The following is a 72,089-nucleotide window of genomic DNA, read 5'->3' as shown; positions in this document are numbered from 1 at the left end:
CTCCTCGAGATATCCTTAGGTGAAGGTGGCCCGTCCTGAGCATGGATCGAACTCGGTGCCGGCTGGCTCGCACCGGCGCCCTTGTTAGTCTTTCGTTTCCATCCCTTCTTCTTGATCTCCTGTAATGGGACCGAGTTCTGCTCACAGACCGCCTTCTTGAGCGTGTTGGGGCTGATAATATTTCGCACCTCAGCTATCTGAGGCTCGGTGAAGGCGGGAGCTGGAGGCGTGTCCTGAGAACTGAACGCCAGACGACGCCTGTTGCAATTGGATTTCTCCGCCGTACCAGCTAGATCGCGGTCGTCTTGGTTGGGTTCTTGAGAAAGAGGCCCGCAGAACTCGTCAGCGTACCCATGTTCGGCAAAGTACTTATCAACTTTGGTAAATGTACCATCGTCGTTGTCGTCGCCGTCTGGATCCTGTGCCATAGGGCTGTCCGGATCCTGTGCCATAGGGATGTCCGGCAGGTCCGGTAGCGTTGCGGCGTTCTTGCCATGGCTTGGCGCCGGCACGACTGGTGGTCTTGTCTGTGGGGTGGTGTCCCCCGCCCCCAAACGAATCTGGCTCTTCGGCCAAAGCAGGGGCCAGTTTACGCAGGTGCTGAGGGTCATCTCATCTTCTTCGTCGGCCCCAGCGGGTCGAATCGGAGGTAACAGCTCGTCGCAGCCTGGCAGCACCCGAACCACTTCAACCCTATACATTGTGGGTGGCATCGGATTACCGTGGAACATGGGGTTGCCCGGTTGAACGATTCTGCCCTTGGCGACATCGACCAACTCGGCGCCCACGAAATGCAGAAGAGTGCAAGGAACGTCGGCGGTGCCCTGCGAAAACATGTACAGGGCGTCAGGGATGCCCAGTCAAAGGCAAGGAGATGAAGTCATCGGCCGAGAGGCTTAGTTACCGTGATGCCGTCGAGCTCGGCTAATGTCGAGGCACCGCCAACGGCGGGCATGCAACTGACGGAGGGGGCGCTTGCTGGCGAGGTGCCGGCCGGCGTACACCTGGGTGCATTAAGCTCCAATGCCTGTGCCGGCGCCGGAGACACGAATACCGCCTTCGCCGGAGACACCAATGGCGCCGCCGTCGGAGACACCAATGGAGCCGCCTGCGCGCTGTGCGAGTTGCTGGCCGTGAAGATGGGAACCGGGGGAGGCCCCTGTTGGCCGCCCGCAATCCACGTCGTTAGCCCATGAATCAACGTAGGCACCATGGCGTTGAGCGTCGTTCCAAGTTGTTGTTGCACTTGTTCTTGGACAAGCTCCGGAATCCGCGCCACTTGTGCCTTGAGTTCTTCAACCTCGCGCGTCTGGCTTTCCGAGCTGGTCTTTTTCTCCTTCCGCACACCAGCGATATAGTATGACCCCCATTTTGTGGACAAGCCTTTGCCGGCCACACGACCAGCTGACGTCGGCTTAGTGAGCTTATCCTTGTTTTTCATTACGTTCAACGCCCTATTTAAAGGGGTGTCGAAAGGGGAGCTCTTAAACGACCTGGCGCTACTGCTTTCAGTGTCCTGCGAAAGGAACGTGAACCATTTAGAAATATTGGAGATTAATTAGAGTGCAACCATATGGAGCTAATTACGCGGGGGTGTATTCCTTACCAGAAGAAGCTCAAGCGCCCTGGTCTTCGGATCCGTGGTAAGCTCCTTTGTTATCGGGTCCTCCTTGTACCGGGCCCTGACATAGTTCCTGGTCTGCTTGCCACCGCTGTATTTCTCGAAGCGGGGCGGTAGGCCTTGCTCGGCACGCTCCGCGTCCTCCTTGTCCCATATAGGCTCTGCCACTCTGTAACCGCCGGGACCGAGTTTGTGTTCCCCTAAGTTCAACTCCCGCATTTCTTTCCCCCACTGACTTGATTCGGAGGTTGCACTGCTCTCGCACTTGATCTTGAACTCCTTGTACTCATCTTCGCTCATCAAAGGATATTTCGCCTTGATCTTCTCATAACTATCACCTTTATCAATCATTCTCTTCACCGCGCTTTTCCAAGTAGACAGGGTCGTGCTCATCTTCGTGAGGGCGGCACTGTTCACTTTATTCCCTGAGAGGCGTGTGTTTTCAAATTCGGCGGGGAACTTGTATCGTTCATGCAGCTTCGTGAAGAGGAGGTTGCGCAAATTCCCTCAGTCCTTATGCCTAAGGTTCTCGGTATTGATCGAGACGGTGCTCCGGAGAATGCACCCGAGCTAAACCGAGTACCCCTTGACTATATGTTTGGGCTCCGTTGGATTCCCATCAGAGTCCACTTGAGTGAATTCCTCCTTGACGGTGCGGAGCGCATTCGGGCGCCGGTCCTTCCTTTGCTTCTTCGGTTGGCTGCCATCTGTGTGTGCGCCGCCATCATCAGTGGTGGCATCCTCGGCGGCACCATCAGTGGTGTCATCCCCGACGCCACTAGGGGTTGTGTAATCAGGATCGGTGTCTTCCGCGGCGTCCTCATAGCGGTGAGGTTGTTCCTCCATCTCCTGGGACAGCTCCCAGAATTGCTTGCCGCCCGAATCACCGGCCTCATCATTGTGGGCCATGTTTCTCTCTAAATAGGAAAAAAGTTTGGTCAAAAAGTTGGTTATTATCAAGGAACAAGATCATGGTCTCATCATTTAGGGTTTGTCGACACCGAGGCACCCTAAAAGCCTAAGCTTTCATCATTTAGGGTTTGTCGATGCCGAGGCACCCTAAAAGCCTAAGCGTACATCATTTAGGTTCTCATCGACACCGAGGCATCCGGGGCAGCCAAGTTAAGTTTTCATCATTTAGGGTTTATCGATGCCGAGGCACCCTAGGTTGGGCCTAATCACTTGGCACTAATCACTTGGCTCTATTGCCACCTATGGTTTAATACAGCAAGAATAAAGGGGCAGTTGATCCTACTTAATTAAGTACTAAGATACCCCGGCCCATGCATTAGTAGCAAGTACCTCATATGTCCGATTTTTAGCAAAGTCATGCTAAAATTCACGGAAAATTTCAGCATGACCTTTGCTGAAAATAGGACATATGGAGTACCCGAATTTGCCGGAACGGAAGTTAATCGACATTCCGGCAAACTCAAGGGCCTCTCGGGGTACCTGCAAAATCATCACGACACGAAGGGCCTCTCAAGGGCCTCAAGCAGCAGCGCCCTTCACGAGCGAACTCAATGAGTGTGAACCGACAGAGTGTGGGTCACCACAGATTCTGTAGTCAAAAACCTTCAGGACAGAGTGAAAATAGTTACAATATGCTTGCAAGTAATTTTTCTGTAACTAAGGCACAATATGCTTGCAAGTAAATCACAATATGCTTGCAAGTAATTTTTCTGTAACTAAGGCACAATATGCTTGCAAGTAAATCACAATATGCTTGCAAGTAATTTTTCTGTAACAGTCTTGCCCCTATTTGAAGGACAAGCAAATAGATACAATGGGTAGCTTTGGCACAATCCTAAGGCACAATCCTCTGACTAATTCATCACTGTAGGCCGGCATGAAACACACTCCTCCAAAAAAGCCTAAAATTCCACTATTATTGCATGTAAAAAAGCCTAAAATCCACTAGTATTGCCTCTAAGAAAGCCTTAAAAGTCCACTATTGTTGACAATCAAAATATGATCTGAACTGTAAGGAGTTAACTGAAAAATGAGTGTTAACTGAAGTTTTCCAGTATAGATCATAACTGAAGTTATTCATAGAATATAGTGACATCAAATGCAGTTAATTAGTCGTCGAAGGGATGGCTCGATTGGTCGTCGGGGAGGCCTCCTGGGCGCCTCGGTTGGTCGTGGGGAGGCCGGCGGCAGCGGTCGTCGTCCTGCACCCCGTGCCCGGACTGAGGTAGAGGCGGCGCAGGGCAGGGGCCGACGCGGGGAGGCTGTCGGCGACGGCGAGGTCGCGGAGGCGTCGGCTATGGCGGAGCTGCAGTGGTGGGGGGCACGGGGGCGGCGGCGCACGTAGGGGCGGCGGCGACGTGGGGCGGGGCAGCGCGTGCGGGGGGGGAGGGGGGGTACTAGATCTGGCGAGAGGGAGGGACGAAGGGGTCGGGCTAGGTAGAGCTAGGGGGAAGATTACTAATGGCGCACCCCCGAGCGGTGCGCCATTAGAATGTTTTTTCTAGATAGCAATGGCGCATCCCAGAGCGATGCGCCATTAGAATGTTTTTTTATATAGCAATGGCGCACTACCAGAGGGGTGCACCATTAGAATGTTTTTTTAGATAGCAATGGCGCACTACACGAGCGGTGCGCCATTAGTATGTTTATTATTATTATTTTTTGTTGCTATTTTTTAATATATTTTTATAAAAACAGTAATAATTTTTTATGAATATGAAAAAATATCATCAAATGGGGGTGCTCGGCGGCGGTGGAGCGGGTCGGGGAGGGTGCGGTGGGTCGGCGGCGATGGTGGAGCGGGGGAGGGTGCGGTGGGTCGTCGGCGGCGGTGGAGCTAGCGGGGGAGGACGCGGGGGGTGTTCGGCGGCGGTGGAGCGGGCCGAGGAGGGTGCGGTGGGTCGGCGGCAGCGGTGGAGCGGGGGAGGGTGCGGTGGGTCGTCGACGGCGGTGGAGCTAGCGGGGGAGGGTGCGGGGGGGATCGAGATCGAGATGAAGGGGGGTAGCGATCGAGATTTTAAAATATTCATCAAATTTGAAAAAATATTCATGAATTTGAAGAGTGCCCATGAAATTTAAAAATATTCATGAGTTCAAAAAATGCCCATGTAATACAATCGAGAAATGAAGACTACGATTTAAATACAATCGATCTTAGCTAGCTAGCTATCTGTTCACAATCTTCTTGCCCTTCTTTTTTGCAAATGGAGTTCTCTGTGGAACGGACATCCTTTAGGTAGGGTGGTCCTGCTTCTTCTTGTGGTGTATGCTGCTACTTCATCGTCGTCGTCATGTTCGATCTTCGGGTCGCCGTACTTGTCGAAGTCTTGCTCATTGGCTACTCCATCCATTCCGATGATCTTCCTTTTGCCTCTCCTCACGACAACACGACTAGGCTTTGACGGGTCGGTAATGAAGAAGCATTGGTCCACTTGGGAAGCCAGTACCCATGGCTCATTTTTCGCGGTGACGTTTGCGCCCGTGGTCTTGGATTTGGCTTCGGGTATAACCATGGTGGTGAAATACCGGTCTTCTTTTAGGACGCTCTTGGCCCATCTGACACGGAACATTGGGACCTTCTCTCCAGCGTAGCTCAGCTCCCAGATCTCCTCGATCCTTCTGTAGTATCTGTCCTTGTCGTTACCGGTGTAGGATTCCATCGTTACCCCGGAGTTCTGATAACCATCGCTCTTCATGTCCTTGTCCTCGGTGTAGAATGTGTAGCCGTTGATATCGTACGCCTCATAGGTCATCAGGTTGTGCTCGGCGCCCTGTGACAAGGCGAATATGAGTTGTTCTTCCGCGGAAGAATCTTCATGTAAAGGGTACGACAGAAGCTTCTGCTTGAAGCAACGCGTGAAACATGAGTTGTGCTCTTTGAGTATATCTCCGTCCGTCCTCTGTTGGCCTCAGTCATTGTACGTCTTCTCAATAAAGGTTTTGTGCTCTACCACCCAAGGATCGACCACGTCTATGTGTTGTAACGCGACTAGGTTTGCTCTTTCAAAGTCGGCGAGTCGACCCTCGAAGTCGACATGCATTTCGCGGCGACCCTCACGGTGATCCCATCCAGCGAGCCTGCCGAGGTGCCTGTTAACGGGCAGACCAACGGGGTTCTCGATGCCTAGATAATTCGTGCAGTAGGAGATGCACTCTTCGGTCATAAAGCCCCTGGCTATACTTCCCTCTGGACGTGACATGTTGCGAACATATCCTTTGATGACACCATTCATCCTTTCGAACGGCATCATGCTGTGCAGGAACGTCGGCCCGAGTTGGATGATATCCTCCACGATATGGACCAGCAGATGCACCATAACGTCGAAGAATGCAGGCGGGAAGTACATCTCAAGCTCGCATAGTATCACCACGATCTCTTCCTATAGCCTTCTAAGTTGCCTCACGCCAATCGACTTCCGAGAGATGACGTCGAAAAAGTTGCATAGGCCAAATAGCGTTTCACGGACGTGCGCGTCCATGATCCCACGAATTGCAACTAGAAGTATCTGCGTCATCAGCACGTGACAGTCTTGAGACTTCATCCCGCTGAACTTCTGCTTCGCTGGGTCTAGGTATCTGCTTATCTTCCCCGTGTAACCGTAAGGAAGTTTTACTCCTAGGAGGCAGGTGAAAAACTGCTCGATCTCCTCCTGACTTAGAGTGAAGCATGCAGGAGGGTAGTCATTTCCGGTCTTCTTGGCCTTTTTGCCCTTGCGACGACTTTCTGTGTCCTGCTTCGCCTCATCATCATCATCATTAGCGTGAAGCTCCTGCCTGATGCCCATTGATTTCAAGTCTTCCCTTGCTTTCGGCCCATCTTTGGTCCTCTCTGGCATGTTGAGCAGGGTACCAAGCAGACTCTCGCACACGTTCTTCGTGATATGCATGACATCAAGGCTGTGAGGCACACGGTGGATCTTCCAGTACGGCAAGTCCCAGAAAACAGACCTCGTTTTCCATACCTTCAGCAGCGGCTCTGGCGCCTTTCGCTTCTTTCCCGGCTCTGGCGCCTTTTGCTTCTTTCCCGGCAGTGGGCAGTCTTTCCAATTTTTCAACAACTCATCTATTTCCTCGCCTCTCCTCGTACATGGGCGTTTTCGGGGTTCGGTTTCACCATCGAACAAATCCTTGCGTTTCCTCCACGGGTCATTGTCGCGAAGCGACCTTCGATGTCCCATGAACACGGTTTTCGAAGACCCGGGATCTCTATCTAGCTGGCGATACGTTGTGTCATCCATGCACCTTACGCATCCAGAAAATCCGTGGACTACCTGCCCTGCGAGATATCCGTAACCGAGATAGTCGTGCACCGTCGTGAGCAGTGCGGCTCTCATAGGGAAATATTCTTTCTCTGTGGCGTCCCACGTATTGGCTGGCGTTTTCCATAGCGTGTCTAGCTCCTCCTTCAGCAGCCCCAGATACAGATTGATGTCGTTCCCTGGTTGTTTCGGCCCTTCAATTAGCATACTCATGTGAATGTACTTCCTCTTCATGCACAACCAGGGGGGAAGGTTGTACATCCACACAAACACAGGCCAGGTGCTATGTGTGCTTCTCTGGCTGCCAAACGGATTGACTCCATCGGTGCTCGCGCCCAGCACGATGTTCCTTGGATCGTTCCCAAATTCTGGGTCTTCGAAGTTCAACGCTTGCCACTGGCTCGCATCCTTAGGGTGACTCAGCATCTTGTCTTTTTTATCTATCTCCAGATCATTTGCGTCATCTTCTCGCTTCTTCTCCTCCCTATCCGCGTGCCAACGCAGGAGCTTTGCTACCTTAGGGTCCGCGAAATACCGCTGCAGACGAGGAGTGATCGGAAAGTACCACACCACTTTTCGAGGAGCTTTCTTCCTCTTCTTGTATCGAGTGACGCCGCACACCGGACATATGGTAGACTCCGCGTGCTCGTCCCGATAAATGATACAATTATTCATGCACACATGGTATTTCACGTGCGGTAAATCCAGAGGACACATGATTTTCTTCACCTCCTCGAAACTGGTCGGGCACTTGTTCCCCTTGGGAAGACGTTCGTGCCAGAATGACATGTTCTCGTCGAAGCATGCGTCGGTCATTTTGTGTTTTACCTTCATCTCCAGAGCCATGAGCGTTACTTTCAGGCGGGTATCCTCGGGCCTGCATCCTTCATACAATGGAGTAACCGCGTCTATCTCCAGTTGATCCAGCTTGGCTTTCTTTCGGGCGGCAGCTCTTGCGTTATCCGTCTGCTTGAGAAGCAGCTCTTGAATATGAGGGTCCTACACCCAGCCTCCATCGTCGTCTGCTCCGGCATCTTCATCTTCATGATCATGCCCTTCGTCTTGATCTTCCTCATCATCATGTACGACATCTTCTACATGATGACTGTGTACAGCATCACCGTCGTGATCATGTCCTGGAGATTCTTCGTCTTCTCGCCCGCCCTCGCCGCGGTGGTACTTGTCTTGTTGCCCTTCCTCATTTCTTGCCCGACCCCCATGGACGACTTCATAGTCATCTTCATCACCTTGCCACCGATAGCCATCCATGAAACCATGCAAGAGCAGGTGGTCCCGCACCTGCCCGGAATCCGGGTCCGCAATAAGGCTCTTCAGCTTGCATCTTTGACACGGACATCTTATCTCTGTCTCGTTCTTTTGAAGCATCTCGGCCTTCGCGGAGCTCAAAAACCTATTCACGATGCCTTCAGTCATCGTGTGGACCATGGTCGCCTGCGGGGTAGAGCAAAACGATATTTTAGAACCAAGAAAAAATTTGGCATGACCTTCCCTAAAAATAGGACCAAAAAGAATGCATAGTGCCAAAATTCTCGCCGAAACGGAAATGAATCAAAACATTCCGGCAAAATATTGGCAACTATCGCATTTCAAATACCGGTACCTTCAAACACAAACATATATGCAACACCACAAACACATGCAACACCACAAACATACATAGATCTAGCTAGGCCACAAAAAGTGCATGTGCACGTTGTTGGAGCGAGCTAGGGAGAAAAAAAGTAGATCTACATCATGAAGATAGCTTTCCCCTTACTTACCTATCACAAAAAGGTAATTTCACCACTTAATTTTGATGAATATATGGTGGAAATGAGGTGAGGAGGAGGAGATGGCCGAAAGCTTGGAGAAGGAGGTGGAGGGAATGAAGTGGGGAAAGTGAGTGGGTAGGTGTGGGGCTGTCCAAAATATCTTGTTGGGGTCTCAGGTTACTAATGGCGCACCACCAGCAAATGCGCCATTAGTAACCCTGGTTACTAATGGCGCACCTGCAGGTGGTGCGCCATTAGTAGTTTTGCAAAAAAGTAAAAAAAAAAAAATATATATATATATATATATATATATATATATATACTAATGGCGCACCGGGTAATAGTGCGCCATTACTAGTTTACTAGTTTAAACTAGTAATGGCGCACTGTGAAACGATGCGCCATTAGTAGTTTTGCAAAAAAAAGAATAATTTTTTTTACAGTAATGGCGCACTGTCTGCTTGATGCGCCATTACTACTTAGAACTAGTAATGGCGCACTTCGACCTGATGCGCCATTAGTATGTATGGAAAAATGGAAAAAAATAATAATTTAATACTAGTGGCGCACCCTGTTTTTGATGCGCCATTAGTGTCTTCCACACTAATGGCGCATCACCAACCGGTGCGCCATTAGTATATAGTAGTGGCGCACTGCTTCCATGATGCGCCATTAGTATCAATCCTATCTATAGCCCTTTTCCTAGTAGTGAATGGCCAAACGCCTCGCCTAGGGCATAAGCAGAAGTCTAGGTAGAGGAAGTAAGAAATTCTCTACCCAAGTGAGAAATCATGCCATATTGCACTGATATGCCAAAAGGGCCATATTCCATTCATACTACTGGTAGTTAACATACTTATATGCCCTAAATTAATAAAATACACATATAATAACCAAATATACACTCCGATAGTAAAAATTACATAACCGCATAGGCTGTGCCTAGGGCGCTTAAGCACCGCCTAGGCACTAGGCGAAGGCCAACCGCCTTGCTTACGCCTACCGCTTTTTCCAACCTTGGATGAACCGCATCCGGCATAATTCTCCATCACCGATCCATTGCCTACAAGCTTTCCATATATTGTTCTTCGCTTATTTACTTTTCCATTGCTATTGTTATCATCACTATAAAACACCAAAAATATTACTTTTGCTACCGTTACCACTACTATCATATTACTTTGCTACTAAACACTTTGCTGCAGATATTAAGTTTCCAGGTGTGGTTGATTTGACAACTCGGCTGCTAATACTTGAGAATATTCTTTGGCTCCCCTTGTGTCAAATCAATAAATTTGGGTTAAATAATCTACCCTCGAAAACTGTTGCGATCCCCTATATTTGTGGGTTATCATAGCGCGAGAATAATGCCTATCAGTAGCGCTGGTTACGGCGCTACTAGTAAGGCGCTACAGCTAAAGGTTAGCAGTAGCGTTTGTTAACCTACGCTACTGCTATATCGACTTAGTAGTAGCGCTTTCACTAAAGAGCGCTACTGGTAATTACTAGTAGCGCTTCTCTCAGCCCGCGCTACTACTATTATTCCGTATTTCACTTTTATTTCATGTTGTATTCATACACCTTTATACAAGTTTTCATACAACAGCAATTTAGAGATTGTTTTTACATCATAATGAGTTATTACATCACAGGGTGAAAGAACCGTGGACTAGTTTCAAGTGGATGGACATACACTTGAAACTAATCCGCGGTTCTTTCACCCAATAATATAATAAAAATCATCATCATCATATCATTAACAACTTATCATCATAATACATCATTGTCATATAAAACCTCCTCATGATCATCGTTTTCATCAATGAGACATCACATAACAAGTTGGTCACTAGTCATAATCACAACTACTCCTCATCATCAACTCTAACACATTGTACCTCATAATAAACATATTGTACCTCATAGGACCTACTACATTCTCTTAGGACCTACTATATTCTCTAAGGTAAAATAGCAAAAAACAAGATAGCCCCTGACTCTCCATTATGGAGAATGGAGATTATCCTGTCTCCAATTCTTGCCTTTCGCTTAATGTTGCTTCCAAGAACCTCCTTACGACTGCCCAAACATTTTTTTCCATTCTTTGATTAGCATGTGTTCACCGGTTTTCGAAATCCGATATGCACAAGTGAAATCCGTAGGATGACCTGGCTATATGTTCAGAACATCAAGGTGACCATTCTGATACATTAGATGAGGCACACAATCCATGGGGATTTTCTGTTGAAAAACATAGTAATAACTTCGTAGTTAGCAATGATATACTAGTTTTAGAAGTATGCAAAAGATGCACGGATGTCATAATAGTAAAAAATCTTACCAGGGTATCTCCATAGAAGTTACCGTGGTTCAACACATGTACTAGTGGCACATATTCACCATAATTTGGAGGAGTTCGATAATAGGTATTGTAATTCTCAAGATCAGTACAAAATGCGATCAGATGATTTTTCTCCTTATAAGTTAATTCGGAGCCATCGGTGTAGTGGGTTTTGTCTACCATCTTCCGCACATTCTTTGAAGAATGAAAATAAGTTGTCCATGGAAATAAGTTGTCAAGTATTTTGAAATGAACAATATAAATTATTTAATAACTATGTTTGAGAAACTCACATAGCGGTAGAATCGGAAGCATATCAACAAGGACCCAAATGTCCATAATGTCTTGCTCGATGTCAGGATCACCAAGATCCATGGTGACAATCATATCCTCATAAAAACCATACATATTGCAAAGTGCTTCCCAATTTTGGCAACCAAAATAGGTTACGCTCTGAGAATTGTACAGATTTACTTCAAAATCCATATCATGATGGGTCCTTAGGTGTATTTTCTTAGTTTCAAAATTTTCATGGTCTTCAAAACCCATCCTCTCCAAGACATAGCATCTTGCATGGCATGGGATAAGCTAGTCGAATTGTAAAAGATGAAAATTAGACGTTGAAATAGTTGAAGTCATGCTTAATTACGAAAAAACATTTGTCGTCGCTGTGTACCGTTTCAACATCGAAGGTCTCCTCGAGCTTGATACGTCTCCAACGTATCGATAATTTATGAAGTATTCATGCTATTATATTATCAACCTTGGATGTTTTATATGCTATTTAATATGATTTTTGGGACTAACCTATTAACCTAGTGCCCAGTGCCAGTTTCTGTTTTTCCTTGTTTTTGAGTTTTACAGAAAAGGAATATCAAATGGAGTCCAATTGACGTGCCAATTTTTGACGATTTTTTATGGACCAAAAGAAGACCCGGGAGTAAAAGAGTTGGGCCAGGAGAGTCCCGGGGCGTCCACAAGGGTGGGGGGCGCGCCCACCCCCCCCCCCCCCCCCAGGCGTGTGGTCCTACCTCGTGGACGCCTCGGGCACCTCCTTGACGTGAGACCGACGCCAAAAATTCCTATAAATAGAGAAACCTTGGAAAATTAACCTAGATCAGGAGTTCCGCCGCCAGAAGCCTCCGTAGCCACCGAAAACCAATCTAGGCCCTCTCTGGCACCCTGCCGGAGGGGGCCGTCATCACCGGAGGGCATGGAGGAGGACCCCGGAGGGGCCATCATCACCATGAAGGCCAAGGACCAGAGGGAGAACCTCTCCCCATCTAGGGGGAGGCCATGGAGGAGGAAGCACAAGGGGGAGGACCTCTCCTCCTCTCTCTCTGTGGCACTGGAGTGACAGCGGGAGGGGAATCATCGCCACGGTGATCGTCTTCATCAACATCACCATCATCATCTCTTTTACGCGGTACACTCTCCCGCACCCCGCTGTAATCCCTACTTGAACATGGTGCTTTATGCCACATATTATGATCCAATGATGTGTTGCCATCCTATGATGTTTTGAGTAGATATCCTTTGTCTTTGGGTTGATTGATGATCTAGATTGGTATGAGTTGTATGTTTTACTTTGGTGCTGTCCTATGGTGCCCTTCGTGTCGCGCAAGCGTGAGGGATTCCCGCTATAGGGTGTTGCAATACGTTCATGATTCGCTTATAGTGGGTTGGTGAGTGACTGAAACACAAACCCGAGTAAGGGGGTTGTTGCGTATGGGATAAAGAGGACTTGGTGCTTTAATGCTATGGTTGGGTTTTACCTTAATGATCTTTAGTAGTTGCCGATGCTGGCTAGAGTTCCAATCATAAGTGCATATGATCCAAGTAGAGAAAGTATGTTAGCTTATGCCTCTCCCTCATATGAAACTGCAATAGTGATTACCGGTCTTGTTAACGATTGCCTAGGATAATTCCGCACACCGATCCACCATTATTCCACACTCGCTATTTATAATACTTAGTAATATATTCTAACTTCATGATAACATCACCTAATTTTATATTTTAGCTCTCCGATATCATACAAAGTTATCCTCTTCATACCCACAACATAGTTTTATTTCTCGTTGCTAGTTGGAAGCAAACGTTCGGTGTACGTAGAGTCGTATCAGTGGAAGATAGGGCTTGAGAGAATATTGATCTTACCTTTAGATCCTTGTGGGTTAGACACTCCATACTTATCACTTCTACCTTTGGAAATTGCTACGATGATTCCTTACACTTGGGGATTACCAAGCTCTTTTCTGGCGCCGTTGCCGGGAGCAATAGCGTGGGGTTGATATTCTCGTGTGTGCTTGTTTGCTTTCTTCACTAAGTAGATTTTGTTTTTCCTTTTTTGTTTCTATTTAGTTGTGGGTGAAACATACAAAAAAAAATATATTAAAAGAATGAAAATATATAAAAAAATTACTTGCCTTTCATACCTAAAAAGTTTTTCAAAAAGAGAAGTGATTGGAAAGTTATGCATTGAAGAAGTGAGGGTCGACCTTGAGCACTCGTGTTCATGCTCATGCAAACGATGTAGAATTTATCATGGAAGTTTCTTTGTAAATAATTATCCCCTTATATATATATATCCATTGTATTATAAAAATAATGTGTCAAGCTTTGGTTTTAGGATGATTAGATTGCTTGTTTACTATGTGCAGAACAAAAGTAGAAACTTTGGCTGTAGCGCATGATTTTACATTTTTTACTGGAAAGTCAAATGGGTCTGAAACTTTTTGCACATTACTTATGTATAAAATTTTCAAATTTTCAAATTTATTTCATAATTGTTGGAGATACAGAAGTTTACTGAACTTCAGATTACTACAGACTGTCATGTTTTGGACTGATTCTGTTTTTCGTGTGTTGTTTGCTTATTTTGATGAATCTATGGGTAGTATCGGGGGGGGGGGGGTATGAACCATGGTGAAGTTGGAATACAGTAGATATAGTTCTAGTATGAAATTGGAATGAGTTTGCAACAGTACCTAAAGGTAGTGATTTGCTTTATTATACTAACGGATCTCACAAAGTTTTTGTTAAGTTTTTTGTGGATGAAGTGTTCGAAGAACGAGGAGTTACCGATGTGAGAAGAATGAAGAGAGGCAAGAGCTCAAGCTTGGGGATGCCCAAGGCACCTCAAGTAAATATTCTAAGGATACTCAAGCATCTAAGCTTGGGGATGCCCCAGTTGGCATCCCATCTTTCTTCTTCAACAATTATCGGTAATACCTCGGTTTTTGTTTCGTTCACATGATTTGTGTCCTTTGTTTTTTGTTATTCCTTTATGAACCATGCTAGTATGAGATAGCCCTTCATTGATTTATAGAATGCTTCATGTGCTTCACTTATATCTTTTAAGTATGATCTTATAGAATTGCTCTTTGTGCTTCACTTAAATCTTTTGAGTATGGTTTTATAGAATGCTTCATGTGCTTCACTTATACATTTTGATCTTGGACATTGGTTAGTTTATATTAACTGTAGAAAGCTCCGTGAACTTCACTTATATCTTTTGGAGTATGAATAATACTATCATCTAAAGCGGGTTTGGAAGAGTGTCAACTTTAGGAACTAGTGATCCCGCTATTCCGAATGAGAAGAATTTTGCTTATGTGGAGAGTAGAAAAATTTCTATGCTTGTAGAACATGAAAAGAATGCTTTATGTGAGGGTTATATAGTTAAATTCATTCATGATGCTACTGAAAATTATTATGAGGGAGGAACATATGCTTGTAGGAGTTGCAATAATATCAAGTTTCCTCCCTATGTGCTTAATGTTTTGAAGTTATACTAGTTTTGCCTTCCTATGCTAGTTGATTCTTGTTCCTATAAAATGTGCTCACAAAATCCCTAGGAATAGGAAGTGGGTTAGGTTCAAATGTGCTAGTAATATTCTTCATGATGCTCTCTTTATGTTTCAATTATCTTTTATGTGAGCATCATTGAAATCATCATGCCTAGCTAAAAGACATTAAAGAAAAGCGCTTGTTGGGAGACAACCCAATATTTACCCTTACTATTTTTGTGTGTTTACATGATTAAGCTACTGTATTAATCATGTTTTATAGCTTTTCTTTCAATAAAGTGCCAAGTAAGACCTTTGGGAAGGCTTGGGTGAAAGTTAATGTGATCTTGCTGTAAAAAACAGAAACTTTGCGCTCACGAGATTAGCTGCCATTTTTTACAGAAGAGTGCTTTGGTGCTGATTATTTTTGCAGAAGATTAATAGACAAATTCCTCACGTTCACAAATTTATTTCATAATTGTTTGAGTAGAAGAAGTATGGCTAGTGTTCATATCATTACAGACTGTTCTGTTTCTGACAGATTTTGTTTTCATTGCATAGTTTGCTTGTTTTCTAGTTTCCGTGACTTATATTTCTCAATATAAATTGTAGAAATGATATGGTACAGTAGGCATTGTGTGAGAACAATTACGATATTTTTCTTTGACAGTACCAAGGTGAATGGTTTACTCTTTATCATACTAACCTATCTCACGAAGTTCCGTTAAGTTTTGTGTCATTGAAGTTTTCAAGCTTTGGGTGAGATATCGATATGAGGAGAATAAGGAGTGGAAAGACCCTAAGATTGGGGATTCCCAAGGCACCCCAAGGTAATATTCAAGGAAGACTCAAGCTCCTAAGCTTGGGGATGCCCCGGAAGGCATCCCCTCTTTCGTCTTCAAAACTATCGGTATACCTTACTCGGAGCTATATTTTTATTCGTCACATGCTATGTGTTTTGCTTGGAGAGTATTTTCAATTTTACTTGCTGTTTGAATAAAATCATTTGATCTGAAATATTAAATGAAAAAGAATCCTCCCATGGCTAGTTAATTATTTGACTACTCAGTGTCCTTCACTCATATCTTTTTGGAGTAGTTTGTCATTACTCACGTGCTTCACATATATCCTATGAGTAAATGGTTGAATGAATTGAATATCATCAATCTCAATTTATATATGTTTTATATGCTTATACCATGGGGAGTAATGACTTCACATAGAATAAGTATAGTTAGTAACTTATTGAAAGTTAGCAAACGTAGAATTGGTCACTTGAACAATTCATGAAAGAATATTGAAGGAAGAGAGATTTCACATATACATATACTATCTTGGACATATTTTGTAATTGTGAGCACTCATTAAATTATGACATGCTAAAAGGTTGATGTCGGACAAGGAAGACAACGTAATGGGTTATGTTTTCTTATATCCGAAATAAAGTATATTGTCTTGGATCATCCAACATGTTGAGCTTGCCTTTCCCCCTCATGCTAGCCAAATTCTTTGCAACAAGTAGAGATACTACTTGTGCTTCCAAACACCCTTAAACCAGTTTTGCCATGAGAGTCCACCATACCAACCTATGGATTGAGTAAGATCCCTCAAGTAAGTTGTCATCGGTGCAAGCAATAAAAATTGCCCACTAAATATGTATGACTTATTAGTGTGGGAGAAAATAAGCTTTATACGATCGTGTGATACGGAAGAAATAAAAGCGACGGACTGCATAATAAAGGTCCATATCACAAGTGGCAATATAAAGTGACGTTCTTTTGCATTAAGATTTTGTGCATCCAACCATAAAAGCGCATGACAACCTCTGCTTCCCTCTGCGAAGGGCCTATCTTTTACTTTTATCTTCTACCTTATGCAAGAGTCATGGTGATCTTCACCTTTCTTTTTACATTTTATCCTTTGGCAAGCACATTGTGTTGGAAAGATGTTGATATATATATATCCAATTGGATATAAGTTATCATGAACTATTATTGTTGACATTACCCTTGAGGTAAAAGGTTGGGAGGCGAATCTAAAAGCCTCTATCTTTCTCTGTGTCCGATTAAAACTTTGAACCCATAAATATCACGTGAGTGTTAGCAATTGTGAAAGATTAAATGATAGTTGAGTATGTGGAGTTTGCTAAACCAAAGCTCTGACATAGACCCTTCGTGAAAATAAGATGAATTGCAATTGTTTGATGACTGAGAATATAGTTTGTTAGTTTCAAGAAAGTTTATGATCTATACTTTAACATGTGAATAGCTTGTTACTTGATCATGAAAAGTTTATGAAGATGAGCTACTATTATGATATATAATGATGTTATAAAAAGTGATTGAAACTATCATTGATGAAACTTATGCACTTGCTAGTATTCACACTTCATAAATTATTTATTTTATCATTTACCTACTCGAGGACGAGCAGGAATTAAGCTTGGGGATGCTAATACGTCTCCAACGTATCGATAATTTATGAAGTATTCATGCTATTATATTATCAACCTTGGATGTTTTATATGCTATTTTATATGATTTTTGGGACTAACCTATTAACCTAGTGCCCAGTGCTAGTTTCTGTTTTTTTACCTTGTTTTTTATTTTTACAGAAAAGGAATATCAAACGGAGTCCAATTGACGTGCCAAATTTTGACGATTTTTTATGGACCAAAAGAAGACCCCGGAGTAAAAGAGTTGGGCCAGGAGAGTCCCGGGGCGTCCACGAGGGTGGGGGCGCGCCCATCCCCCCAGGCGTGTGGTCCTGCCTTATGGACGCCTCGGGCACCTCCTTGATGTGAGACCGATGCCAAAAATTCCTATAAATACAGAAACCTCGGAAAATTAACCTAGATTGGGAGTACCGCTGCCAGAAGCCCCTGTAGCCACCGAAAACCAATCTAGGCCCTCTCTGGCACCCTACCGGAGGGGGCCGTCATCACCGGAGGGCATGGAGGAGGATCCCGGAGGGGCCATCATCACCATGAAGGCCAACGACCAGAGGGAGAACCTCTCCCCATCTAGGGGGAGGCCATGGAGGAGGAAGCACAAGGGGGAGGACCTCTCCTCCTCTCTCTCGGTGGCACCGGAATGCCATCGGGAGGGGAATCATCGCCACGGTGATCGTCTTCATCAACATCACCATCATCATCACCATCCTCATCTCTTTTACGCGGTCCACTCTCCCGCACCCCGCTGTAATCCCTACTTGAACATGGTGCTTTATGCCACATATTATGATCCAATGATGTGTTGCCATCCTATGATGTTTTGAGTAGATATCCTTTGTCTTTGGGTTGATTGATGATCTAGATTGGTATGAGTTGTATGTTTTACTTTGGTGCTGTCCTATGGTGCCCTCCGTGTCACGCAAGCGTGAGGGATTCCCGCTGTAGGGTGTTGCAATACGTTCATTATTCGCTTATAGTGTGTTGGTGAGTGACTGAAACACAAACCCGAGTAAGGGGTTGTTGCGTATGGGATAAAGAGGACTTGATGCTTTAATGCTATGGTTGGGTTTTACCTTAATGATCTTTAGTAGTTGCGGATGCTTGCTAGAGTTCCAATCATAAGTGCATATGATCCAAGTAGAGAAAGTATGTTAGCTTATGCCTCTCCCTCATATGAAACTGCAATAGTGATTACCGGTCTTGTTAACGATTGCCTAGGACAATTCCGCACACCGATCCACCATTATTCCACACTCGCTATTTATAATATTTAATAATATATTCTAACTTCATGATAACAACACTTACTTTTATATTTTAGCTCTCCGATATCATACAAAGTTATCCTCTTCATACCCACAACATAGTTTTATTTCTCGTTGCTAGTTGGAAGCAAACGTTCGGTGTACGTAGAGTCGTATCAGTGGCAGATAGGGCTTGAGATAATATTGATCTTACCTTTAGCTCCTTATGGGTGCGACACTCCATACTTATGACTTCCACCTTTGGAAATTGCTACGATGATTCCTTGCACTTGGGGATTATCAGAGCTTAAGGCTGAAGCGCCGATCTTCGTCCAGGTGAGGCCTGTCGCACAGACCTTGATCGTCGTGGCACCAGCTGCACTCCCGGGGGAGACTTTCGTCGTCCGAGTATGACATTTCCTACGTTCATAATTCAAAGATTAAACTTGTTCAATTAAATATATGTACTAAAAAAACCTAAATTAGATCATTATTATTCATCACGGGTTGACTATCGGTCTGTCGAAATGTCGTTTAATTATTTTTCGAGAAAATCCAGGCCACTCGATATTTCCTACATATTATAGCACAAGTCATGCCAGAATTCATGGAAAAATCCGGCATGACCTTTGCTAAAAAAGGACATATCGAGCACCTGAAATTTGCCGGAACAGAAATTAATCAACACTCCGGCAAAACATAGGCCACTCGGAGGTGTAACCTGAACATGACCGGCCACTTGGGCAACCACATATCCTATTTGAGCAACACAAGATATATGTGTGTTTTTATCTACTTCATATCTTATAAGACTCATATTGACATGGAGATTTGGCTGGTCTCACCTCGAGGTCGGAGGGGGTCGGTGACGGGGACGACATCGGGGATGATGGAGGGGCTCCTTGATTTCTGCAAAAACAAAAACCCTATAAGTTATCACTAATACATCCCGAATAATTGCTTAAACTAAAAAAATAACAACAAATATGTCATGTTCAACTAGTTCTATTAATTCAACTAGTTCTTACTAAATATAAACTTACTATAAATAGAAAAAACTAGTTCTTTCTAAAAATAAAGTAGTTCAACTAGTTATATTAATTTTCTTAATAAAAATACATTAGTTCTATTAATTCAACTAGTTTATTAATTTACTTACTAAACTAGTTCAACTAAAACTAAACTAGTTCAACTAGTTTATTAATTTACTTACTAATTATTTTAAAACTTACTAAAAATAGTAGAAAAAACTACATTATACAATAGTAAAAACATCTACTATTAACCATACTGCCCTAGTTAACTAGTACCATCACTACTACTAATTAACATCTACTACTACTAAAAATCATTATCTATGAACCCTAAATTAACATCTACTACTACTAAAAAACATCTACTAACTAAGCAGAGAGAGAGGGGGTGGGGGGCTTACACAGAGAGGGGAGAGATGGTGGGCGGCAACGGTGAGGTCGAGAGCGGCGTCGGGCGTCGGCGGTGAGGTTGAGGGCAGCCTCGGGCGGCAGCGGTGAGGGCAGGCTCGGGCTCGGACAGTGGTGACAAAGGAGTAGGGGAACAGGGGGAAGGAGGACTTAGCAAAATTTCGAGCCCGCGGATGGTTAAGTCGAACTAGCAGTAGCGCTCTTAAGGAAACGCGCTATAGCTAATTTAGCTATAGCGCGTTTTAGAAAAAAAAAACGCTACTGCTAAAGGAAGCAGTTATTTCTTATATCAGTACCGCTTTGTCCTGGAAAAACGCTATAAGTCTAAGCATGTAAAAACATCAAAAATATACATCGGTCATCATTGATCTTTTTGTGTAGAATCTAAATAGTCAACATGAATCCTCACTGTACCTATATAGGTACAGGCGAGGATTTATATTGCAGCCACAAATCCTACACATATAGTTCAATGAAGACCAAGTGCTCGAGATAGTTTGAGAAGTAACATATTTAAGGTGCTAAACACCTTGTTCGCTTAGCAGTATGGGACTAAACTTAATTAGTTGCGGTGATACTTCGCAGCAGCGAGTTTTGAAGAAAAACGCTGCTACTGAGTACTTTAGTAGTAGCGCGTCCAGGAGAAGGGCGCTACTACTATATCTAACCTGGAGGCAACGCCGTGGCAATTATAGTAGTAGCGCTTGTTTCACCTAGAGCGCTACTGCTATATGTGTGTTAGTAGCGCGGTTTCCTGGAGCTCGCTACTGCTAATTAGTAGTAGCGTTTGTTTTTAAACCACGCTGCTGCTAAGATTCTGTGTATAAGGTTTTCCCTAGTAGTGATAGGGCATCCGATTGGGTGGCATTTGTTTTGTTTCGGATATTCCCGGGCTGACCGCCTGAACATATGCGACAGTAGGGAGGCGGTTGGAGATTCTCTAATCCCAGTTGGCCCTCTCGCCATCCCGTAGGGTGCTCCCCCTATCACCTAGGTATTCCTCCTCCCCTTGTTGTTGTATGTGCGTCGTTGGGAAAAGTTTTCGGTGGTTGGTGGTGGTGGGATCGACCCTTCCTCATTTCTCCCTCCCTTTCTATCATCTTCCTCCTCTCTAGGGATGACACATGCCCCAAACCCTAGTCGGTCCTGAGTGGGTTGATGTCGACTGGTTGGATGCCTCTTCATGTCCCACTAGTGGTCACCGCCTGGGGGTGTGGGGTCCGCCACCTCATCCCCTTCCCCCAGTTTGGTGGTTGTGCACCATCGGGGTGCTTGCCCTCTACTCAAGTGGGGCACGGTGGGGGCAGTGGTGTTGGTCGGTGCCTTGTCCAGATCCAGCCACCGAAGAGGGTGGGGCTCGATCTTGGGCTCGATGGTTGCCGCTATAGTTGGTGGTCGGCTATCACCGGGTTGGGGTTCACGCGTGTCCATGGGGATAGGGTTTATGCAGGGGTGGGGAAGCATAGGCCTTCCCACACTTTCTTTCGAAGGTTGGTGGCTGCATACTTGGTGCGGGGTGGAATTGGGGCCAGGTGCTAGGGGTGATGAATGTTGGGTTACACTGATGGTTCTTCAGCGAGTAGCGTTGTCATTGGTGTTGGCGGCGTGCTTTGACCATGTGGGTGGCGAAGTGTCCTGTGGCAGGTGGTCATGGAGAGGATGTCATAGGTTGTTGCAACGAAGCCCTGATCTATATCTGGAGTCTCTGATCCGCTGTGGTGGGTTTGGTGGCCTAAGTTCCCATGTTGTGGTGCATGAAAGGGGTCAAGTGAACGGTTACTGCCTCGATGCCTGAGGCGGCAGTGCTTGTGGATGCCGCGTTCCTCTTGGGGAGCCAACCTCTCTCCCTTCCCTCTGACACTCGGGGGTTAAAACCCTTTGTCCGCCTCTGTAGACGTGGTGGTGGCGCTGCTTCGTGTCATGATCTATAGGGGACATTGCCGATGAGTGTGGGTGTCTCTAAGTTGCAGTAGCATGTCTCATGTGCTTCTTCTCGGCGAATTGCTGGAGGCATTTAGTAGTGCACTCTTGGTTCTTTTTAGCACGCTCAGCGTGTTTTCTGTGTTTATCTTTTGATCGGCCTCTGGGAATTTCCTCAATACCATGTACCGTTCGGTCATTTGGCTTTATCTACAAAGTGAAGCAAAAGTCTGTTTCGAAGTATCGCACTAGTTGATTTTTTTCTGGTTTTTAGAAATAATGGTGTATTGGTAATCATTTTCTATACCTATAACAATATAGAAAGGGCTAGTTGCGATCCAAACAATCTAAATCATCCAAACATCACCCTGTTGGCTTGGCTCGCTTGAAGTGAGCAAGCCCACCCGCGTTGAGTCCCGGAGGTGACACGTGGTGCCTACAGATTTTCCTTCTATAAAAATATAGCTCCAAAGGCTAGTCCTGGATGGTCTCTTTCTTTAAATCATCCAAACAGGAATTACTTCAATGTATGAGATAATCAACTCGAACCTTGCGCTCCCTAGAAAAAAGGTTATAACATATTGCGCCCTGTGAATGCATAGTTAATCACTTAATTTTCACCATATAATTATCCTTTACTTCATGTTCGATTTGCAAATATATATGGCAGGGGCAAACAATTACAATCTTTCTCTCCATTAACAAAATAACTTTACAATAAATAATATGTGTTTTTCTACAACAAAGGCACACTGAGTTCCACAAGATCGTGTTGGAAATATTGTTGGAAATATGAGCAATTTACCGAATGATTTTATTAACAGAAATACTAGATAAAGCATGACTAATATAGTAGAGATAAAACAAGTCATGCGTTCTGACAGAGAGAAGGAAAATAGCTACTGCATATATGAACCGTAGCTTATCATATCTATAGCAGACAGTAGAACTAGTTGCATATATGAGGTAGAACCTAACATATTTAGGGCAAGTACTAGTACGAGAAACTGTGGCAGGATATATAACAGAAAGAAGAACACATACGGGACATCAACAGCAGTAGCACTAGACTTGGGGTCGGTGTCCTCGCCAGCCATGTCGTTGAGGAGGTTGTCGACGTTGGGGAAGAAGTCGTCGTCGGGGAAGTAGTCGTCGGAGTCCGGGGCGTCCGTGACGAAGGAGTCAGTCAGTAGTCGCGCAGAGCGCTCCCCAAAAACCTTATCACCCTTCTCCCGTACAGGACTCAAAGAGGTGCGGTTTCGGAGGCCTACTGTCCCGACCTGCGGTGCACGCCGCAAGCTGGGATGAGGAAGACAACAGCAGCTCAGAGATTGGAACCGGTGGCGAGAGGAAGGAGAAGTTCTGGTGCGTCTCTCTGAGAGGAGCGACCTCCCTTTTATAGGCGCAAGAGAAGGAGACGAGAGGCTACGCCGGGAGCTGAAGGGAACGCGTACAGCAAAAACTTTCCAGTTCCCGAGTGACCTTTCGTATACCCGTAGTGCGTGGGAAAAATTTAGACATCAGCTCGGCTCATTCCCGCAATCCGCAGCGCGTCGTGACGAGGCATGGCGTGGCGTGGCGTGGCGAGGCGGGCGGCGGAGGAGGAGCTCACGTGGATATCCCTCTTGTTCTCATGCTCGTATAAGTGGGGAAAGAACCTCCCTTATAAGGAGGTCCAACTCCCACTAAACTAGCAATGTGGGACTAAACTTTAGTAGTATCCCTTGCCTTGCACAAATGGGCTAAGTGGGCCTCTAGGATTTATTAGGAATTTCTGAAATAGTTATTGGGCTGCCCAAAATGGACTAAATTCCAGCAATCCGCCACCAGATCCCAGAGGCACACAGAAATTTGCCTTTGGTTCCAAAACACTGTTTTATATACCGGTACTGTAGTGGAGACTTTTAAGTTGAACTTCCACCTAGAACTCTATGCTACACTAGTAAGCAACTTGAACAGTGGACTGGGCCTTGAACTACAAGTTTTCTGCGAATCTAGCTTCACATAAAGCCTTGACCGATATGTGGCTACCGTGGGTCTTCCCCGCGGGTGGAGCTTATGCGTCATACTCCGAGACCTTTCATGAGTTTACTAGAGAGAACCCTACTCTCATAGATTGCGACCTTTAACAATCAGACTCATATAGGTGTGTTCTTCAAAAGATGTTCTGCAGGACAACATCTCTGCTTCAAAGAGCCACTTAGAACACATTAAGATATACATCAACCTGCCATGCAGATTAGGAGAGTATTGCATCTTTATGGAGTGGTATTTTAACAGTAAGGGTACTCTCCTCCCAGTTGACCAACAGCTTGTCTTCCACATCTAATTCATGGGATCTCCGATCACAAAGAATAGGTTACCACTTTGAGCAACTCATATTGTGGGTCTCATACCCATCTCCCTCGATGCATTATCTATCACATTACGTGATAGACCCTTAGTAAAAGGATCTGCCAGATTTTTAGACGTTTGGATATAATCCAATGCAATAACTCCGGAGTTTCTCATTTTTCTGACAGACTTTTAACTTTCTCTGAACGTGTCTTGATGACTTCATGTTATCCTTTGAGCTGCTCACTTTCGTGATCACAGTTTGATTGTCCCAGTTCATAAGAATACCCGGTACAGGTTTCTCAACAACCGGCAAGTCATTCAAGAGCCGGCGAAGCCAATCTGCTTCGACCGTAGCTGTATCTAGTGCTATGAGTTCTGCTTCCATTGTTGACCTCGTTAAGATGGTCTGCTTGCAAGACTTCCAAGAAACAGCGCCACCTCCATGAGTGAATACATAACCGCTCATGGCCTTTATCTCATCAGCATCTGAGATCCAGTTTGAGTCACTATACCCTTCAAGCACCTTTGGGTGCCCGTTGTAGTGAATTCCATAATTTGCAGTGCCTTTCAAATAACGCAAAACTCTCTCTAGAGCTTTCCAATGCACATCTCCTGGTTTTGAGACAAACTGACTCAGTTTGCTAACAACAAAAGAGATGTCAGGTCTTGTAGCACTTGCTAAGTACATAAGCGAGCCAATAATCTGAGAATATTTCAATTGATCTCTAGCAATTCTTCGATTCTTTCGAAGTAACACACTCGCATCATATGGTGTTGGAGAGGGCTTGCAATCACTATAGCCAAAGCGACTCAAGATCTTTTCCACATAGTGAGATTGAAGCAATGTAATCCCACCATCATCGTCTCTCAACAACTTGATGTTCAGAATGACATCATCCACTCCTAAATCCTTCATCTCAAAACAACGAGATAGGAAATCCTTGACCTCCTTAATAACATTCAGATTTGTTCCGAAAATCAGTATGTCATCAACATACAAGCACAGGATAACTCCCTCGCCCCCACCATGGCGATAGTACACACATTTGTCAGCTTCGTTCACAACAAAGCCTGCAGCTGTTAAAGTTCTTTCAAACTTCTCATGCCACTGTTTGGGTGCTTGCTTAAGTCCGTACAAAAACTTCAGCAACTTGCACACTTTCCCTTCCTGACCATCTAGTACAAACCCATCTGGTTGTTCCATATAAATTTCCTTGTCCAACTCTCCATTTAGGAAAGTAGTCTTAACATCCATTTGATGAACGAGAAGACCATGCGAGGCAGCTAGTGAAAGTAGAACTCGAATAGTGGTCAGTCGAGCCACAGGTGAGTAAGTATCAAAGAAGTCTTCACCTTCCTTTTGGGTATAACCCTTAGCCACGAGCCGAGCCTTGTACTTCTCAATAGTACCATCAGGCCTAAGCTTCTTCTTGAATACCCATTTGCATCCTATAGGTTTGCACCCATAAGGACGATCAGTTATCTCCTAGGTTTCATTCGCCAAGATGGAATCCATCTCGCTACGAACCGCTTCCTTCCAGTAGTCAGCATCTTCAGATGCATAGGCCTCTGAAATAGAACTGGGAGTGTCATCTATGAGATACACAAGAAAATCATCACCAAAGGACTTTGCAATCCTTTGTCTCTTGCTCCTAGTAGGAACTTCATTGTTCTCCTCCACAGGACTTCCAAAGTGTTCTATCGAAATGGCAGGTTTGGTAATTGTAACTGGTTCCTGATTCGATGAACTAGGCATCTCCTGATTAGATGAGGTAGCCATATCCTTCATGGGAAAGATATCTTCAAAGAAAGTCGCATCATTCGACTCCATGATCATACCGACATGCATGTCAGGCACCTCAGATTTTACAACCAAGAATCTATAGCCAATGCTATGAAAAGCATATCCCAGGAAAACACAATCCACAGTCTTTGGTCCAAGCTTCCGCTTCTTTGAAATTGGAGCATTGACTTTCGCCAAACAACCCCATGTTCGCAGATAAGAGAGTTTTAACCTTTTCTTCTCCCATTCCTTGAATGGAGTTATCTCTTTGTTCTTTGTGGGGACTCGGTTCAGGACATGACATGCTGTCAATATCACCTCCCCCCACCATGCCTTGGAGAGACCCGATGTATCTAACATGGCGTTAACCAAATCAGTTAGAGTACGGTTCTTTCTTTCGGCCACCCCATTTGACTGAGGTGAGTAGGGGGGAGTCCTCTCATGGATTATACCATGTTCCACACAAAAAGCATCAAACTCATTGGAAAAATACTCTCCACCACGGTCGGACCTAAGCCTCCTGATTTTTCGATCAAGTTGGTTTTCCACTTCAGCTTTATAGATCTTGAAAAAGTTCAAAGCCTCATCCTTAGATTTCAGAAGATACACACGGCAGTATCTAGTGGAGTCATCAATTAACGTCATGAAATATTTCTTTCCACCTTTTGTCAACACACCATTCATTTCACATAGATTTGAATGTATGAGCTCTAGTGGTGCAAGATTTCTTATTTCCGCAATCGTGTGAGACTTACGAGGTTGCTTAGCTTGCACACACACTTGACACTTAGATCCCTTGACGGTGGTGAAACTAGGGATTAAGTTCAACTTCGCTAGTCGCGACATGCAACCAAAGTTAACATGACAAAGACGTGAATGCCACACATTGGATTCACTATTGTTGCAAATATGATTAACAACTTTATTGCAAACGTCTGATAAGGATAAACGAAACAAGCCTCCTGACTCATAGCCTTTACCAACAAAAGTTCCATACTTGGATATTATAAATTTATTCGACTCAAAGACGAGCTTGTAGCCATCTCTACACAGAAGAGATTCGCTAACAAGATTTTTATTGACGGAGGGGACATAATGCACGTTCTTCAGCCGCACGGTCTTCCCTGAAGTAAACTTCAGATCGACCGTGCCAACACCACGAACAGAAGCACTTGAACCGTTGCCCATCAGCACAGTTGAAGTCCCTGCGGTCTGATAAGACGAAAACATGGAAATATCACCGCATACATGCACATTAGCACCCGTGTCAATCAACCAGTCAGGAGAATGACATACTGAAAGAATAGTGGGAAATATACCATACCCAGCATCCTTCATGTCAGTGTCTCCAATGACAACATGTCTTGCCGCCTTTCCCAGGATGACGCTTGTCATAGCGATTAGGGCAACTAGGAGCCCAATGATCAGGATCCCCACACACATGACAAGCACCTTTCTTCTTCCCATTCTTCTTCTTGAAGTTCGTGTGTTGCACAGCCTTGTTCTTCCCATCAAACTTTGCTTTTCCATCAAACTTGCCCTTGTTCTTGAACTTGTGGGGCTGGAAGTTCTGCTTCTGTACCACATTGGCACTAGATCCTCCCTCAATACCTCGAGCACGTGTGTCCTTTGCTCTCGCCTTTTCTTCCACATCAAGAGTGCCAATGAGATCCGGGACGGAAAACTCCTGCCTCTTATGCTTCAGCAAGGTTGCAAAGTTTCTCCATGAAGGAGGAAGCTTAGTGATGATACCTCTGGCAACAAACTTGTCTGGTAGCATACAACTGAAGTGCTCAAGTTCTCTAGCAAATGACTGTATTTCATGAGCTTGCTCAACCACGGAGCGCTCTTCAGTCATCCTATAATCATAGAATTGCTCCATGATGTACAGCTCAGTGCCAGCATCCGAGACCCCAAACTTGGCCTCGAGTGCATCCCACATATCTTTTCCATTATCAATTGACGCATAAGCATCAACTATGTTCTCACCAAGAACACTCAAGAGAGCAGCCTTAAACAGAGTATCCATTTTTTGAAAAGCTTGTGCCTGTTGAGCATCAAGCTCTCCTTCAGGTTTGCCGAGAGTGGCGTCATAGCAACTCATGGTTTGAAACCATAAGACTGCTCTCACGCGCCACCTCTTATAGTGGATACCCTCAAACATAGGAGGTCTCATGGAAGCAGCAAAACCACTCGGGGTAAATTGTCTATAATAAGGTTTTTGGATTGTTGGAAATATTGTTGGAAATATGAGCAATTTACCGAATGATTTTATTAACAGAAATACTAGATAAAGCATGACTAATATAGTAGAGATAAAACAAGTCATGTGTTTTGACAGAGAGAAGGAAAATAGCTTCTGCATATATGAACCGTAACTTATCATATCTATAGCAGACAGTAGAACTAGTTTACGAGAAACTGTGGCAGGATATATAACAAAAAGAAGAACACATACGGGACAACAGCAGCAGTAGCACTGGACTTGGGGTCGGTGTCCTCGCCAGCCATGTCGTCGAGGAGGTTGTCGACGTCGGAGTTCGGGGCGTCCGTGACGAAGGAGTCAGTCAGTAGTCGCGCATAGCGCTCCCCAAAAACCTTATTCCGTACGGAAGTTCTGAGGTGAGGCGGGCGGCGAAGGAGGAGCGCGCGTGGATATCCCTCTTGTTCTCATGCTCATACAAGTGGGGAAAGAACCTCCCTTATAAGGAGGTCCAACTTCCACTAAACTAGCAATGTGGGACTAAACTTTAGTAGTATCCCTTGCCTTACACAAATGGGCTAAGTGGGCCTCTAGAATTTATCAGAAATTTCTGAAATAGTTATTGGGCTGTCTAAAATGGACTAAATTCCAGCAGATCATTACAGCCTCTAATGTAATGATGCATCATCACAGAGAGAAAGAAATTAATAAAGCCTACGGCACAGCCACCATTCTTGTCACGACAACTGCATCAAAACGCCATGTTCGTCAGGAAGCTAGAAAGATCAACTCGTGTTGGCATCCTTTCCAGTGTCTGTATCCTTTGCGCTGTTGTCAGACAGCAATGTGTTGGCATTGTCAATGATACATACTACACTTTACAGTAAAATAATTTGTGTTACATGGTGAGTGGAATGCAAACAAACTGCACATACATACTATACTATACTTGATGAACAGCTAGCCATTTGCTCCACCAACTCTAGCATATGACAGAGACAACACTGGACTGTGGATGTGGTCAATCCTGGCAACTGCTGAATGCTGCCGAATGCTTTATTTATTTATTTTTAAATCTGTTCCACCTTTCAACTTTTATTTGACCGCAATTAAATACAATGCTCGAAAAAATACAATTATCCAGGCCACCGCATCTTGACGATGAGGTACACTACTACATTTCATTAACCTTACACTATGAATGAACACCACCAACACCAGTAACACAACAAAGCAGGGGCGAGATCCTCTGTTTCTGTCTGATCCTCTGTTTTTTGAGTGCCGTCCTAGCTGGGGAATCTAGGCCATTTTGGTTTCCGGTTTCTATGTCCGTTACGCAGGCACCTGCTTTCTGAAATTTGAAGGCCTGGGCATCAACATTATGTTTCTTTACCTTGTGTTTCTTCTTTGACGACGGAATCAGAGATGGACATTATTCTGCAAGTCAATGGTACATAGCAGGGTCAGATGATGAAACAATTTCTTTCTCCTCATCAACAAGCTAACTTCACAGTAAATAATTTGTGTATTTGTGTTACGCGGAGAGTGGAACTGGAAGGAAACGAACTGCATACGTATGACTAAAGTCACTAAAGTGTACCTTAAGAACAGTTAGAACTCTAGCATGACAGGGAGATAATTAACACAAACTGTCTCTTTGTACCCTCTTCCCTCCATGTGGATGTGGTCAATCCTTGCAAGTGCTGAATGCTTTCTTTCTTTTCTTCTCTGTTCCAACTTTTGATTTGACCGCAACTAATACAATGCTGAAAAATTGCAATTGTTCAGGCCACTGTTCCTGTATGAGATGTAGACCCAACATGCAATTTGCTCTCTAATGTCAACAAGAATTAAATTGACAATGAGATACATTTCAGTTTACTTTTGACAATGCTACCTTTGCTTTGATCCTCCTTTTCGGACACATTCGGCATAGCGCTAGGACCTTGTTCCAAGATGTTTTCCTGGGCAGCAACATTATTAGTCTTTGCCTCATTTATTTTTCTATGGCCCTACAGGTGGAGGCAAATGATTAAATATTTTTTTATCTTCGTTAACAAACTAACTTTACAGTAAGTATTATGCGTTACATACAAAACTGAAAACAAACCGCATATACTGTACGTGACTAGACTGTATCAAATGAACAGCTAGCCATTGACTCCAGCAGCTAGGACGAAAATGGGGTCAATCCTGCTGAACGCTCTCTTTTCCTTCCCTGTTCCACAATCAGTTTGACCGCAGTTAATGCAATGCTGAAAAATCACAATATCCTTGTCATATCAGATGTTGACTGAACATGCAATCTGCTCCTATAATATCAATAACAATTAGATTCAGCAATGAGATACATTTCACCTTACACTATAAACACCACTAACACCAATTGTACAACAAACCAGGACTAGCACTACCTAAGAAGAACATGAGCTGGTTCTTTCCGAGATATCAATCCACCATGCTTGCACTTACAGTCTTCTTGCTCCTGCTCACACAAACCACAGTAGGATGGTCCAAACCTGATTCATGGAAGACACATGGAGGAGGATGCATCGCAAGGGAGAGGGAGGCCCTTCTGTCCATCAAAGCCGGCATCACAGCCGACCCGGAGCGCCTCCTCTCGTCGTCGCGAGGGCAGGACTGCTGCCAGTGGGAGGGCATCAGGTGCAGCAACATGACCGGCCATGTCATTGAGCTTGACCTTCATGCGCGGTACATCCGGTCTTCCCTGAAAGGTGAGATCAGTTCTTCTCTCAAAACCCTGCAGCATCTGCAACACCTCGACCTTGGTGGGAACTACGATCTCACCGGGCCTCAAGGCCGCCTCCCAGACTTCGTAGGGTCTCTTAGTGACCTGCGATACCTCAACCTTTCGGGCCTGATTTTTTCTGGCACGGTGCCCCATCAGCTTGGCAACCTCTCGAGGTTGCGATACCTTGATCTGAGATCTTATGGTCTGTACTCAGAAGATCTCCGGTGGCTGTCACAGCTCTCTTTGCTCAAGCATCTTGACATGAGTTTTGCGAACCTCAGCGCCGTGATAGGCTGGGTTGACACAGTGAACATGCTGTCCTCTCTTGAGGTCCTCAGGCTATCAACATGTTCGCTTATTACGACAAACCACTATATGCCTCGCTCGAATCTCACCAGGCTCAAGATCCTCGACCTCTATCGGAACTCCATTGAAATGCAGTTTGACGCTATTAGCTGGGTTTGGGACGCAAGCAGCCTGAAATATCTCAACCTTGAGTTCAACGGTATATATGGTGTGTTTCCTGCACAATTGGGAAACTTGACCTCACTTGAAGTCCTTAAGCTGAGGGAGAACCATATAAAGGGAATGATACCAGACACACTGACCAGCCTTTGCAGCCTGAGAATATTTGAATTGGCATATAATGATGTTCAAGGGGACGTGACCGAGTTCATCGAGAGGTTACCGAAATGTTCATGGAGTCGGTTGCAGGAGCTGCATCTGGCCACAATAACATAACTGGCTCACTATCAGATTGGATCAGCCACATGACTAGCTTGAGCACTCTTGATCTCAGTTTCAACAAGCTTATAGGACCTCTGACCACTGCGATAGGCATGCTTTCTAACCTGATTTACCTGAACATAGGGTACAATCAGATGGATGGTCTCATCACTCAAGAGCACTTCTCCAAGCTTACAGAGTTGCAGGAGCTGCAGTTATCTGGAAATTCCTTTACCATGAAGCTGAACTCTGACTGGATCCCTCCAAGGAGATTGCTCACACTAGGATTAAGATCATGCTATCTTGGGCCGAGATTTCCTCAGTGGCTCAAATCACCAAAGAATATCTCCTACCTTTATATGTCCAATGCCAGCATAGCTGATACCATGCCTGATTGGTTTTGGACTGTGTTTAGAAAGGCTGGTGCTTTGGACCTCTCAAACAATAACATCAGTGGCACATTACCAGCTACTCTTGGACAGATGGACACCAGTTTCTTAGATCTAAGCTCGAATCAGTTCATTGGTCCGGTAGAACAGCTGCCTCAGAATATAATGACTTTAGATCTCTCAAGAAACTCCCTGTCAGGGGCTCTGCCATTAAATGTCAGATGGCCATTACTCATAGACAGATTGCTTCTATTTGACAACCATTTCACGGGCACTATCCCGGCATCATTATGCCAAATGAAGTTACTAACACTGCTTGACATTAGAAACAATATGATAACAGGTCAGTTCCCTCGATGTTCAGAAAATGTGGCGTCAAGTTCAGGAACGGTGCCATCAAACACAGCTTCTGTGGATAGTGATTCAAGCTCTGAGATATCATCGTCGATGTCAATTGAAACTCTGAGGCTCAACAACAATAGCCTCTCGGATGAATTCCCTTTGATATTACAGAATTGCCCAGAACTAACTTTTATTGATCTTGGGCAAAATAGGTTTTTTGGAAGTATACCACCTTGGATTGGAGAGAAATTACCACAGCTGAAATTTCTGAGCCTCAGGTCCAACATGTTTTCTGGCTATATACCCACCCAGCTTAGAGGACTTCGATATCTCCAATATTTGGACTTAGCACACAACAACTTCTCAGGTACTATACCTCGGTCCCTACTAAACATGGATGGCATGACCAAGACCACAGAATTAGCAGCTCGGGATTACCCATCCAGCACTTCCAGCGACATGGCTACAGTAGATGATGGCATTACTGTAGTAGATGACCCCCAACATCCTGGTGGTGGGTATGAGTATGCTATGATCGCTAGCATATTTGTAGTCACAAAAGGGCAAGGGCGCGAATATATTGGTCGGTTCATAGACATAGTGAGTCTTGATTTATCCTGCAATCATTTAACTGGAAATATCCCCGAAAGCATAGGTCCTGCAGCAGGTTTAGTGAATATGAATCTGTCTTTGAACCACTTGACCGGAAAAATCCCAGAGAACATTGGCTCCATGCACTCACTGGAATCACTTGACCTCTCCAGCAACCAGCTCTCTGGCGAAATCCCTCCGGGCTTATCCGATCTAACATCATTAAGCTATCTGAACTTGTCCTACAACGAATTATCAGGAAGGATACCGTCGGGGCACCAGCTTGACACACTCAACCCTTCCGACCCCGCATCCATGTACATTGGCAACGCAGGCCTCTGCGGACCTCCTCTTCAGAAGAGCTGTCCGGGAAACCACACAGCAGAAAGCCACTTCACAGCGAGCAAAGAGGGATCCGAAGCGATGCCCTTCTGTTTCGGGTTAAGCGTGGGCTTTGTGGTTGGCCTCTGGGTGGTGTTCTGCTCCCTTCTCTTGAAGAAAACATGGAAGGCCTCCTATTTCCGGCTCTTTGATGAGGTTTGTGATAAAAATTATGTGCTTGTGGTTGTGAATTGGGCGAGGATGACGAGGAAGCCAACCACCACAGATTGAGCAGGTTCAACCGCAACCACAGTGGTATCAGTATTCAGTCCACTACAATAAACAAGTGATGAGGTTCTGATATCTCTATAGATGGATGGAAGGAGCTACTATTTACTTGTTCATGTATCCGTAGTCTTATTTGGTTTATCAGACTTTTTAAACTCATAGTGCTGAGCATTTGTATTCTTTGAAACATGCCAAATTGTAGTAATATATTTGCCCACCTGCAACTGTATTGGCGGTCAAGGTTAACTGTAATTTGTAGTTTATTTGACTCATATGCAACTGTATTTGCATCGTGTGATCCGTGAGTGGTGCAGTGATAAAAAGGGACCTGTTAATACCATGAGCAGAAGCGAGGTGAAGGCCGGGCTCAGGTGCGCGAGCGATTCGACGGAATCCGGTGGCGGCGACGGCGAGGGAGGCGGACCTGGGGGAGTCAGACGAGTCGCCGGCCGCTCCCCGCTCGCGTGCATCACGTGGCCGTCCAGCCTCCAGAGGCCCGCATTGGGGACGGGGTGGCTTGGAGCAGGGGTGGGGCCAGGAATTGACCACTGTGTATTCAAAATTTGAATCCCTTTTTTTTTGGAAGCCTAGTCTTCCTTTTGGCACTTATAACTAATTATAGCAGCATATTATCATTCTATTATTGTAACTATATGAAAGATATCGTCTAATATATTATATTCGTAAAAATTGATCATAACTTGGTATTGTTCAGCATAGGATTAAAAATTATGGAGTACTATTCTTTATAGATAATGCTCACCGTAAAAAATTCAAAATTTATAAACATTCTTACATTGTAAATTTAAATGGAAAATTTTAAATTCTCATGTCTAAACAATTTACAGGAATTGACCACTGTGCATTCAAACTGAATCAATGTCTGCTGCCCGCTGCCGACTGCAGGGATCAGAACCAAAGTGAGCGGGGATGGATTAGTCCCGCCATCCGCTGTCCGCGCCGCCTTGCGCACGTCCGATCGATGGGAACAGGCTTCGCCGTGGCCGCCTGGCGGCTCGCAGCTCGCGTGGGAACAGAACAGGGGTGTGCGTGCGTGAGGTGCTGGTGGCCGGTTGATCGATGGATATTACCACTATTTTTTAGGCGATGATGGACTGATGGATGGTCTGATCTGTGCGTGCGTGCGTGCGCTACAACCATTTGGCCCGATGGGCCAACTCGTGAAGTGGACGGAAGGCCTCTGTTTTGGGCTGGAATACTTACCTAGTGTACAGTTTCGTTTTTCCTTATACATACACATTATATATGCCATATATACCTAGTTTTTTTTGGTAAAAATAATGGGTATTCATCTGAATACCCTTGAATTGGGGTGGGCCCGCCCCTGGCTTGGAGGGCGCGAGCTCGCTGGCCTCCGCCGCGCCGGAGCCGGATGGCCGCCTTCCCTTCTGGGTCATGTGAGTTGCCGTGCCTAAGCCAATCTGTGGGCCTTCTCGGTCCTGTGTGTGGGCCACGCAGGTCGAAGGAACATAGCTTAGAGCATCTCCACTCGCGCCCACCCCCCAGCACGCGTTTTTCTCCGCCAGCACCGAGCGCACTGGGGGACGCTTGGGGGCTCCGACGGAAGGAAAACTGAGGCCTGGGTCATCACTGTCAGGCGAAAAACGACTTTTCCACGCCCAGATTCATCCCCGCACATTGTAGGACGCCACTTCCCCATTGGCCTCCGTGCCGATCCCGGCGTCGCCCACCTGCCCACACCCGCTGGCCCGCCGCTAGAAAGGCCATTTCCCCGCCGAAAAGAGAGGACGCGAGCATTTTTATGAATTTGTCAACAAATTTTGTAAACAAGATTATTTTTTGTAATACCACAATTTCTTTTGAAATTTCTGAATATTTTGCAATCACAAAATATTTTATGAATTTCTGACCAAAATTTAAAAACATGTACATGTTTTGTAATTTCAAACAATTTATGAAAGGTGGTTATTTTTGGAAATTAAAAAGCATTTTTTAAGACAAGAACATTTTTTCTATTTGTGAGCAATTTGAAAATGGGGAAATTTTTGAAATTCTAAACAATTTTTTAAAATGTGTGGGAAAACGAAAACATTTTTAAATTTGTGAATACATTTTTGAAACAGAAATACTTTTTAACCCAAATAAACCAAAAGATAAGAAACAAAAAAATAAAAAACATAAAACCCCAAAAAGAAATGACCAGAAGAAAGAAAAAATGAAATCATTAATTAAGGGTCACCCTTAATATTTTATCTCATAAACTGTACGTCCAAATCTTGAACCATTTTCATCATTGGATCCCTCGCGTCGAGATCTTCAAAACTAGATCCCATGTTGATGGCTTTTGTTGAAAAAAATTCACAACAAAATCGAACAAGAAAACCACACTGGGAGCACTTTTATTCTATCTGAAAGCCATTTTGAGAGGCACGGCTGAACCTCTCATGGTAGAAAAACCGTGCCTCTCACGGAAGGGAAAAAAGAAAACATTTTTTTTGTTTTCGACAGGCACGGTCATGCCTCTTGTAGAAGAAAAAAAATGTTTTTCCCTTTTTCCGAGAGACATGGCCGTGCCTCTCACGGAAGAAAAAAATTTAGAAAACACGTATTTTTTTCGTTTCCAAGAGGCCCCATTGTGCCTCTTGCGGAAGCAAATCCGTATCTTTCATGAAAGCAAAATCGTGCCTCTCATGAACGCAAAAAACAAGAAACGTATTTTTTACGTGTTTCCGAGAGGCACGGCCGTGCCTCTCACGAAAGCAAATTCGTGTCTCTCGTGAAAGCAAAACCATGCCTCTCGTGAAAGCAAAAAACAAAGAAGCGCATTTTTTCCTGTTTCTAGAAGGCACGGCTGTGCCTCTCGCGGAAGCAAAAAAACACAGTTTTTAGCGCAAATATTTTTGTTCAATTTTTTCCTAAAGCTAAGAAAGAGTGGTGGAAAACTGAAAAGCCCAAAAACCATTTAAAAGGACAAAAACACGTGAGAAAAAATTAAAAAAATTAAAGGGTGCGTCCAGAGCTCGACACCTGGTGGCGACTGAGAGCGCGCCAAGTGCCAAGTGACCCTTGTAGAGGCTCATGAAGGAGCACTCCTTAATTAGTTGCTCTAAAAAACGGCACAGGAACCTTGAAGACATTATAAATGGGCCGGCCCATCTATTTGTTTGCTCCCTCAAGTTTTTTCGTTTTCAGTTTTTTTTCTTTCATTTTCTGTTTTTATATTTTGCTTTTTTGGTTCTTCTTTTCTTTTTTAATTTTAAAAATAATCAAATTTTCAATAATTGGAAAATGTTCATATTTTGAAAAACATTCCCGTTCTTTATAAACTGTTCGAGCACTTTAAAAATTGTTCGCATTTACAAACAATGTTAGGAATTGAGAAATTGTTTGTTTTTGTGAAAAAGCTAAAGTACCCTAGTAGAAAACAGTATATCTTCACTACAATAAGCCAAGTACATTTGAAAGCCCAGTGAGGTCGCCCTATACGTCCGGACACCTATTTTACATGATGTATTTTTATGAATATTTTTATATTTATTGAAAGCATATACAAATCATGAACACTCTTTGAATTCTTGAATAGTTTCTAAATTTTTGAACTTTTCAAACACTTTTTGAAATAATCAATGTAATTTCAACTTCCTATTTTTTGAATTTTAGAATATTTTCAAATTCCTAGATATTTTTAAAAAAATCTATGAAAATTTTCAAATGCATATGATTTTTTTTCTTTGTATGAATTGATGAATGAACTCTTTGAGTTTCTCATAGTTATAAAAAAAAACAGGTGTCAATTGCATGTTAATCACTAGGCATGTAGTTGTAACCCATCTTCAACTTCAAAGGGGTCCAATGTTAGGGTAATTAAAAAGGGTTGTCAGTCAGTTGCATGTCCATCACTTGACATGCAACTCCATGCACCGTAAGCTACCTACCACTGCATGCGACACACACACACACATACCATGTAATTGCAAGGGGTACAACACGACTCCAACTAGGGAGAGATGTGGGGCACATGCCGTGTGGTGCCACTGGAAGGGCCCGAGGAGGGTGACATTGCATTTTTCTTTTCTTTTGTGTCCTTTGGTTGCCCCACTACACAAGAACAACATATTAAGACTATCCATTCTAGGGGAAAATATTTTTCCCCAAGAGATTTTGAAAAATCATGGCCAGTTGCATGTTCACCATTAGACATGCAACTCCATGCATCTTTACACGCCCGCAACTACACATGGCACACATACCACGCAACTGCAAGGGCACCCGATGATTACAATGGGAAGGATGTTGGCAGTTGCGCCTGCACGACACATGTTATATTCTGTTTACAATTGCACACATAACACATACCACGCAACTGCAATGTGTCCAACGTGACTGCAATTGGGAATCGAAGGGAATGTTGATCAATTACATGTTAACCACTTGACATGCAACTACACACGTCGCAACCCGCATGCAGCTGCACACACACACACACACACACACACACACACACCCCACACATGCAACTGCAATTCCATTTGTTGCCCCACCACACGAGACCAAACATGTTAGGATGACTCATTTCTGTCAAAAATGCCTTTATTTTCCTTGGCAATTTTACAAAACAAACCCTGGTCAGTTGCATGTCCACCATTCGACATGCAACAACATGGAGAGTAACTCATACCATCCAATTGTAAGGGGTAAAACGTGACTATAACTGAGGGGGGGATGTGAAGGCATGTGTTGTATGGTGCTAGTGGTGCTAGGGGGAGGGCGAGCGGTTGAGTTGCATTCTGTTTTCTTGGTCCACCGTATGAGAACAACATATTAAGAGGAAGACGAGGCTTGCTTTTTCTATTTAAAATTTTAATTCATGGATACTTTTAGAGCTGATCAAACATTAACTGAAATATGGGAAAATTTTAAAAAATAATCTTGAATTTTTTTGATTGATGAGCACTTTTAAATCCATGATTTGTTTTCAAATTTGTGAACATTTTTTTTCATATTCATGTACAATTTTAAATTTCATGAATATTTTTTAGACGCAAGAAAATTTTCAAATTCATGACTTTTTGTCTAGATTTAACATTTTTAAATTCTTGAACTTATTTTTTCGAATTTTCTGATTTTTTTAGTTTATGAGCACTTCTGAAATTCATGAACTTTCTTTATAGTTCATGTGAATTTTAAAAATCAACAAAAATTTATAAAAATATTCAATATTTAATTTCTTTTTATGTAGTTCATGTTTATCACTTACAATTGTCCCTATCTCGGCCAGCCATCCATTTTTCATCAGTATGTAGAAGGTTTAGAAATTTCTGCTGAATCATAAAGTAAATGGAAGCTCACTAGCTACCTGTGCATGCGCACGACTCACTACCATGGTTGTTTATATATGCACACACACGCTTCATCCGTTCAGTGCCTTACTATCAAAACCTGGAAATAAGCCGACACGTGGGTCCTGCTTCAAACAGTTGAGAGAATGGAATATCGGTCCAAAAACCATAAAAAACAAGGGACACAACAAGATAACACATCTCCAGTTATTTCACACTTGTTATTCACTTCCGATTCACTTATCATGATGAGGGAAGATATAGAAAATGCTAGCACTTAGAGGATAGTTTTGGATGGTTTCTGTGTTGCATTTGGACAACCAGTGAGCGAGGCAATATGTTCAATTTTTTCAGCCCCAATAACAATGTGGAAGTTAAACAGAGGTTTGTCAAATTCTCAATATTATGGTGGAATATGTTCAATTTTTTCAGCCCAAACCATCCCAACGTATTCATGAGCGTGTTTAAATGTCCCTCAAAAATATGCAAGGGAATCATTGATATAATTTCACATTACTGGTGGGCTGATGAAGAAAACCAACGTAGAATGCACCTGGTATACATGCACTAGCACCGAACTTCATCCGAGCCGCTTCAAAATCAACCTCTAGTCCTTGGTTGATTCAATGACATAGGGCTTTGGCGAGTAATGAAGTTTGAACAATTCTGCATCATTTTTAGCTGACGAGTTCTACAGATTATGTGGTGTTGTCCTACAGCTGGTTTCGTGAACATGAATCTGTCTTTGAACCACTTGATCGTAAAAATCCCAGGGAGCATTGGCTCCATGCACTCATTGGAATCACTTGACCTCTCCTGCAACCAACTCTCTGGTGAAATCCCTTCAAGCCTATCCAACCTAACATCACTAAGCTATCTGAACTTGTCTTGCAATAACTTATCAAGAAGGATACAACTAGGGGCTATCTCAAATAAGGGCCCAATACATCTAATACCAAAATAAAATTACAGAAAAATGATTATAGAACATAACATAATACTACCCCTGGGGGGGACGCAGTTCACCATATTGTATTTATTCAATAATCATTTATGATAGAGTGCATGTATCATCATCATCATCATTATTATTTGCATCATATAATCAAACTGTGGTTTGGGTCATTTATGATAGAGTATACGTATTTATTGAACCATGGCTATAGCCATGTTGCTCCTGTGTGTTTTCTGTTGGGATTAAATATGAACCTGAATGCTTTTTTTACATTGCAAATATGAACTCTGTTAACTCAATTGTTAACTCAATTTTGTGTTCCTTTGGGTTGTCTTTGAGACACATGTCAGGACAATGTTACTCCCTCCATTCCAATTCTAAGTTTGCATAAGTCAAACTTATACAAATTTGACCAACTTCATAGAAAAATTATTAATATCTACAACATCATATATGTATATGAATGGGGATTTTATTTACATGGTTCTTGGTGCACCTATTAAAACATTTTAAATCTAAAAACATTTAGAAAATCAAGTAAGTCTGAAAGTTTTTGGCGGCAAACATTTAAAAGGATAAAACTGTATGCTTCCTATGACCAGGTGTAGTTACTCCCATTTTTGTTTCGTATGTTTTTGCTAGTATCTATGGTACCAAACAGCATCTACGTGTAGTATGTAGTATAAGAATGTTTAGATAGCATATATAGTACTTTTTAGGTAGTATGTATCATATTTTGAGCATGCTCCTTTTTATGTATAAATATGTACATATTTCACAAACATAATAAAACTATGGGGCACTTGCAAAAAAATTAGACAATTAACTTTGGAATATCTTAGATATAGTACATGAACATACTAAAAATGAGGAGGCCACCACGACAGCAACAAAAGGAATGAATATTGCTAGTTGTGCACGGGCACCATGGTGCCCGTTTTTAAAAAAACATTTTTTACAGCACAAAACATTTCGAAACTTTTTGTAAACACACACACACACACACTCACGATATGTGCAAAAGTTCATTATATTTTACTTTCACACATGGCACATAAAAAAGATAAATATGTATTTTCAAATGGACCAGATTTTTTTTGTTTTTGGGCCGGAATTTTTTTTTGCAGCTTACAAATTGCATTTTTTCAAAACAAAATTTCATGGATCTGTAGTTAATACATACAGTTTCCACGGAATTATTTTCCGATTTTTATGAAACTTTTAAATATGATTTTTATTTTTTCCAAAAAAAGGCACCATGGTGCCCGAGCACACATACTTGGCACTTAGGAATCCTAGGCCTATAAGCAATGAGCGAAAAATCCACCTTGAATCTTCTGGTCTAGCTTGCGAGGCTCGGCACCTGTCCTCTAAAGGTGTCCCTTGTTTCTCACCTTTCATTTTTGTAAAACTTCCATCACCTGTCCAAAGACCTCTTGGCGTGTGTTAAGAGCTGGAATCTAGGATAGCGTCTATGCCTTGCTTCGTGCGAGATTGCTCCATTCGGAATTACTTGTCACAGAAATGGATGTATCTAGATATATTTTAGTTTTAGATACATCTATATCCGAGACAAGTAATTCCGAACGGAGGGAGTACCATTTATTGGCAGACTGTCCGACAGATGCACAGGCAGACCCTACTGGGCCGGCCCACTAGAGAATGAGCGAAGCGAGCGGATGTGGATGTGCCAGCGATTGACCACTGTAGCGACTATAAATTTGCATAAAAATCAAGCATTACCTAAGATCGAACACGAGACCTCCAGCAAAGAAGCACTTCATGCTAGCTCCCGTAGACAATGAGAGGTAGTGATTACGTAGCAGCGCAATCATATAAGAACCAATAACAACGCAGATCCTAACATTTCTTTTTTCTTTCCGTGTATTTGAAATGTTTTGTTTGAAATTCCAAAAAATGTTTTTGAAACTGATTTTTTCATGAATTAAAAAAATGTTCATGTTTTCATTTTTTTTGCAAAATTCAAAGAATGATCATGTTTACAGAACTTGTTCGCATTTTACATAAAATGCTCAAAACCTTTAGAAGTTCTTTGATTTTTTTAGAAATTGTTCATGTTTTAAAAAATTATTTGTGTTCACAAAAAATAGATTTTTGTAAAATGGCTGTTTAACGAAACATGAAGAATTTTCGCCAAAAATAATTTTCTCATAACGCCCACATTTTTTGAAATATGAACATTTTTAAAATAATTTACATTTTCTAAAACGGAGCATTTTTTAAACTCTTAAATTTTTTGAAAACATGAACATTTTTAGAAACTCTGGAAGAACTTTGAATACAGGATTATTTTTAAATTTGCGATTTTTGAAAAAGGAACAATCTTTGGAAACGTGGACGTTTTTTGAAAACATGAACATTTTTTGAATCTTCTGATCAAAATTGAAAAACCTGAACAATTTTTGGAAACACAATTTTTTTAAAACATGAACATTATTGGAAAATTGCGAACAATTTGGAAATCCACGAGTATTTTTTTGAAAGAAGTTAAATTTTAAAATGAACCGAAAAGGAAAGAAAAAGAAACATATTTTTTGGAGAATAAAGAACCAGGAAAACAAAAAAAAGAAAAAAAGAAAAGGAAAAAACCCGGTTCAGGAACCTCCTAGAAGGTTCCCGAAACCGAAAAAAGCCAGCTAGGAATCTCCTAGAAGGTTCTTAAAACCAGGATGTATGAATCGATGAACGGGCTGGCCCAGGTTTTTAAAACCTAGAAGGAACCTCACTTGTGAACGCCTGTGCGATTGCTCAACAACTTGACGCATCATGCGCCATATAGGTTTTTCCGTGTATGGAATGCTCGCGTACATCGCCAAATCAAACGGGCCTGACCCAAAATGTCCACGTGCAGCACAACATATACACGGTACATTAGTGTATCCGCATTTATATATTTTTTATATATCTTAATATTTCACAAAAGTATACATACATATATATTTCAAAAACTAAATTACTTAAATTTTAAAAAATATTGTGCATTTATAAAATGATCGTGCAATGTAAAACAAATTGTTAACACCACTCTTAAAAGATGTTGATAGCAATCAAAAGTTTGTTTCACGACTTAGAAAAATGTGGACGTCTTTTGAAAAATGTTAGTGAAATTTTCAAAAACTGTTTAATAATGTAAAAACAACTTTTTGTGTAACTGAAAAAACTGTTTCGTGCCATTCAAAAAGACATGTTCATCATTTTTTAAATGTTTATACAATGAAAATAATGCGAGTTGTTTCATAAAAAAATTGTTCATACTCCTCCGTCCCATAAGTGTCGCTCGTTTAGTACAACTTTGCACTAAATTTATAATAAACCAGCAACACTTATTTTGGAACGGAAGGAGTCCCATTCAGAAAAGAGATTTATATTTCTATGCCACTCCTTAGTTCTACTCAGTTTTGCTCATGGCCCTTAACATTCCTCGCTTTTCCCCTCCACCACTTGGCCCATTCTCACAAGTTCCCAAAGAAAGCCTTGCCGTCGGGTCAAAGTAGTTGACCGTTACCTCACGTAGTTACTAACGAGTGGGACCGGGGCTCTTATGACAGGTGGGACGAGGCCTCTTGTGGCAGGTGGGCTAGGGTATCACTGTTTATCGACAAAAATAGACCGACCCCGACCCCATTTAGCCGCCCCCACGCAGCCGTCATCGCCTTCGTTCTCCCGCCACCCACTCCGCCTACCTTCCTTAGGAGAGCTATGATGACATAGGTACCTGGTGCAGCGGTGTCGCCCTTTGGTCCATCGATTTGAGGAGTACTAGGTCATTGGCCATCCGGTAAGTATCAAATGCTAACCCTAGAAAACCCTAGTTCATCCCCTAGTAAATAGTCCCGAAATATCTTGTGAATATGCATAGAATTAGTTCATAGGGCCATTGGATTTAGCAAATTGGAATAATGATTTAGCAATCTGTGAACTAATTAGTTAGTTTGAACCTCCCTTGGTAATGATTTTTGGGTTCAATCAATTCTCTGCCAGGTAAGGAATGGAAGAGTTCTGCGCCGACGATGAGCTCTTGCTGGCAAAGTGCAAGGAGATAAGCTCCTGGTTTCCGAACCAGAAAGCTCTCATGATGCATGCGTTGAATCTATCGTTGGAAGCGTCGGAAGAGGAGGTGAAGCGAATGTCGACTGTAGAAAAATGGGTGCTTTCTATTGAAATTCTACTCTGGGCAATGAAAGAGGTGATGGAGGCATCAAATCCTCGATAGAGAGCTCGCTGGCATGAGTACCACTCTCGCCTCTCCTCGCTGAATCCGATGGCCGAAGGGCCAGTGAATTTGTGGATTAGTGAAGTGCTCGATGAGGAGACAGTGGATGGGGATACCAAGGAGGAGGAGGACAACGAGGCTGCAGATGAGGAGATGGAAATGGAGGAGGAGGCTGCCATTGACGAGGACCTGGGGGGTTTGGAGATCTTCAGACTGCCTGGGATGAAGAAGAGGAGGGACACCAGGGGGCTTGGAGATCGTCGCTTAGAGCCAACTAACAGTCATGGATCTAACGATTCATGTAGACGACGAGGTTGACCAAGAGCCCTTGGAGGCTGATGCCGGCCATGATCTGGCGCTGGTCACCTTCCGGGCCAAGCTGGACTGCAAGACTGCCCCAATAGTAGTGGAGCAGTATGAGGTCTCTGCTTAATTTGAGCAAAATGCTCAATGCTCCCACTGTCGCCTGGCTCGCCATCTTAAGCGTTTAAAGTAGATACTACAATTTGTTCCCTCTAGTGCCGAGGATCTGACATGTGGATGCCCAATGATGAAAACCGTATGTTTATGCGGTACTTTTTTATGCTGCGCAGAATTATACTATTATTTGAAGATGCTGAATTAGACTGTTATCTGAATTTTATCTGAATATGGTAGATTTTGGATTTCCTATGTCGAGGGGGGTTTGCATGTCGAAAACTAGTGGAACATGCCAAAAGTTATCATCAATAGAGCAACATGCCAAAACATACCAAAAATATAACAACATGCCAAAACTTAGAAAAAATAGTGCAACATGCCAAAAGTTACCCAAAATATAGCTACATACCAAAAGTTACCAAAAATAGTGCAACATGTCCAAAAGTGGTCCAACATAGCAGGACGTACCATGTACTCGCGGAACTACCAAAAAATGAAGCCAAACTTGCAAAACTACCAAAAATAATATAAAATTTGTGGTATTGGAAGTTTATGATTTTCCCCAAACTAGTGTACATAAGATGGCTCAATGAAAAAGTATTACAATTTTGAGGCTTTTTTCATTCTATTTGATTTATTTTCAAAATGGGATCAAATTAGGAAGGTTGACCATTCATACAAAATTGTTTTGGAATTTCAACTTTGGTTTCCCAAGTGCATATACCACCAATATTAAAGCCTAAGATGATATTTCTAAATTTTCAGGACCAAACTACATCACACTTGTAGTTTGAAATTTGAGCAAGTTCTCACAATTCACTAGAAATCGAGTAAATCAATGAAATATAGCAACAATACTCTGCCATTCATGAAATCTGGCCAGTGGGCATCCAATGTGGTATACTTTGGATGAAAAATGAAAAGGCCCAATTTTCTAAGTTATTTCAGGCACTTCTTTCACAAAAAATAATTTTTGGCACTTGAAAAAGGAAAAAAGTTTTTATAACAAGAAAAATCATAATTCCTATCACAACATTGTTCACAATGGAACACCCATAGTTGTGCCAAATTTGGCCTTGTTATCATGTACTATGCTATGGATGTGGCCATGGCCATTTGTCGCCTTGAAATCCATGCATGTTCATACTAGATAGGCCATTTTGTGAAAGTTGTTTTTTTCAAATTTGTAGTGTCGCAAGTTTGTTATTTTTCCCAAAAATAGTGCACTTAAGATGGCTCAATGAAAAAAAATTCAATTTTTGAGGCTATTTTCATCCTGTCCCTTTTTTCTTTCAAAATGGGGTCAAACCAGGAAGGTTGATCATTCATACCAAATGGTTTGTAATTTCAAATTTGGCTGTCCAAGGGGTTACACCACCAATACTAAAGCCTAAAATTACTTTTTTTTTTGTCAATTTTCAGGATAAAACTACATCACACTTTGTAGTTCAAATTTGAGCATGTTTTGATAATTCACTAGAAATTCAGTAACTTAATGAAATATACCAATAATACTCTAGAATTCATGAAACTTGGTCAGTGGGCATCCAATGTGGTCTACTTTGTATGAATAATGAAAAGGCCCAATTTTCAAACTTATTTCAGGCACTTCCTTCACAAAAAGTCAAGTTTGGCACTTGAAAAATGGAAAAAATAGTTTTCTTATAAAAAATATCATAATTCCTATGGAAATATTGTTTATAACGGTAACATCCATAGTTGTGCCAAATTTGACCATGTTATCATGGACTATACCATGGATGTGGCCATAGCCATGGGAATATGCCTTGAAATCCATGCATAATGTTCATGCTAGATAGGTCATTTTGTGAAGTTTTTTTTTCAAATTTATGGTACTGCAAGTTTATGATTTACCCCACAAACTAGTGCACATACGATGGATCAATGCAAAAGGATTTCAATTTTTAGTTTTTTTTTCATTTTGTTTGATTTTTTTCAATATGGGGTCAAACTAGGAAGGTTGACCATTCAAACCAAATGGTTTGGAATTTTAACTTTGGTTGTCCCAAGTGTATAAACCACCAATATTGAAGCCTAAAATGATTATTGTCAATCTTCAGGACCAAACTACATCACACTTGTAGTTGAAATTTGAGCAAGTTATAATAATTCACTAGAAATCTAGTAAATTAATAAAATATAGCAATAATACTCTGAAATGCATGAAACTTGGTTAGTGGGCATACAATGTGATCTACATTGGATGAAAAATAAAAAGGACCAATTTTCAAACTTATTTCAGGCACTTCCTTCACAAAAAAATACATTTTTGGCACTTGAAAAAAGGAAAGAATTAGTTTTTATTACAAAAACAAATTGTAATTCCTATGAAACACGTTCTCCAAAATTTTAACACCCATAATAGTGCCAAATTTGGCCATTTTATCATGTACTATGCCATGGATGTGACTATGGCCATGTGCAGATGCCTTGAAATCTGTGCATGTTCATACTAGATAGGCAATTTGGTAAAGTATTTTTTTTAATTTGTGGTATTGCAAGTTTATGATTTTCCCCACAAACTAGTGCACATAAGGTGCCTCGATGCAAAGGTATTTCAATTTTTTAGGCTTTTTACATTTTGCTTGATTATTCTCAAAATTGGGTCAACTAGGAAGGTTAACCATTCATACCAAATGGTTTGGAATTTCAACTTTGGTTTTCCCAAGCGCATACACCACCAATATTAAAGCCTATTTTTTTCAATTTTCAAGACCAAATTAGATCGCACTTGTAGTTCAAATTTGACCAAGCTTTGATAATTCACTAGAAATCTAGTAAATTAATGAAATACATAAATAATACTCTGAAATTCATGAAACTTGGTTACTGGGCATCCAATGTGGTCTACTTTGGATGAAAGATTTAAAGGCCCAATTTTCAAACTTATTTCAAGCACTTCCTTCACAAAAAGTCATTGTTGGCACTTGAAAAATGGAAAAATTTAGTTTTAATCAATTCATAATTCCTATGGCAGCATTCCCACTTCTACTGCACATATAAGGGCTCTATGCAAATGAATTACAAATTTTGAGACTTTTTTTCTTTGATTTGTTTTTCAAAAATGGGGTCAATCTCGCACTTGAAAAATTAAAAAAAAATAGTAGTATGCTCTAGTTTGGTCCTATAAACTGTGAAAATTATGCGACTTTTAAAAATACTTTTATTATAGTAAGGCTATCTATGTAATCTCTGCGAAGGGGATGCACTATCACTAGGAATCAATGCATCTCCTTCACAAGGCGAGCATTGGTGACCCTATTACAATAGAAGGAGCTTACCCCATCTAGACGTCCACGCGCCTATTTAAGATGCTCGGCGAGCCTCTTGGGCGGTGAGGTGGGACAAAACAACATCGCTCAATACAGTAGGGGAGGGGCACTGGGGCGACGCGCGTGGGCTGGCCCAGGTAGTCCCATCTGCATAAAATTGTTCGTGGTTCTGTAAAAATCCATTGAATTCACACATAATTTTCTGTACGATTTTAAAAATGTTTTGATCTAAAATAAAATCAAAATAGATTCAAATAAAAAGGAAAAACAAAAATAAGAGAGAGAGAGAGAGAGAGAGAGAGAGAGAGAAACTTACCTAGTAGCCCAGCCCACCTAGGGGAACCCCGTCTTCAACCTCGCACCTAGTGGCAGAAGAGAATGCGTCTAAGAGCGCTAGCTCCTACTTCACACCCTCGAGGCCTCCTTCACTCCCAGCTACGCCATGAGACGTGCATGATACTACTCGTTTGAACCTATCCACTATACATCACTTTCCCCTCTTCTTGCTCTCTCTCCAACCATGACCGAGAAAGTCATGGCCATGCTGACGTGAACCAACATAGCTATCGTGCTCTCCTTGCCTCACCACCATGTCCTTTAGCTTCGCCTCGACATTGTGAACCTCTACGGCGTAGATCGCAAGACTGGACGTGTAACGCCTCAGACATATCCGCCGGTGGTCGTTACTCTTGGCGGGATCTAGACTGGCCTCACAGATCAATACTAGTCTTTTCTGCGCACTTTGTCCTCACTCGTGCCCATGTGGGAGCAACTTCCCGGTCGGTCACCCATCCTGAAATTACTCCAAGCTGAGCAAGCTTAACTTTGAAGTTCTTTCCGAATGGGCTCCCAGAAAAGAAGGAATTCCTTATTGATATGAGTAGTCTATCATCCCTAATAAGCAGACTATCACATACGCCCCCACTCAGAGGAACCGACGTCCTTGTCGGGCCACAGGAACGTTTCCTCTTGGCACATACGTCTGTGCATCCAGTCTGGTACATGTGCCATGTCATGTGCCACGACAGGTCACAAACGTCATGAACAACATGACCGCGCACCTGTCCGCAAACATCTGTGTAACCGTGAGGGTCGGCTCTGATACCAACTTCTAACGCCCCGGACACACACGCCAGTGGTCGTTACTTTTGGCGGGATCTAGACTGGCCCACAGATCAATACTAGTCTTTTCTATACACTTTGTCCTCACCCGTGCGCACCCGGGAGCAACTTCCCGGTCGGACACCCGTCCTGAAATTACTCCAAGCTGAGCACGCTTAACTTTGGAGTTCTTTTCGAATGGGCTCCCAAAAAGAAGGAACTCCTTATTAATATGAGTAGTCTATCATCCCTAATAAGCCAGGCTATCACAAGACACCCTGAATCATCGCCATTGTCACCTTCTTCGTTGTGTGTAGCCAAAGATGCTGTTGTCGATTCGTTGCCTACAACCCATCCCTGAGCTCGCTAATGTGTTCAAAAAATGTTATGTGTGTATAAAAAAAATACAATATGTATTAAATAAGTCAACATGTATCTGCAAAAACCAAAGAAATCCTAAGAAATGAAAGAAAACTGATAAGATAAACATAAAAGAAAAAGAAAAAAATGCATGTAAGTTTCTAAACTAAAACCAGTCTACTGGGCCAACCCACTAAGGCGAGCCATAGGCGAGCGCTAGAGACGAGGCTATTGTATAAATCAGTTTGGGTGGAAATAGCCCCGCGGGAATCCGAACCATTTGAAGGAAACGAGTGTATTTCTAGTAGGGCCCAATCTTTACCTAATAATAAAACAAATTGAGTTTCTTTCGTCCGTCATGGCATTTTTTTAGAAAAGTCTCTTTATTTCAGAGAATTCAACCCGCAGTCCTGTTTTAAGTTAAATCGAATCGTTATTTTCGTATTTTACACAAAAGTCCCTGTCTTTTCTTGAAATCAACCCGCCGCTCGGATTTAAGTCACATCCGCACCGTTATTTTACATTTTTCGAAACCCCCCTGATGTTTTAGGTAATTCATCCGCAGATCATATTTAAGTCAAACACATGCTTTTTAAAATCATCCATATCTTTTAAACCGTAACTCCGATTTGAACATGTTATATATGAAATTTGATTAGAAAAATATGTAGAATATGAATATGAGATTATTTTTACCTCTTAAGTATTTTTAAATATTATTTTGGAATATATTTGAGTCAAACTAAATGATATTCTAAATTATTTGTATCTTTTAAACCGCAACTTTGATTTTAACATATTATATATGAAATCTTATTAGAAAAATGTGTGGAATCTAAATATGATGTTAATTTTACATGTTAAATATTAATAAAATATTGTTATGGAAGCAAACTTATAATTTGTAGCGCAAGATCCGTTTTTTCATATCGGCGATGATCCAGATTGCAAATAAACACCCCATTATAACCATATAGGGAAAAGAAAACATCGATAACTACACATGCATACCTCTCAAAAATGTCGCAGGGAAAAACAAAAGATTTCTCGTCGCGAGAGTGAGAGAAAGCGAGGGAGACAGAGAGAGAGAGGGCGAGAGAGAGAGAGAGAGAGGGAGGAGAGAGGGAGAGAGAGACGCCTTAGGATTAACCATATTCAACACACGTTTTTTGTTGTTTTGTCTGAACACCGAGGCCATCGCCGGTGAGGGTGAGAAGGAGGATAAGCGGCAACACAAATATGATGCCTCGCAAAAATAAAGGAGATGGACCTATTGTGCTCTTGAGTGATGGTTGTTGAGTTAAGAGCGTGTGTTATGTTTTCTCTCCCGTTACAACGTACGGGCTCTTTTGCTAGTAGGACCGATTGAAGGAACTTCCTAAAATCATGTGCTCAAGCGTTTCCTGAATGTGCAATCCGTAAAGCAAACAGATCAAGTCATTACCAATGTTGTACTGTAGTCTTTTGAGCATGTTGTTAGGGTTGAGGCGATCAAAAAGGAGCAATCAGCCAAAAACTCTGACCTTCATAACTCATTTGGATATCTGAATCCACCCAAAAGCCTGATATGCTACGATATCCCTGAAGCAAAAAAGTATAGTACCTGCACGTGCTAAATTCCATGGAGCCCCAAACATGATGCCAGAAATCATGCTCATCGGAGTAAGGAGAGACGTGCGTGGTGAGAGCATCTCCAGCCGCGCTCCCAAGACGCCCCCAGGCTGTTTTTTTAGCGCTGGCGCTGAAAAAATGGTCCAGTCGCGCCTCCAAGATGCCAAAATCCGCCGGATCGGCCCGTTTTCTGACCCGGCGTGCCCAGGCCGAACCCGGCGCACTGGGGGCGCTTGGAGGCGCCGGCGGAAGGGAAAATCGCCCGGGTCCCCACTGTCAGGCGAAAAGTCACACTGATTCGCCCCGTTTTCCCCTCTCCTTCCCCGACACCTTGCCGATCCTGGCGTCCCCAGCCACCTCTCCGCCGCCGCCGCCGCTATCTCGCCATTCCTCGCCGTGAAACAAAGAAAGATCCCCCCGACGCCCTCTCCCCTCACTTTCCCTGAGTTTCCGTCGCCGCTCCGGCGCCCGCCGACGAGTCTGCGCACGACGCCCGCTACGTGTTCGGTGCTTTGCCTGCCCCGACCGCGATGGACTCCGACGACGAGGAGGTGCTCGCGGCGTTGCTCGAGGAGGAAGCCGACGCCGCCGCCCAGGATGAAGAACACCTCATGGTCCTCGCCGCCCTGGCCGGCTTGCTTGCCGGCGATGCAAAGCCGAGGCGAGGCGGCTCGGCGCCGGGGCAACGGAAAGCAAAGAACCGTCATCGGCTCGAAGGCTATTGCATGCTCTACTCCGACTACTTCGCCGATGCTCCACTGCACGGCGACAAAGTTTTCCGGCGCCGTTATCGGATGGGCCGAAAGCTTTTCCTCAGGATAGTCAACGAACTCATGGAGTACGACAACTACTTCAGGTGCAAGAAGGATTGCACCAGCACATTTGGATTCACCTCAGTCCAGAAGTGCACGATAGCTATGAGAATGCTTGCATACGGGGCTCCAGGTGATTCACTCGACGACTATGGGCGCATGGCCGAGTCCATGATCATTGAGTGCACCTACAAGTTCTGCAGGGCTGTGGTGGCAGTGTTTGGACCGAGGTACTTGCGATCACCCAATGCTGAAGACACTGCTCGGATCCTGGCACAGAATGAAGCAAGAGGATTTCCTGGTATGCTTGGAAGCATCGACTACATGCATTGGGCATGGAAGAACTGCCCGTTTGCTTGGCAGGGGATGTACAAAGGTGCCAAAGGAGCTTGCAGTGTGATACTTGAGGCAGTGGCCACACAGGACCTCTGGATTTGGCACACTTTCTTTGGTATGCCAGGAACTCACAATGACATCAATGTGCTGCAGTGCTCTCCTGTTTTTGCCAAGCTCGTTGAGGGCCATTCTCCTCCGGTGAACTTTGAGATCAATGGGCACCAATACAACAAGGGGTACTACCTAGCAGATGGCATCTATCCGAGATGGTCAACATTTGTGAAGACTATCTCAAGCCCTGTGCCAGGAGGCAAGAACTCCCACTTTTCGAAGGTTCAGGAGGCTTGCAGGAAGGATGTCGAGCGAGCATTTGGCGTGCTCCAATCTTGATTTGCTGTTGTCCGGTACCCCACTAAGACTTGGTTGAAAGATCAAATGTGGGAGATCATGACTTGTTGTGTCATTTTGCACAACATGATCATTGAGAGCGAGCAGGAAGAGCTAGTGTTTGACACTGAACCATATTACAGGCAGGGTCCTCTTGCCCAAGTGGATCACCAGCTCCCTGCAACATGGATGACCTTCCTCAACATGCGCCAGGAGATCCGAGACCCACAGGTGCATCATCAGCTGCAGCAGGATCTAGTGGAGCACCTATGGAGGCTCAAGGGCAACACCTAGCTGGACGTGCAATGAAATATGAGTGTTTTTATTATTTGTGATGATTTTATTGATGATTTTATTTGAATGAGTGCTGAAACACGTCGAGCGTGGGCCGTTTTGCGCCAGAAATTGGGCCAATCCAGCGCCGAAAATGGGCTGAAAGCGCCGATACTGGGCCGATATCGGCGCCTGGGGGCGACCTGGGGGGGGGGGTGGCGGCTGGGAATGCACTAGCACCCAAGCCTAAAATAGCGCCAGCTCGCCCCCAAGCGGCGGTTTTCGGCGCGTCTTGGGGGTGCAACGGCTGGAGATGCTCTGAGATGCTGCAAGTCACACACCTCCTCACGCTTTCATGGAAACGGTTAGATGAAAGGCCTCCGAGAGTGGTGTCCTCATGCAGTACAAACAAATATGCTCAACGGGGAGTGTTCCATAGAAGATCATCTTGCCACAAGCCCTTCTGAAAGAGGGTCGTGGATCCATACTTACATCAGTCCGGGGGATACCCTGTAACTGGCACAAAACTACAGTTCACCATCAAAAGTTTTCGCATGGATTAGAATCATGTGGGACATAATTGATATATGTGGACCATATAAGTTCAACTCAGGGTAAATGCATTCTGTTGTAGAGCTTCTGTAAATATTTCATGAGGAGAGCATCACTTTGAACTTTGAGACTAATTACACCGAGGCCCCCGTGATCTTTTGGACGGCGTACCAAAATCCATGCCACAAGAGAATTGCGCTCCTCCCTGACTAGTTCTTGGTCTACAAAATCTAGAGTTGGGTTTTGTCAAGGAGTTCCATAATAATAATTTTTTTTGGAGGGCGGAGGGCGGCTTGAGGGTACAAGGGACATATATGGTCGGGGAAGTAATGACCTAGTTTAAGATGGACAACTTTCCTCCATATGGCATCAATGACATAGTGGATGAAAGTCGACATTCAAACCAACAGATGATAGGAATTAAATCCTAAACCGTTCGACGTGTGGTTCTAAGGAGGAGACAAGGATAAATGGCACTGAGCCTATCCCACAACTGAAGATGTCCGCGATAATCTGACTCAAGTGCTCATTCACATTTATAGGAGCCAGAGTAGACTTGTGGAAGTTGATACTAAGACCAATGATGCATAATCCGACCATATGTCTTTGCCGAGAGTCATCAGTGTATGGCTTGACCTCTTTAGCAACCAGCTCTCTAGACAGAGTCATCAATGTATGCCTCATAATCTGACAATATGTTTTGACAAGGGTAGGCAGGCATGCCAAGGATCGTGTCATCAGTGTATTGAATCATTGAATATTCCACTTGGCTAGGATAGGGGAATGGTAGTTGGACCCTTTCCTGGTGAAAATGATCATTGATTTTGAATTGTAATAGTTTGCTTGTGAGGACAAAGATCACAAGAGACAATGGGTCGCCTTGATAGGACCTATCTGTCGGTGGAATTTATGCCCAGGATCCCCATTAGGCCTCATTTGACATAGAGGGATTGAGGAGGTTTTCAGAGGATAATCCCTAGGAGGGCCAGAAACCCCACAAAACCTTGCTGGCCTATTTGGTACGTGGTGTTTGCACAACCCAACCCCCCTGATCCCTTCAAATCCCCTTGTACCCATGAGTTTCAAAACCCTCGTCGAGGGACTCGCAGAAGCACGACCTCAAGAGCAGCAAAAGTGCACGCCTCCTCCACGCTCCACCTACCAAACAAGTTTTTTTTCAGGAAGAGGATTCAACGTGAGGGGAATTAAGGGGATTGGGTGGAGGGGAGGTGTCGGTGTCAAAACCGGCGGATCTCGGGTAGGGGGTCCCAAACTGTGCGTCAAGGCCGGATGGTAACAGGAGACAAGGGACACGATGTTTTTTACCCAGGTTCGGGCCCTCTCGATGGAGGTAATACCCTACTCCTGCTTGATTAATATTGAAGATATGGGTAGTACAAGAGTAGATCTACCACAAGATCAAGGAGGCTAAACCCTAGAAGCTAGCCTATGGTATGATTGTTGTGTATGGAGTGGATTGCCTACGGACTACAACCCTTCAGTTTATATAGACACCGGATAGGGTTAGGGTTACACAGAGTCGGTTACAATGGTAGGAGATCTTGAATATCCGCATCGCCAAGCTTGCCTTCCACGCCAAGGAAAGTCCCATCCGGACACGGGACGAAGTCTTCAATCTTGTATCTTCATAGTCCAGGAGTCCGGCTGAAGGTATAGTCCGGCTACCCGAACACCCCCTAATCTAGGACTCCCTCAGTAGCCCCTGAACCATGCTTCAATGACGACGAGTCTGGCGCGCAAATTGTCTTCGGCATTGCAAGGCGGGTTCCTCCTCCAAGTCCTTCATAGAAGATTGTAAACACCAAGAGTAGTGTCCGGCTCTGCAAAATAAGCTTCCACATATTGCCATATAGAGAATAATATTAACACAAATCAAATCTGTTGACGTATTCCGCAGTGCGTCATCACACTACAGCCAAGTCCTTTACTCGAATCGTTTTTACTTTTCCACCTCAGCATGTTTTGCGAGGCGGTTTCCTTGGCACGTCTTGTCAAAGCAGAGATCGTGTGCCCCCCTTTTACGGGATTCTCATCAATACGGACGTGGGTAACCCAATCGTGCCCGTTAGCATGTTTTCTTGATTAAAGGCGAGTCCCAAACGGTTACGGGGAGGGCTCCTGGTATTCAACCTCTTATAAAGGGACCAGGGCCTTACTCCTTTTCTCCAATCCCAAAACAAGTTCGCCCGTCGCCTCGAGTTCCAACACCCTAGGCTTCAGATTCCGGGCGCCTCAGACCTTTGACAATGTCCGGTTCCGACCTTCAAGGCCGATGGATGCCCTCCTCCGTCACGGAGGAGGACGTGCTAAAGTTGAGAGAGGCTAAGTTCTTGACCGCCGAAATTTCGCATAGGTTGCCTGCTCAAAGGCAGGCTATTCCCAGTCCCCAGCCCGGTGAGAGCGTAGTGTTCATGTCTCACTTCCTTCGGGGGTTAGGCTTCCTGATGGATCCCTTTGTGAGGGGCTGCTGTTTTATTACGGGCTGGAATTTCATGACTTAGATCCGGAGTCCATCCTCCACATTCCCTCATTCATCGTTGTGTGCGAAGCGTTCCTCCGTGTTACTCCTCACTTCGGATTATGGCTCAAGACTTTTGGAGTGGAGCCGAAGATGATCGAGGGACGGCACATAGAGTGCGGAGGCGCTGTCATAAGTAAGAATGCTGATGCTCCATGGCCCGAGGGCTCCTTTCAAGAGGAGCTCGGCTTGTGGCAACGAGAATGGTTCTATATCACCGTTCCCAGGAGCGCCAAGTGGGCGGCGCCTCCTGCCTTTCGCTCGGGTCCCCCATCACGGCTAGCGTCATGGGTCAACAAAGGATTAGATTGGGGGTTATCCAAAGACGTGCCCTTGTTGCAGGGCCGCATCAGGGATCTCTTAGAAAGAGACCTCAACCTGGTCAAGGTGACGCAGGTCATGCTGATTCGCCGAACACTGCCCGACAAACGTTGCTCCTTTCGTCTGTGGGAGTTTAATCCGGAGGGACCACGAGCTCTCCATCATTTTATGGGCGCAACGCCCATGGAGATGTATAAACTGTTCTTCGGATCACAAATGATGTGTCCGGATTTGACCGAGGACGCAGGCCTAAGCTGCAATCGCCCGGATACCGAAGTAAGTAACCTTGTGCCCGGACCTACTATCCATATAATTGTCATAAACTTTCCCCTAAAGGAGCTGTCCTTTTAAACAGGAGTGGATAGCGAAGGCAAAGCTGATCAGGTGTCCGGCTCCCCTTCCCGAAACCAGGCCGGATCCCGTGCTTGTCAGGATGTTGAAGATAATGCCTTTGGAGGGAAGTAAGGGGAAGGACAAGGGAACTATGGCCTACTCGAAGGAGGCTGCTCCGAAGGGAGGAACCGACAATTCCTCTCCCAAGGGGAAGAAGAGGGCCGCCTCTGACGACCCGGAGACCATGGCCCCGAAGCGGGGGAGAAAATCCTCGTCAGAGGGTCCGACGCCGGGGAGTTCCTCGGCCGAACTACGCCCTCAAAGGGATCAGCCCTCCAGCGAGCCGTAAGTAGAGAGAGGTTTTCCTTTTGAGGGATGAGAGAAATTCTTGATTTATATCTGAGAAGATTAACCGAAATTTTACCTTGTAGCTTGGACCTCAGCCCTTCTCAGCAGAGCTTGTCTTCGGGGGATCTTCTTCCGGAGATGATGGAGAGCGGGACGCCTCCCCCTGCCGTACCGCCTAGCGAGGTGGGCGACCCTGAGGTGTCATCGCGGAGGGTTTCTCTGAATCCGGCAGGGGCGGAAGATAGCTATGTGGCCCCCCAAGGCTCTCCACGTCCGGCACCGTCTGGTGCTCGGCCGGAGGAGCTAAAGATTCTGCTGGGGCGAGCTTCCATCTCAGAGGAGCATCGTGCATTGATGGGCACGGTGATTGAAAGGATTTCATCCGCAGAAAGCGGATTGCATGAGGCCGTCAAAAGTTTACTGACGGGTTTTGAGATACATTAGATAATGTACACTTTTGTCAGTTGCGCATAAGTAAGGTGCGCCCTGTGTAGATAGTAGCCCCTGAGACTCTGCGCGTTGTCAAGAAATGACGGCACGCAGAGGATCATAATCCCAGGTCTAAGATGTCGCCTTTGAATGTAGGTGGCGAGGTGTCCGGAATCAAGCCGAACTGATGATGTGGCCGAACTAAAGCGGCAACTGGACGTGGCAGATGCCGACATCGCGCTTGTCAACAAGCGGCTTGATGAGTCTCAAGGTATGTAATTCTTCGGGCGGCATTAGGTAAGAGGAGCTTCATGCCAGTGTCTTACAATGTGTGTGCTCGACGCAGATGGTACGGCCGCCGTGGAGAATCTTAGGGCAGAACTTGCCCGAGCTAAGGAGCAAGCCAGAAAAAGCGATGCGGCTGCCGAGAAGGCCCTTGAAGAGCTGAGAGCCGAACAGGCTGCTCATTGCTGAAGCAAGGAGGAGATGGCCGAGATGGCCGAAAAGTTAAAACGCGCTACCGACCGTTGCAGACTTCTTGAAAAAGAAGACCAGGCGAAACAGACGGACTTAGAGAAGGCCGTTGCCAATGCCAAGGACGCGTGCTCTGCGATGAGAGCTGCGAAGGAGGAGCTGCGTCAGGCCGAACAGATTACGGCTGGAAAGCCCTTTATGCCGCGAAGGAAATTTTGTGATCCGAAGTTTGCTCCGTTGGACCGGATGTGGAGTGTGGAGGATACCTATCTGGACTTGGCAGCGAGTGCTGCTGATGCGACCGAACACTTTCAAGATCAGAAAGATCGCGAAGTGGAAAAGCTTTTTTGGTCGCAGTTTCACAATCCAGAGCGTCCACTAGCAGTGGATTATCGTTTGGCTCAATGGGCCAAACTGAATAGGTTGTCTGGACTCGCCATGAAGTACGTCATGGGTCACCTGTGGCCGGGGAGATCGGAGCCGAAGAGTTATTTCAGCTTGGTGCAGTAATTCCTTGATGCGGTGCCGCGTATAAATGCAATGAAGAGGTCAGCATGCATAGAGGGCGCTAGGATGGCTCTTGCCCGTGTTAAGACATACTGGGCAGAAATGGAGACCACCTTTGTTGCGTCCCGAGATTCGGACAAAAGCCGAGTACCCTTCGAGCACTATTTTCAGGAAGTTCTTGAAGGCGCTCGTGTAATAGAGACGCAGTGCCCGAAAGATACTATGTTATGATAGCATATGTAATTATAAAGTAATATTTTGATAAACTGTAGTGGCCTTTTTTATACTTGTGCCTCCAAGTATTGGGAACACCTCCTGTGCGGCCGTTTTAAGATATATATATATATAGAATCTGAAAGATGGCAGTCGTTGGCTTCAGCCCCCACGCACATAGTGCGGGGGTGCTCGCAGAAGACGCATTTTCACACTTAACCCAACGTCTTGGTCCTACAAAGGAGGTGATAGCGCAGCGGGCCAGACAACCGGGCTATAATGCTTTAACACTTTCACTTAGCCATAGGAGTTTGACAATGAGACTCTTTAGGTAGCTCCTTGGTGGCAACCGTGCTCGTCCGAATTTGGGGCGCGTATGTGCCTGACCGGGAAGCGGCCCTTCGTTAAAGCAGAGGAATCCGATAGATTCCGATAGGTCATCGAGTGGCTGACCAGTCTCATGCTACATCATGACAGTCAGTTTTTGGCTTTCTCTACTGAGGTGCTCGCCCGGCCGAACCGGGGGCACAATCGCAGTAGTTCTCCTGGTGCTACCTTAGCCGATAGAGCAGAACGTAAGGTAGCCAAACTCAGGAGCCGAGCAACCCAACATTTGACCAAAGACATGATTCGGAGCTGATGCATATAATGCCAAAACTCGCGACGCCGAACACTCCCTAAGGTGTTCGGTCTTTATGAGTGCGGGCGAAACAACACTCTTTATTAAAAAAGCCCCTAGTGTCCAGGTACGTGCAAAATTTTTTGACGTGGCCACATGCCAAGATGCCAGCCTCCTCCTTGGTTATATCAGAAAAAACCAGGGGATGTGTAGCAACAAGAGACAGTAAAAAAGGTTTACGCAAGGTCTTAATCTAAAAAGAATCCTTTAGGACGGGTCCCTACCGCACGTCTGCGCCTGTGTCTCCGTTGTGCCATATCCTGGACGGGCGCCGCACGACGTTCATCTATAAAAGAGAGGAACTAAGTTGAAAACGGGTCGTGCCGAACAAAAGTTTAAAATAAACAAAGTGTAAAGTAAAATATATAAAATTGAGCTTTATTGTCTCTTATTGTATATGCATGGAGCCCCTAGTGCGGGGGTATATGGCCACTAAGCCTGCATCAATGATGATTTTGTACCGAACTCGTCTATCCGCGTTCGTGGTCTTTAATGACCTATTTCGAAGTTTTTTGGCCGGTGAGGCCATTTTACTGTGGGGCTGTCAAAGCAGCCGCACAGTCCCCCACTTGGGGAGGCGCACTTTAGTGCTTCCCCTTCAAAGAGATGATGCCTCGTGGACCGGGCATCTTAAGCGTGAGAGATGCATAATGCGGTATTGCGTTAAAGCGGGCGAAAGCTTCGCGTCCCAGTAGTGCTTGATAGCGACTTGAGAACGGGACGATATGGAAGGTCATCTTTTTGCGGCGGAAGTTATCGGCAGAGCCGAATATAACTTCGATTCGGAGAAAACCCATACAATGGGTGTCCGGACCAGGTGTTACCCCTTGAAAGGAGGTTTTGCTGCGGCGGATTCTTGCTGGGTTTATCCCCATGTGCTGGATTGTATCCTGATATATCAGGTTTAGTCCGTCGCCGCCGTCCATAAGGACATTTGAAAACTGGAGTCCGCCAATTATTGGATCGAGTATCAAGGCAGTCCAGCCTACATTCTTGATATTCCTAGAATAATCTAGCTGATCGAAGATGATCGGTTTTGACAACAAGTGGCAGGACCCTTTGGGGATGGGCCGTGTGGTGCGTACCTTTACGGGCGCCGCACGTTTTGTTATGTGAAGTGAGTTCACTGTTTTTACTTCTTGTGGGAAGTTCTTTTGTTTCCTGGTGCTCTGCTTTTGGGGTTCGTCCTTGTCTTCTCTTGGTGTGTCGAGCCCCTTGTGTTCGGCATTGAGTCTGCCGGATTGTTTGAAAACCCAACAGTCTCTGTGGGTATGGTTAGCAGGCTTCTCGGGAGTACTGTGTATCTGACATATCCTGTCCAGGATTTTATTTAGGTTGGATGGATCGTCCCTGTTATCCTGGGGGGGGGGGGGGGCGATTTTTCCTGATTTTGTCGTGAGCCTTTGAATCCGGCATTGACTGCCGTGCTCTTCAGACTTTTGTCCTTAGTCCGGCGACGGTCCTTGTTGCGTCGCGGTTTTCCATTTCCATCCCTAGTTTTGGATGTACTTGGGTCGCTGGGGCTGCACCTTGCCAACCAGCTGTCCTCCCCTGCACAAAAGCGGGTCATGAGGCTTGTTAGTGCGGCCATTGTTCTTGGCTTTTCTTGGCCGAGGTGTCTGGCGAGCCATTCGTCTCGGACGTTATGCCTGAAAGCTGCTAAGGCTTCGGCGTCCGGACAGTCGACTATCTGATTCTTTTTAGTGAGGAATCTATTCCAGAACTGCCGAGCTGATTCTCCGGGTTGTTGAGTTATGTGACTAAGATCGTCTGCATCCGGAGGGCGGACATAGGTCCCTTGAAAGTTTGCTCGGAAAGCATCCTCGAGCTCTTCCCAGCTTCCAATTGTGTTTTCGGGAAGGCTTTTAAGCCAATGCCGGGCTGGCCCTTTAAGCTTAAGGGGTAGATATTTTATGGCGTGGAGATCATCTCCTCTAGCCATGTGTATGTGGAGGATATAATCCTCGATCCAGACTCCAGGGTCTGTTGTTCCATCATATGCCTCTATGTTTACGGGTTTGAATCCCTCTGGGAATTCATAGTCCAGGACCTCATCGGTGAAACATAGGGGTTGTGCGGCGCCCCTGTATTTGGGTGTGCCGGATTCTGATGATGGCTTCATAGCGTTGCTTACGAGAGCTTGCTTTCTTGGCCCATAAATGGACCTGACTGGGCCATGATGCGAATCCTTAAGTGGGTCGCATGACGATTTAGGTGCGGCGCCGCTTGCCGCTTTATGGGGTCGTCTATCCGACCGTGTGGCTTTTTCATTTTTTGAATGCGAGGGCTCTAGGGCCTCTCCGTCGAATTCAGGCAGTAGCTTTCTTTTTGGATAGCTTTTAGTGCGGCGACTGTCGCCGTACTTATCTGTGGTATTGATTACTTTGCTCCATCTAGTCCGGAGTGCGTCTTCCGCTGTTTTTAGCTTCTGCTTCTGCTTCTTTAGGCTGCGTGCGGTTGCAACGAGCCTCTCGTGGAGATTCTTCTGCTCCATAGGTTTATTCGGCGTGAGTTCGTCCGGAATGCCGTTTTCGTCGGAGGAGGGATGTTCAGTTTCTCTATCCATGTTGCCCTGTTTGGACGGTTGCTCTAAGGCCTGCTCGTCGTCTACCGGCTCGTCCTGCTCTATGACTGGGTTTTTGTTGAGGCGGGGCTTGGGTCGGCGTTTACGCTGACGCTTTGATTGCTTTTCGGGGGGTCGATCTCCCGTCCCGTCCCCTTTTTCCTCGTTGTCGCTTCCTTTAGGGGTATCCACCATGTACACATCGTGATATGGGCGTTGGTTCGTCGGTATCTCCTGCATCGTCATCCATGCTGTCGATGTCTCCGGAGTCGAAGTTGAGCACGTCGTTTAAATTGTCGACAGTGGCTACCAAGTGGGTGGTGGGTGGGCTTTGAATTTCTTCATCGTCCGTATCCCATCCTCGCTGACCGTAGTTCGGCCAGGGCTCTCCTGATAAGGTGAGAGTCTTGAGAGAGTTCAGGATATCGCCACAAGGCGAGTGCTGAAAGATGTCTGCGGCGGTGAACTCCATTATCGGCGCCCAATTGGATTCGGTTGGCAGGGGCGCGAGGGGTTCGGAGTCCGGGGAGGAGTCCGGATCCTCGGAGTCACGGGCCATGCGGAGTGCGGGGCTGGAGTTCGGCTCGATCGCCTCTGAGATCGCAGCCCCTGAGGCAGCGTCCAATCGCTGATCCTCGATCGGCGCAGTATGCTCCGAATCAATGGTCGAAACCGATGCGTATGCGGCCTCCAAGGCGCTGTTCAGCGGCAGAGCTATATCATGCCCATCGAGATAGTGCGGCGCTTGGCTGTGGCTCGAATCTGTCGAAGATCAAGTCCCCGTGGATGTCGGCCGTGTAGTTTAGGCTTCCAAACCTGACCTGATGGCCAGGGGCGTAGCTTTCGATCTGCTCCAGGTGGCCGAGTGAATTGGCCCGCAGAGCGAAGCCGCTGAAGACGAAGATCTGTCCAGGGAGCAAAGTCTCACCCTGGACTGCATCGTTGTTGATGATCAAAGGAGCCATTGGGCCTAAAGGCGACGACACAGAGGAACTCTCAATGAAAGCACCAATGTCGGTGTCAAAACCGGCGGATCTCGGGTAGGGGGTCCCAAACTGTGCGTCAAGGCCGGATGGTAACAGGAGACAAGGGACACGATGTTTTTTTACCCAGGTTCGGGCCCTCTCGATGGAGGTAATACCCTACTCCTGCTTGATTAATATTGATGATATGGGTAGTACAAGAGTAGATCTACCACGAGATCAAGGAGGCTAAACCCTAGAAGCTAGCCTATGGTATGATTGTTGTGTATGGAGTCAATTGCCTACGGACTACAACCCTCCGGTTTATATAGACACCGGATAGGGTTAGGGTTACACAGAGTCGGTTACAATGGTAGGAGATCTTGAATATCCGCATCGCCAAGCTTGCCTTCCACGCTAAGGAAAGTCCCATCCGGACACGGGACGAAGTCTTCAATCTTGTATCTTCATAGTCCAGGAGTCCGGCTGAAGGTATAGTCCGGCTGCCCGAAGACCCCCTAATCCAGGACTCCCTCAGGAGGGATCTACCAAATCCCCTCCAATCCCCACCAATGTAGAGACTTGAAAACCCATCTTGTCAAACGATGCCTTAAGAAGAACCAAAGATTTGATTTATCGAGGAGAAGATGCAATGGAGAGAACCAATACACTTCTCATTGAACCCCATGTTCCTCATGATCTCAAGCACCACTACTTGTTCAATGGTATAAAAATCTTTAGCAAAACAATCTCATCTTTGAAGTTTGGCAATCGAATATATATTCAAAAGCCCATGCGAGACAACTGTGGATAGACCGACCCTTGAGAAACCCATAATGTTTGAGTCTTGAGTGTTCTACTCGCATATGAAGTTTCGTGAAGAAATGACTTCCATGTTTTCTGGATGAAACAATAAAAATTGCAATTTCGAAAACTTGAATAGTAACTTTTAAATAGAACCAATTCTTTTCTTCATACAGAAGACCAGAAATCCATTTCTTTGTGAAACTGTACACGTGCATGTTCGCTGCAATAACCTTTCAAAATTGTTTGACTTTTTTATTTTAAAAATATTTGTTTGATGTGGGTGCGCCTAGACCCATAGTTCATTGTGTATTTTCGATGAAAATATAAGTTATAACGAATCTAATGAAGCTAATTTGGTGTTGTACATGTTGGTATATTTTCTACAAACTTCCTCAAACGTAAGGAAGTTTGACATAGGACAAACATAGAACTTCAAATATTTTGGAACAATGGGAGTACATTCTTTCATGATGTAGAGGATCATATGTTCTCTACTTAATTCCGAGCATGGAGGGCTCCTACTGTCCACAAGTTTGAAAATGTCCATACAAGAGTCCCTAAAATTGACAAGAAAATGATGATATATCATACATAATATATTTATCTAGTCATGTAATTTCAAACGAAAATTGAAAATGCAACTCTTTGGGCCAACCGGAGACAAATCTAACTATGACTGGCACTTGTTCCAATTATGTTGCGAATTTAGCCCATTAACACTATTATCACTGAATTGACCCTTTTTTGTTCTCCCACCACATGTTTATTTGTATGACACAATATGTAGTAGTTTTGTAGAAAATCAATTTTTATTGAGTTCTAAATAACCATAAACAAACAAGTCACTAGGAATGCCCGATTCTCAGTGAGTGGAAAATAGCAAAGTTTTTTTGTTCGACCGCTTTTATATTTTCTTTTATTATCACGTATAATGTGTAGAATAATTTGAATATTTTTTCCCATCTAACTTAGAGAACTAGTTGAGATAAAAAAAATCTAAAACATTCAAAAATAATTTCTTCAATGTATGAGAAGAAAGTTACAACCTTGTGTCTTTTGCCGTTGCACTAGCTACCCTCTCTATTTACGGCGTGCAATGTTGCACATGATCTCACATGTCTATTTTCTTGGATGTCTATGTTCAGTACATACTACCCGCGATATATACTACTTTTTTAATGCACATGTCAAGATATGTTTAATGTGTTGAGATATGAAGAACAAAAAAGATTGCTTGACCTGGCGGTGGCAGTCAATACCATCTTCTTATCCTCCCATGCATGGCCCCACCTGATATATAAGTCATTTCTCCCCTATTTGGTTCTCTCCCTCGTTGCTTGTGTGCCAACAAGGAAGATAAATAGTTGCATGTTGTTTCTTTCCAAGTTGATATTATAACATATTCGTTTGTTGGAGATCCAAGTAGTTTAGCCAACTATGCATATCTTTACCATGAAAGGAGAATTGGTAGTTTGGTTCACCTCTCATCATCCTCCCATGCATGGCCCCACCCAACAGAAACACCATTCCCCCTCTCGGGCCCTCTTACTCGTCTTTCGTGGGTCAACAAGAAGATCGAAAGATCGCATGTTGTTGCTTTCCAAGCTGTTAGCATTTCTTACACTTTTGCAAGGGATCCAACTGGTTTAACCAACTATGCATATATTCTTTATCAAAGGGGAGTTGGCGTGGGTTGTTCATCAATCTTATTCTCTTCACATGCATAGCCCCACCTGACAGATACACCCTCTCCCATGTCTCTAGCTCTCTCCCTCATCTCTGGTGGGCCAATTAGGATATCAAACTGTTGCACACTCATTCCTTCCAAGTTGTTAGTATCTCATATTCTTTTGCGGAAGACCCAAATGATTTAACCAATGATGCATATTCATGTAGGTTAACTAACTTGATTATAGTTCTTACAGGAAAATTATAACTGCATCTGCTATTAAATCCAACATGCGTAAACTAGTAAAGTACACCAACAAGAAAAAATCGTACATCATCTAGGCATATCAATCATGTCTCCATCCATAGTAACTAGTACTTGTGTTAAACCAAATGGATATGGCTCAGAAGTGTTAGACCTATACTAGAACTGCATGCCGGAGCAATCTGAGAGTACTTGGGAGTGTTGGAAAGAATAGACTCTAAGGTAATAAAGCTAGCAAATGTGGATATGAAATGCATGAAAGCGTGGAGGTACCATGAAAATTACTCTAGAGTTCCGGATGAGACTTTGTGAAAAAGGTAGTCTGCTCAGAAAAACTCTCACAACTCACTGAGTTTCGTAGGATTGACCAACTGGTCTGAAGGTACCATGAAGGTGTAAATGTGGAGAATGTGAGAGATTAAAGTGGAACACTTAGATAATGTTTAGAGAAATTTAAAAGAGTTCACCCCCAATTCTTTTGCATGTGTGCCTCATAACAGTATGGTTCTCTTAATTAAGACTCAATGTAAATTCTAGAAAATTACAAACAAAGCCTTGGGATGTAACCATCTTGAAGAATAAAAGTAGGCTCCCATTCGTATTTCCACTTAGAAATTGGAAAAATACTAAAATAAACTTAGTAGAATGTATTATTCCTCTTAATTGTTCTGTCATTAATCACCAAAACACAGAGGGTGCCTAGATGCACTTTCACATATGCCAATCTTACGAAGGCACTAGTGGACTCGGAGGTGAAGACAAAACTGATGTGGGAGAAGCGACACAATTGATGGAGGGAAGTTCATCAGGTGGTTAGAGATAGTTAGAGGGAGGGGGGGGGGGTACGGCCGCATGTTGACAATAAATCCACAATTTGGATTGGCAGTTGATCTTTACTGGGAAATCCACTATAAACTCGAAACCGAATAGAAGGCGGATAAGGGCGATGCTTCTTACTAGAACCACATAACTGCATCTTTCTTCCCTTGGAACTAAACGGACAAGTTCGATGTTTTATCAAATATTATTGGGCATTTGCGATGTTGTTTTCCACTCAGTTTGCTATACTAGTTATTATTTTAGGCAATCATATGATATTTTCCTTATTTGGCGCAACTTGGATGTGGTTTTGCTAAGATTTTTTTGGCTTTGATCTTTTGCACTCTCAAGAGTTGGTTATATGCTGTTTTGATTTAGCAAAAACACTAGAACTTCCAGAAGAAACTGATTTTTTAAAGATTGTATGCAAGGAAATAATTAGTACAAGTGTTTCCAATTGGAACCAAAGGTAAAGCATGTCATCATGGCCACTCTTGCACCCTTCCCGTTATTGGCGAATGTGGGACAAAGCGTTTATCGTGATCACATGCTCCCAAGCACTACCAATGTTGACATGGTATCTAATCTACTTTTACCGGTTAATGGTCGAAGGGAACTCTATGTGCAGACTCAATGATGTTAGAGGATGGAGTAACAAACTTGGCAAAATAAGAGCCTAGGGGTTAGGTGAGAGAGGGCACAATAAAGATATTTTTTCCTCTTTGTTGTTTGTGGTATGTTGATTTCCATCAACATACAGATTTTTGACTGGGTATCAACGAAAGAGAACTTTCAGTCACTACACCATGAGGTGCACACACCAACATTCATTACATAGGTCGAAAAGACATCCGAAAGTAACGATACATGCTTTTTGAATGAAAAACATGACAAACAACATAAAAGGTAATTAATACTACCACTTAGTCTCGTAGTAGCCAACTCTAGCTTCATGGCACTAGAAGTGCCATAGGAAAAACCAAGATATCAATAGTTAGTACATGAGTATAGTATGCATACATTAATATATATTTTACAGTCAAACATTATGTTGTGTTGTGAGGCCATTATATAGGACAATGTCCTCGATTATCACAAGGGATTTTTTCGTGGGGGGTAAACGAGTTTCATTTCATAATCATAGGGTTACAGAGCGACAAAAGTTCCATGATACATGGTGGTCCTCTTTATAGGCATACCACAATACTACACTCAGTGCAATTGTACATTGCGAGTCAATCTGCTACCCATTTCGTTACCTTCTATGCTTTTGAGTAGTAAACTCCCTATCAGTGACTAAATATGTATTTCTAGGTCGCCACACGAGGAGTGAGACAAGCCATCACCAGACAACGTCGCCAATGCCTTACAGAAGTCCGACTAGACCATGACCGGATCTACTAAATGATGGAAGAAAATCACCATTCCCTGCATCGGTGCATGAATCTCCGCTTCAAGGGCATCATTGCAGTTGAAGAGAAACCAATAAGTAGCAAAGCTCGTATTGCTATCATGCCTACTAAGTACCATAACAGCTACAACATTCCTATCCTACTCTAGGAATGGACCAAAACGAGCGACATGGTCATTCGGCTATGGCCATGGTTTTGCTGGGCTAGGTAATTTGGCCTCTTATTTGGGTTCATACTCAAACATTGTCATCTTTCCCTTGATCATCTCGTTAGTGCTATAAGACCGCATCTGTATTAATGATTTCATGTAGCTATCAAGGTACTCGGCTATTGCTTGAATGGGAGGAATCTCCTTTCCATGTATCATATTTGTGAGGAGCTGGCAGATACGCCAAAATAAGCATGATTACCATGTCGTGCATATTATCCAGACACCTCGCCATGATGTTTAGTAACTAGTCCTTACCATTTTCAATCAAGAGAGATTTCATAGCGAGCATCCAAACAGATGACATACGCTCCTAGAGTAGCTTTGCATGCCCATAAGCAACAAGACCATGGAAGCTCCGTTCAACCTTGTCACCACACAGGGGGTGGGTATCACGTTTTGATAAATGCCTGTAAGACTTGGTTTGGTTTGTCACACGATTACCCACACCCGCCTTCCATGCCATAATTTTCATTTTTGAGGTACCGCGGAATTCCACATGCAATGCCAAACCGAACGTACCCCATCCGGGTGGCAGCTACACGCCCCACCCCTAGAAACGATTCATCATGTTTACTCATAGCTAAACAATAGTCACTCTTTACCGTAAAAATGCCATCTCTTCTTTGAGAACCAAGAAAAAATGTCATGCAAGTTGTGTGGAGAAGTAATAATCTTCACAATCTCCTACGCATCCATCGAGCCAAAGTGATCATTCAAGTGTCACATGTTCAAGCCTCGTGTTCATCGAGGAAATCTACGACCCCATTATAACGACAATTTTGCTTCAACGTTATAGGGCGAAAGTCAGGACGCCTTGGGATCCATGGATCGCACAAGGTCCTAATGGGAGATCCATCCCCCACTCTACAGATAAGGCTTTGCTTGACAAGTTCCGGTCCATGCTCAATTCCCCACCAAACCACCGATGCATTTCCCAAAAAAACTGTATCCAAAAAATTCCAATGCGGGTATTACTTAGCACATAGGACTCATGCACACAACTCCAGGGGCAACTACTAACCTCCAAGCTTGCTTTGCTAGTAATGCTTGGTTGAATGCTTTCATGTCTCTGAATTCCATGGCACCTTTAGATTTTGCTAGCCTCATTTTATCCCAACTTGACCACGCCATTTACTTTTTTTCCTTTCTCTGCCACCCACAAATTTTGCGGCATCATCCAAGTCAAATCGACACACACCAATGCTAGTAGGCCGAAGACACTCTCATAACAACATAGGTGGACATGGCTTGAGCAACATATTTTTTATTAACAACTCCTTACTGCGAGACGACAAATACTGTTCACTCCAGTACACTAATATTTTTTTATCAAAATCACTTGCAAAGTCTCAAACCTTCCCTTATGCATTCTCCCTTGTGGCACTAGGATAACCAAATATTTGTGTTTAGAAACTTTCTGCATAATTTCTAGGATTCTCTTGACTTCCTCTGCCACCGCTGCCATTTTGAGAAACACAGTAGAACTTTTTTCTGTCCTACGAGTCAAATCCCAAGATCACTATGAAGATGCATAAGAGCTTGGATTAGATTGTTACCAACTAGAGTGTAGACGGAAGTGAAGTTGGTGTAGATCAGTTGATGCACATTCCCGCAGGTAGGATTTACAACATCCCAACCATGAGACTATTTTCCCTCGAACGAAAAACCAAATGTATGGTCCCTCTGCCAGTATCCACACATGTTGCAATAGTGTTTCAGCTGGGCTCCGCCATCCAGAATGAAGAAACGCTGCGAAAACTAGAGGAAGAAGTGTCCTAGCGGCATCGATGAGCAACATGACAACCTCCAAAGGGTTTTGGTGCATTCTAGGGCTTGCCTATTCCCTTGTATTTATATCCAGACGCCCGGGGTCACAACTTGGGGAAGGGTCTCCCCAAAGTTGGCTTAGATCATGTGGAGGAGTACCTCCTCCTCGGATTTAATGTGGAAATGCTAGGATCCATGCCGTATGGGTAAAATGCTGGGACCATGGTGTTTTTCCTTGCCCCCAAGTATGTCCTTAGTGGATCGACCTACGACCTTGTGGGCCTTCACACATGTCCTAACCAAGGTAGTCGCGCACCAGGGTGTAAGTGCATCTAGTGCCACCCCTAGTTGGTTTTGGAGTATTGATGACAAACCTAGTTGAGGGACTAATGTGTTTGTGAGAATTGCAGGATAACACAGGTAGAAGTCCCTCATTGATTCGGTTTGCCTACCAGAGATGACCCCTAAAAATGTATGAAGACATTGAAGTCAAAGGTGGTATATGAAGATATTCACATTGAAGACTATGACAAGAGAAGACACCACATGAAGCCTATGGAGCTCGCAGACTTAGATCTTTCGTAGTTCTTTTTCTTTTGTGTTGAGTCATAGGAACCACCGTACTGTTAAGTGGGGTCCAAGAGAACCAGTCAGACTGACTGAAGTGATGCCTAACCAAAAACCTATGTCTTCGTGTGAAGACTATGAGAGCGAATCTTGTCCAGAGTCGGACAAGTCAGCTTTGCTTGTAGCCCAAGTAAAGTTGCCGTGTGAGTTTGAAATATGACCATTGGAACACGTGTCAGTTCCTTAGTGACCAGGGTCATTTCGGACAAATCAGGTTGGGTTGCCAAGTGGCTATAAATAGCCCACCCCCCACAACCATAAATGGTTGGCTGCTCAGATTGAGAGTACGGCTTTTGTCGTTTGAGAGCAACCCACCTCAAAGCCTTTGAGAGAGAATTCCTTGCGAGGATAAAGCCCTAACCACCCAGAGCCAGAGAGAATTGGGCATCACATAAGTCTTCTTGTCTGTGTGATCTAAAGACTTATTACACTTGAGGACTGTGCATCCTCCAGCCGGTTAGGCGTCGCGTTCTGAGCATCCAAGAGACATTGTGGATTGCCAGTGAACGAAGTCTGTGAAGGTTTGGGAGTCTACCTTGAAGACTTACCAGAGTGATTGGGCGAGGTCTGTGTGACCTTAGCTCAAGGGGAATACGGTGAGGACTGGGTGTCCTGAGCTGCGTGTTCAGGACTGGGTGTCCGGGACTGTGTGTCCTAAGGTTTGAATACCTAGCCGCCCCAACCAGACGTACAGTTGTCACAACAACTGGAACTGGTCCAACAAATCATTGTCTTCAACGAGTCACTGGTTTCATCTTCCCTTCCCTTTACTTACTGTTTCTCCTTGTGAAGTCATTGTATGTTTGCACTATCTTTTGTCTTCACTGAGTGACTGCATGTTCTGTATGGCTTCATAATATCTTCCTACCCGATCCTTACTACATTGCTGCTATTAAGTCATTGTGCTTTCACTTCATTGAATACTTGACTATGGCTTATCTAGTGTAGTCTACCTTCCGCTGCATGGTAATAGGTTTATTTCTATCGTTTGTCTTCATAACTTCCATGTTTTGAAGACTTTCATAAAAATCGCCTATTCACCCCCCTCTAGTCGATATAACGCACTTTCAATTGGTATCAGAGCAAGGTGCTCCCTTGTTCTGTGTGATTCAGTTTAACCACCTGGAGTTTTAGCTATGTCGACTGCAGGGATAATTAAAGTCTCCGCTGCGTGCCCCGTCTTCGATGGAACTGAATATCCCTACTGGAAGAATAAGATGCGCATGCATCTTGAAGCCATTGACGTCGACCTATGGTATGTCATCGAGAACGGCGTTCCCAAGGCTGGAGAAGGTGTCACTGCTGTTGATGTCAAGAAATTCGTTCAACTGGACTCTACTGCCAAAAATATCATCTGTGGTCATCTGACCAAAGGACAGTATGGCCGTGTGAGTGCTTTGAAGACATCTAAGCTGGTCTGGGACTGGCTCTCCAAGATCAATGAAGGCATCTCAACCTAGAGAGATCAGAGAATCAGTGTTCTTCGCAACCTCTTCAACCGCTTCAAGCGAAATGACAATGAGAATGTCCAGCACACATTTGACCGACTCACTGACATCACAAATGAGCTTCAAGCCCTCAGTGCTACTGAGATCACCAAACATGAAGTCGTCAAGACACTACTGAGATCACTTGATAGTTCGTTTGACATCCTAGCCCTGATGATTCAAGAACGTCCAGATTTCAAGACACTCGATCCATCTGACATACTTGAGAGGCTCAATACACATGAGTTTCAGCTTTCTGAGAAAAGAGATATCTACGGTCCAAACTATGGGCGAACTCGTGCCTTGAAGGCAAAAGCTGTTTCCTCATCCGAAGAAGAACCTAACAGCAGTTTTGATGATCCTGAAGACATTGGAAGGGAACTTGCTATGCTTGTAAAGAAGTTCCAAAAATTCACCAAGAAGAAAGGCTTCAGAAAGTCTTCCCGATCAAGCTCAA

The 72,089-nt window shown here is 44.0% G+C and overlaps 1 pseudogene; it reads left to right on the top strand.

The window, feature by feature from the left end:
- The first annotated feature begins 30,323 nt into the window (after nt 1-30,323).
- LOC125531921 (receptor-like protein EIX2) lies at nt 30,324-34,238 on the top strand (annotated as a pseudogene).
- The last annotated feature ends 37,851 nt before the right edge of the window (nt 34,239-72,089 follow it).

Source organism: Triticum urartu, chromosome 1A, assembly GCF_056163025.1.
Source record: "Triticum urartu cultivar PI428250 chromosome 1A, HENAU_Tu73, whole genome shotgun sequence".
NCBI classification, from domain to species: domain Eukaryota; kingdom Viridiplantae; phylum Streptophyta; class Magnoliopsida; order Poales; family Poaceae; genus Triticum; species Triticum urartu.
The sequence above is the reverse complement of the archived record's forward strand: the minus strand, read 5'-3'. Positions and strand labels throughout refer to the sequence as shown.